The sequence below is a fragment of the Bidens hawaiensis genome, unplaced genomic scaffold (assembly GCF_021521415.1).
Source record: "Bidens hawaiensis isolate Kalapana, Puna unplaced genomic scaffold, B.hawaiensis_p1.1 tig00032069_1, whole genome shotgun sequence".
Classification (NCBI taxonomy): domain Eukaryota; kingdom Viridiplantae; phylum Streptophyta; class Magnoliopsida; order Asterales; family Asteraceae; genus Bidens; species Bidens hawaiensis.
Window position 1 is genome coordinate 6,353 of NW_027505236.1, and position 72,089 is coordinate 78,441.

The 72,089-nt window shown below is 38.0% G+C and overlaps 3 protein-coding genes across 3 annotated transcripts; 1 reads left to right on the forward strand and 2 right to left on the reverse strand.

The window, feature by feature from the left end:
- Window positions 1-24,263: 24,263 nt before the first annotated feature.
- LOC143611725 (vicilin-like seed storage protein At2g18540) lies at window positions 24,264-27,910 on the reverse strand. The gene is made up of 6 exons (XM_077085885.1): window positions 27,575-27,910; window positions 27,307-27,490; window positions 27,141-27,231; window positions 26,304-26,453; window positions 26,089-26,253; window positions 24,264-24,875 (listed from the first exon to the last, which is right to left on the reverse strand). The coding sequence occupies exons 1-6, from the start codon at window positions 27,867-27,869 to the stop codon at window positions 24,264-24,266; spliced, it is 1,497 nt and encodes a 498-aa protein (XP_076942000.1). The 5' UTR covers window positions 27,870-27,910.
- Window positions 27,911-46,694: 18,784 nt separating this feature from the next.
- LOC143611726 (vicilin-like seed storage protein At4g36700) lies at window positions 46,695-47,140 on the reverse strand. The gene is made up of 2 exons (XM_077085886.1): window positions 47,072-47,140; window positions 46,695-46,985 (listed from the first exon to the last, which is right to left on the reverse strand). The coding sequence occupies exons 1-2, from the start codon at window positions 47,138-47,140 to the stop codon at window positions 46,695-46,697; spliced, it is 360 nt and encodes a 119-aa protein (XP_076942001.1).
- Window positions 47,141-53,973: 6,833 nt separating this feature from the next.
- Window positions 53,974-54,333, forward strand: LOC143611727 (uncharacterized). The gene has a single exon (XM_077085887.1). The coding sequence runs from the start codon at window positions 53,974-53,976 to the stop codon at window positions 54,331-54,333; it is 360 nt and encodes a 119-aa protein (XP_076942002.1).
- The last annotated feature ends 17,756 nt before the right edge of the window (window positions 54,334-72,089 follow it).

Here is a 72,089-nt window from a genome sequence, read left to right on the forward strand (position 1 = left end):
GATCGAAGGATCAGACTTCTGTCTTAATTCAGAATCTTATCACGAAGATCGAATCACTTTATAAACTGAAAGTGAGACGAATTCGTAGTGATAATGAAACTGAATTTAGGAATAATGTATTGGATTTCTTCTGCATTCAGAAAGGAATTCATCGGGAATTCAGTGCACCTTATGTTCCTCAACAGAACGGTGTGTCTGAAAGAAAAAATCGTACGCTGATTGAAGCTGCACGTACAATGCTTGCTGATTCAAAGCTACCTGTTCAATTCTGGAACGAAGCTGTGAATATGGCATGTTATACACTGAATCACGTACTAACGGTAAAGAAGCTGAAGAAGACAAGTTACGAGCTTCTGAATAATCGTAAGCCGAATTTAAAGTATATAGAACCATTTGGGTGTCCATGTACTGTTTTGAAGAAAGACTTTGGAAAGTTCGATGAGAAAGCTTTTGAGGGTTATTTCTTGGGATACACCTCTCCGAATAAGCGGATTTTCAATATTTCTTCCGGTTGTGTGGAACAATGGTATCACGTTGATTGTCAAAGTTATACGACTCCACCAACTGGTACAGGGCCCGCTTGGATGTTTGATTACAATCGCTTATTTAATTTGTTTACATCAACGGTCGATATAGTACCTGACGATTTCATTAGATCATATTTGGAGGATCAATGTCTTCCGAATCCAAGGGTTGCCTCGGTTGATGTAAATGACTTTCCTAATGTATCAGAAACGCCGAATGATATTTCTGAATCTTCCGATGATGCTGACTATGTGGATTCATCATCTGTAATGGTAGATGAAGCTCAAGAGACTACCGAGCCAATTCTAATCAGTGATGATTCAACAACTGTCTCTTTAGACACAGCGGAGGAGAATATCACTAATTTGGGTGATAATGTATCTGTTCCTACAAATCCTTCTTTAAGGATTCATTTACAGCATCCACAGGATCAGATAATTGGTGATATGAACGACGGGGTTCGTACAAGGCACCAATTGGCTAATGTATGTGATGATCCGGTTGATTGTAATGTATCTCCTACCGAGGATTCGATAGTTTGTGCTTATGCGTATTTGCACTCTTCGGGTATTCTCAGTATCGCACAATACACCTGCTTCCTATCACAGATAGAACCGACTAGTGTCGCAATGGCACTCAAGGAACCATCATGGGTTGAAGCTATGCAGGAGGAGCTGCAACAGTTTATAAGACTGGGTGTATGGGACTTAATAGATAAACCCGATCGCGTAAAGAAGGCGATTCCAACTAAATGGGTCTTTAAGTGCAAAAAGGACGACCGCAGGGTAATCGTGAGAAACAAAGCACGATTGGTCGTACTTGGATACAATCAACAAGAAGGCATAGATTACACTGAAGTATATGCTCCGGTGGCACGACTGGAGGCTATACGTATCTTTCTTGCCTATGCAACCTACAAGAATTTTAAGGTTTATCAAATGGATGTGAAATCGGCGTTCTTAAATGGAGCTATTCATGAAGAAGTGTATGTGAAGCAGCCTCCAGGTTTCGAGGATCCAGACTTTCCAGAGCGTGTTTACCGATTAAACAAAGCTCTTTATGGTTTACACCAGGCCCTGAGAACCTGGTACAACACGTTGGCTGACCATCTGCTAAAGAAGGGATTCACGAGAGGGACTGTGGATTGTACATTATTTTATAAGAACGTGGGTGATGATTTGCTCCTCGTCCAAATCTACGTGGACGATATTATTTTCGGTTCAACAAACAACAGCTTGTGTAAAGATTTTGAAAAGTCGATGCAAACCAAATTCGAGATGAGCTCAATGGGAGAGATGAACTTTTTCTTAGGATTGTAAGTTCACCAGTCTGATTCCGGGATCTTTATCCATCAGAAAAAATATGTGAACAATGTCTTGAGCCGATTCAAGATATCTGATGGCAAAATTCCTTCGACACCTCTTCCCGTGGGTCACAATTTATCACCGGATGAATCGGAGGATATTGTTGATCCAACCCTATATCGTGCTATGATTGGTTCTCTCATGTATTTGACTGCATCGCGACCTGATATTATGTTTGCTGTTTATTTGTGTGCTAGGTACCAATCGAGTCCCCGAGTGACTCACCTAGCGGCAGTAAAGCGCATCTTACATTATCTGAGGGGAAATCCTGACATCGGGTTATGGTACCCCAAGGACGATATGTTCGATCTCACCGCCTTTACTGATTCGGACTATGGAGGATGCAAAATAAACTTCAAGTCTACATCAGCGGTATGTCAATTCTTAGGAAACCGGCTTGTTTCCTGGCAGTGTAAGAAGCAGACAACGGTCTCAACTTCAATAGCCGAAGCGGAGTATGTGGCGGCCTCGAGTTGCTGCTCACAGGTTCTCTGGATCCAGCAACACTTGCGGGATTACGGTTTGAAGTTTCTTACTACTCCCATTTATATTGATAATTCTACTGCAATTTCAATCACCAAAAATCCGGTTCACCATTTCGAAAACCAAACATATTGAAATCCGTTATCACTTTATACGTGATTGTTTTGAAAAGAAATTAATATCCATTGATAAACTCATACGGACTTTCAAAAGGCTGACCTTTATACTAAGGCATTTGACAAAACACGTTTTCAATATCTGCTAGGTATAAATGGTTTAAAAACTTTAAAAGAAATTCAAAAGCTTGGTTAAATCATTTTATTTTTTTTGTTTTGTTTCGAATTTTGTTGTTTTTAGGGGGAGAAATATAAAATCCAAAAATATTGTGGTTTCTGTTTGTACAGAGAAAATTTAAAAACTCTAAAAACATTCAAATATTGAAAAATTTCAAAAACATTGAAAAATGCTCATCAAAATGAGTTTTGAAGAAAAAAGGAAAAATGATAGTACATTGAGAGGATTGATCTAGTACATGAATAAACTAGATTAAAAATTACCGTAAGGCCAGCAAAATAATATGCAAAGATAGGCTTGACAGACTATATAGGAACTGATAAGATATAAAAATAATGAATGCCGAACCTATTGGAATTACATCTTGAAAGATTGATACTATATCTGATTTAAAGAAAAGTCAAAAGTCAAAACGATTACTGTGTGTGCATGCGTTCGTTTTTGAAGAAAATTCTGCTTTGTTTTTATTTTATTTTGCAAAGAAATTCAACTTTATATTTTCTTTATTTTTATTCAAATATTGGATCCTCTCCTGCGCGATAAGATTATCCGACCTGAGGGTTAATATTTGGGTATTCTGCTTTATTTTTCTTGGTGTTTCATATAAAATCTTGGACTTTTTCCGCGCGATAATACGGTATTATCCGAATTGAGAGTTAAGATTTTATGCAATTTCAGCTTATTTTTTATCTTCTTATTTTGTTGAAATGGAACCTTATTTGCGTGTAGTCATACCGACCTTAAGGGAAAATTTTAACCTTCTGCTTTATTTTTTCTTTTATTATTTTTGCATGAGTCGCAGTTAATCAAAATTTGGAAAATCAAAAGAAAAACGTACATGTGATATTCACTGTATAAGAGATAAAAATGTTATATCTGATTGATGGGGTCCACATATGGTTTCGTGCCTAATTGAACCAAATTAAAGCATATCGTAAAGTTTCCAACAAGTCTGTGAAAAGTTTAAGAGGACAATCATATCTGCAATCATAATTGGGTTACGCGTATAATAATCATCGAAATTGAAGTGTTACTTAGTGATATTTTCGTCAATATGATTCCTTGCTCAACTCATAAAAATATGTACTGTTTTAATAGTTTAGTCGTTTATTGATTTTTCGTTATTTGTTATTTGAAAATTTTCGAAAATCCAAAAAGATTTTTTTTTTCAATTCTGCTTTAGTTTCGATTTACCAAGCTAGCGAATAAATTCAAAGGAAAAAGAAAAAGATTGATCCCTAAAAGGTTTTAAGTTAATCGTACTTAATGTATTTACAACTGGTATCAGTTGTATATTTAACGTAAAAATCCGTTTAAATTAAGTATTACCGATCCTTGGTTGGTCGGGTATTTTAATGTATGTGATTAAACCCTAAAATTGGATTTAATTGATTATTTAATTCATTGTTAAAACCCTAATTGGTTTTAATATTATTTAATTCCTTATAAAGAGATTTGTATCTCATTCGCTAAGGAAAATTCGGGTGATTCGTTAAAATGTTTAACAAATGTAAAGCCATTATTTATTTAAACATAACGAATGAGTTTCTCATTCGTTATAAAGACATTCGCTTCCGTTGTGCATAACGAATGGAGGATATTCGTTTAAACATTTAACGAATGGAATGTTTAATGTATCATTCGTTAAGAATTTTAACGAATAACATTCTCTTTCGTTTGAAACATTAACGAATAACTTATATTCGTTAAAATTTAACGAATAGATCCTTATTCATTTAAAAGGTTAAACGAATCAGGATGAATAAGTTAACGAATGAGGCCATTCGTTAGTTCAAAATTTGATCGAATGACCTCGATTCGTGTGAAATTATTGGGTTAAAATCCCAATGTTTGACGAATGCCGTTTCATTCGCCATTTTCCTATTTCACTATCACCCTAGACGAACTATTGCAAATTTTTTTCTAGACTCATTTGCTTGCTTATTGCCAATATTGATTAACATCTTTACATTCTACAGGTATTAACGATCACAATGATATGAGATTCAAGAGTTTTCTTCGTGGTGTTATGGGTTAATTGATTAATTGAAAATCTGAGTTTGAATCAAAGTGTAAACCAATTAGAAAATTCTTATTTGATTAAATTCTGGATAAATGACAAATGTCTAGTGGTTTAAGCAGGATTCCGATCATTGTTGATAAGGTTAATTCGTAATTGTGATGGATAATCAACGGTTTCGACGGTGATGTTCATCGTTTTTAACTTTGATTAGTCAAAATTAAGAGTAAATTGACTCTGGTTTAGTCAAAGTGATTATATAAATCAGATTCGTTATAATAATAACGAATGAAAAAATGATTCGTTATCTTTTTAACGAATGATAGTCTAATTCGTTGATTTCGTTAAGGTAACGAATGGATAATTTAATTTTTATAACGAATCAGATTTGATTCTTTAAAAGATTTGATAACGAATGGAGTGTAACGAATCTGAGCTGATTCGTTTGAATGTTGAACTTGATTCGTTAATTGTAACGAATAAGTTAACGATTAAGGGTAATTCGTTACTTGTAACGAATGTACCATTTAATGTACGAATATCTCATTCATTTAAACCTTTTAACGAATGAGATTGAGATTCGTTAATCAGAATATTATTGAATATTTTATTAATGTTTGCTCGTATTGAACAGATATGGCTAACAAGAATATTCAAAAGCCTGTTCCCGAGCAACAACCAGCAAATAATCCTGAGCCAAAGCCTGAAATTCAAGCTGAAATTGTTCAAGCTCCCGTCATGCTGTCATGGAACAAGAGCCATAATATTTGTGCCTATCTTGAGCCGATCTTTGAAGATTCTCTGATATTCGGGGGAATGATTAGTTTTCTGATTCGCTCGAGAATCTACAAGGCCATTTCTACCCGTACAGTTGTTTATCAGAAGATAATACAAGAGTTCTGGAATACTGCTAAGTTCAACGAAGAAGATAATCAGATAGATGCGGTTATTCAAGAAAAACGGGTGGTGATTGATATTGGCGTGATCAGAGACTCACTGAGATTTAAGGACACAGTTGATGACAGATGTGAGTTCCATAGAGCATTGATCAGAGGGTTATTTGGCCGTGTAAAGTATAATGGTGATTTAGGCAGATCTATGTACAACAAAGCGAACTTGTGTAAACAATACAAGTATCTGCTTCACGTATTGATTCATTGTCTTGGTGGACATAAGGGTGGATTTGACGAGTGCCGAGTGATGCTTCAATCTGCGTTTGTTGCCCTTGTTCTTAATAAACCATTCAATTTCTCAGAATTGGTTTATTATCATTTGAAAGAAAACATCACCAGCAGACATAAGTTCTTAATGTATCCCAGATTTTTGTAAATGATGATAAATGACCTGGTACCTGACTTGGAAAAAGATCAAGCAGACGTGATGAAGTTCGAACATATGAATGAAGAGATGATGCGACGTTTGAGATCGTACAGAGGTCAGAGTTTGGCAGATCGACCAAAGTTTAAATGTTTGATTGGTCATCTAGCGAATATTGATTATTTCGCGCCACCTAATGATCGTTGGGCTCATGACGATTCCGATTCAGAACGTGATGGTGGTGATGGTGGAGATGATGGTGGTGATGGTGGTCCAGGACCACAAGTCGAGTTAAGTTATGAACAGAAGCGTAAGCGTAAAGGTAAAGAACCGATGACGGAAAATGGGGAGAAACCCAAGAAACAACGAATTAGAAGAGGTTCGGGTATTGAGATACCGAGTCAGCCATTTGTGCCTTCTATTGCTGTTTCTACTCCTATTATTCCTTCTATTGCTTCTCCAGTTCCAGTTCCACAGTTTTCACGATCTCATACTCCTATTACAATGTCAGATTTTCCTCGTTCTCCAACACCTGTGTAGATGCCTACTTCTCCAATGCTTCCAACTCTGACTTTGGCTACTACTGTGAGGTATGATCCTCATTTTGGAGACATATTACATACTGTATTGGCACGGATGCCTACACCACAGCCAACTACTCCTGTTACTCTAACACCGTTGCCGAGGCCTGAGCACTCTTTTATGTCATTCAGTCGTCCTCAGGGTCCTATGCAACTGGTGCATCCAAATTTCTATCTTATGGCTCCCCAATCTCAATGGTTTCACATGATGAATCTATTGCATTTACAGCACACTCAAATGCAAGCAGACAGAGCGGCAAATGAGCTAGCGCAACGGAATTTGCTGAGGCATCTTCTATCGGCTCAACGTGATAATAGGGAACTTCGAGCCTTGATTGCTGCTCAGGGGGAGAGATTAGATAAGCAGGATGAGATCATTCTTCAATTGACTTGTAAAGAAGATGAATTGAAGAAATTAAAGAATGATGAAGATGATCAAGATGGTGCAGGGGGTGGGGTAGATCAGCAACCGGGCGGAAGTTCCACACCGTCGGCGGGTAATAAGACTGATGCGAGTGTTGGTGGTGGGTCTGAAGCTAGTAATGTACAGATTGTTCCATATAAAGATTACACGAGAGCCAAGCCAATAGATGTTATTCTGGCTAACATGCTTCTATTTGTAGGAATGGATGGGGTTGTGTATAGTATGGTGAATGCAGATGAGATCAAAGAAGGTGAATTTGTTGATCACTCATTAACAAAAGAAAAAATTGCCTTGCTTCTGGATCTAAATGAAGAAGAGGTAGATGTGTTGGATAAGAGTATGGATGTGGAAATGGAAGAGAGTGATAATACATGCATTCCTCACGGGAATGTGCCTGACTTTGAAGAAATAGAAGTTGAAGATGTTACTGCTGAGGAGTACCCTGAGTTTTACACCGACAACAACACTGACTCAGGTATTCTGTTTTTCACTACTGAGCACTTTGATGCAGCAGAACGTCGGTTATAAGAAGAAAAAGAGAAGTGTAATAAAGCTGCAAAGACCAGTCACGTATCGACAACAGAGAAAAAGCGCAAACGTGCTTTGGATGGTATGTTCGAGCATAACGTAAAGAAGATGAACAAGATGATCGAGACCTTTCGTTATCATGAACAAGAGGAAGTCAAATTAGCAAGGGATCGAGCATCGGCATACCAAATGAAGAAGTACAAGCCAGCTAAAGATGTGAGAGGTGATATGGTAGCATGGCAGTATGATTCAGATCTTAAGATATATATCGTGAAGTGAGAACATGGTATTTATTATTTCAAACGCCCACACGATATCTTATCTATGCCCAGATGGGATGTGAGAACCCTAGCCAATCGACCGTTTGTAAATCGTGGGGACGATAAGTGGGCTTGTTTGTTTTATAAGCAGTTATTACATGAAACTAGTTTTGGTTTCAAGTTTTTCAAGCCTCAGGTGCCTACTCATAAGTACATTGATGAGATTGATACTCGCACAGGCTGGAGAAAGTTAATTTTACAGGTAAAGCCGCCGAAGACTATGAAGAGGGTTCCAATGAAGACATTTCCTCAGAGTCTATTCACCGTGTTTAATTATTGGTACTACGACAATCGTACAGGTGAAGCGGTTATTGTATATGGTCACGGTTCTAACACGAAGACAATTCGTGTGATTGATCCAATGTGGCTGGTTAACTTATTTGAGTCTGACAATGATGCGCTATTTACTAGTCAGATCAGATTTGCTAACATAAGAGACTATGAGCTTGCTATGCAGTTTCAGAAGGTGGTTAGAGTCTGTTACGCATACAAGATTCATAGGTGCGTTGACTGGAAGACAAAGTTGTTCTAGCGTTAGAGTAGATAAAGAGCTCGAGACGAGGGGGAGTTTGTTGATATATGTTTTGTACGTCTCGGTCTTTATCAGTGCATTAATGTAATTAGTCTAAAGTATAGGGGTCTTAGTGTAAAAATATGGCTAAATAGGCCATTCGCTCTAATATAAGTTACATTCGTTACCCCGTAACGAATGTAACACATTCGTCTAATTGTAAGCTCATTCGTTAACCAAGTTTAACGAATGAGATAACGAATGAGAGCCATTCGCTATCATTTTAAGTATAACGAATAAGTATGTTTATTCGTTAAAGTATCTGTAACTAATGACACATTCGTTAAGTGTTAAGTTAACGAATGTGGTCATCCCCTATAAATACTCTGTAAGTTATCATTAATGTAACAGTTTTTCTGTTTTATTACTGACATCCTCTCGTTACTCTGTCCGATCTTCCTCTCAACTCATACATAAGAACTTAATCGTATACAGTTCAACAAGTATATTTGTAATCATAAGATCTAGATCCTTCCTCAAGCTCTTTCATATTTTTTGTCCCTGGAGAATTGTTGTGGATACAATAGAGGTTAAAATATAAGTTTAGGGTTAGAAATGTATATTCCCATAATTAAGTATATCTTAAATAAATATAATACACAAATATAAATCGTATAAATATTTCTCGATAAACGTGATACTAAAATTTCCCGAATGTAAAATGGGTCGGTTATAGATATATAAATTGTATCTGGAAAACCCGAGTTGTTACAAATAGAAAATTTTGGTTTTTTTACTTTTTTTTTTGTTTTTGATTTATATTTTGAGTAATGAATTATTATTATTATTATTTTTGAATATTTTTGAAGGGTTTTTGATCTTAATAGAAAACCCTTAAAAAAAATTTAAAAAAGTAATAAAAAAATAATAACGAAAAAATATTCATAAAAAACAAAAAATCTAGAATAACTAAAATGTTTTCACCGTCCTCGTTAAAAGAAAAAAACCGAAACCCATTCTGACCCTAACTTGTTTCGACCCAAACCAAAACAACCTTTTTTTAATTGACCCATTCTGCCCTAAACCCATTTCGAACAAAACCTGTTTCGACTTATGATCCGTTTCAACCCATGATCCATTCGACCCAACCCAACCCATTTGCCACCCCTACCTAAAGGTGGTGGGGTTGGTTAGAGATGCGGTGATATTTGTGGTGGTATATTACAATTCATTTGTTAAACGAACACATTAAGATTGAAATTGGATTTCAATCCCTTCCAATTCTAATTCCTATTGGAATATTCAGATTCCAAATCCAATTATTTTCAATTCTAAATCCAATTCTAATTCTAATTCCATTTTATTATGTGAAACGAACGCGCCTTTAACTACCCTTAATTACCCTAAGGACTAGTGACACGTCACTGAACTACACTAAAGAATTTTAATTATTAATAATTTATACTAGGGGTGGCAATCTTGACCCAAGCCATTTCAAATGGGTCAATTTGGAATGTTTTAAAAATCATATAGGTTGGTTTGGGTCATAGATTTTAATAAGATGGGTCAAAATGGGTCACTTAAAATTCCACCTTATTTTCGGGTCAAAATGGGTCGACAAATTTAAATAAATGGGTCCATTTGGGTTAGTGTCTTAAGGAAATGTGGCAAGCTCGGGTTGAAACGGGTTTTGGACTTGAACGAGTTCGGTTTAGGTTTCGAGCCGACATGAGCTTTCGCACTGGACGGGTTGGGTTTCGGTACCATTTGTTTCTTTTTGGTCGGTTTCGGAGCACTGGACGAGTTGGGTTTCGGTCTCTTTTGTTTGTTTTTGGTCGGTTTCGGATTCGTTTTTGGCCTTTTGTTTCGTTGTTGTCTGTTTTTTCAGTTTCATTTATGTTCTGTTTCAGTTTTTAGTTTCGTTTAGATCGATTTTTTCGGTTTTGATTAATTCGGTTCGTTTTAGGTTTATGTTCGTTTACGTCGGCTTTCGGTTTCAGTTCATTTATCGGGTGTCTTTTTTTTTAAGAACGAGGGCAACGGCGCCGTTTCCGACCCGTTTTGACCCGTTCCGACCTTGACCCATTCCGACCCGGACCTGTTCTGACCCAAACCTTTTGACCCAAACCCGTTCTGACCCGAACCTAAACAACCCTTTTTTTAGTTGACCCATTCTGACCCTAACCCATTCCGACCCTAACCCGTTCCGACCCATGACCCGTTTCGACCCAACCCAACCCATTTGCCACCCCTAATTTATACATAATAAAATTAAAACTTCTATTAAAAATCAAATTTCATAATTCGAACTAAAAAACAAACAAACATAAACAATAAAAAAAAACTAATCTAAAAATCACCAGACAAATCATACTTTTTCGATATCTCACGTTTACACCTAAGAATTAATTTCAATAGCGGATCGGTCAAACCTTTATGTGACTCCTTATACGCCTTCTTGTTGTTTTCAAACTCTTGTCACACCACCACCGCTCAATGCTCCCTACACACCCTATGTTTTTTGATTGTATAGAAAGTGAATGCGTTATGTAAATTGAAAGAGATGAGATTTTAAATAGGAAAATAGGGGGTATTTATTAAACTAGAATTTATTGGAAAATGGGTAATATAGCCTTTCAACGGCTATATTAGACCATCGCCAATAAGGAATTTAAAGAATCTTCAAAAATATGCCCAATCAGCTGTCACATGATGAAGAAACACTAAGTGACCCCGGGCAGATTATAGGTAATCTGGGGGCTAAGTAATGTTTCCCACGAAGGTTAGGTCCAGCAGAGTAAGTTGTACTTCAGGGAACCTGCAAAACAGACACCGTAAGCTCGTCACTGAGAAGGGGGGGGGTTCCTCCTTGTGACCACCCTCCGGCGTGAGAATCAGTCTATATTGCTCTTTGAATATAAAAGTATATGAATACTATTAGAGCAGTTATCAAATTATACGAGATAGTAGATGATGAAATGATAATACCATTTGCTGTCTTTTATAGCCGAAGGTGGGTATCCAAGGGGTTTAGCCGGCCCAACACGCTACCAACTGTAACCTATGCACGTGCCTTGCCTGTGAGTGGTGGACAGGTAGCGTCTGACATAGAGCAGGCGTGCCGTGCACTCTTCGTCTTCTACCAACTGCAGGCTAGGCACGTGCTCTGGCAGGAGTTGGTGAGCAGGCGGCGGCTATTGGTCACAGTGCAGTGGCGTGCTGTCTGCCACGCTGCTGTCAGTGAGCTGTCGCATTCTTGGTCAGATCTTTTGTTTTTACCTCGCCAGGTATCACGCAAAAGATCCTCCATCATACGGACTGGCCCATTTTGGCGGGAGTTTTCCCCCTCCCGCCTTTGCTCATTCTTTCAGGTGACACTGAATATTTGTAAGTGTTAAGCCTTATGCGTGTAGCTATGCTGTGCGGGTAGCCTTCCCTGATGGCTTGTATCCGCAACTGCGGGAACAGGCGGGTTACTTTACCATTGGGAGGCTTTTCCCTGCGTATGCAGCTTGCATACTGCGCGTAGGCTTCTCTGAGCATGGTGGGTCCTGCGGGAGTAGATGGTCTTTGCGCAGACATCCCTGTTCAAGGTGAGTCATGCGGGACCAACTGAGCCCTGCTGGGACCTACCTCTTCAAGTCCCCCCAGTCCAATGTTCTTCTCATGAATGTCTAATAAAGTGAGGTGAACTTTTGGACTTAAGCAAAGGGTTTTGAAAAGGGGTTTTTGTAAGGTTTTCCATGGGGGTTCTTCCCGCGGAAGTCCTTGTCACTTGCAGAAATTCCCGAGTTTCCTGCTTGGTCTTTGGGTATGATGCGGGTAGGTCTGTAACCTCCTCGCAAGTCAGGAGCACTGAGTCTTAGTTGTGCGGATTCTCCCTGTGGTTCTGGTAGGTTTTGAACATAGTGATCAATTATGTTTAAACCACCAATTCCATCTTGGAGCCTCAAACAACGTAGTACTCGATGTTCCCGCTATGCGGGGATGTTATTTCCGCTTCCGCAAGCATTGCCCAGAAGATCCTTCTTGGTTTCAATTCTCAGCGGGTGCTAGGTATGTGAAGGGTTTTGCCTTTACACTGTACCCGCACCCGTCTTACGGTTACTTTACTTCCAAGGTATTCCTGGCGTCCATTCCCTGCGGGTGCTAGGTATGTGAAGGGTTTTGCCTTTACACTGTACCCGCACCCGTCTTATGGTTACTTGGTTGCCAAATATTTTGGCTTCAATTCCCTGCGGGTGTTAGGTATGTGAAGGGTTTTGCCTTTACACCGTACCCACACCCGGCTTATGGTTACTTGTTTGCCAAGGTAAGGGGTATTTTCCCGCTTATTTTTTGAACCTTAAGTCTTCAAATTTTTAAATTTTGAAATTTGAAGGGTTGGTGGATGGATAACAACCCAATACCTCAAACGTCGTGCGACGGTTTCTTCTGACTGTGTCAGGACGTGCCAGAAGTTATGGCGACATGACATTATGTGGTCATTCCAGTTGCTTTTTCAGGCGCGTGGGCACGGGATTTCGGGCGCGTGGCCGCGAAATCTCTGGCACACGTCCTTTTGACAGCTGTTGCCAGTTTGTTTTTGCCACGCGTCATAGTGTCATTGCACCTTTGCTTTCTCTTTCTTCCGTATTAAATGCATCGCATTAATTGCGTATTAAATGAAGAGGTAGGTCCCAGCAGGGCTCAGTTGGTCCCGCATGACTCACCTTGAACAGGGATGTCTGCGCAAAGACCATCTACTCCCGCAGGACCCACCATGCTCAGAGAAGCCTACGCGCAGTATGCAAGCTGCATACGCAGGGAAAAGCCTCCCAATGGTAAAGTAACCCGCCTGTTCCCGCAGTTGCGGATACAAGCCATCAGGGAAGGCTACCCGCACAGCATAGCTACACGCATAAGGCTTAACACTTACAAATATTCAGTGTCACCTGAAAGAATGAGCAAAGGCGGGAGGGGGAAAACTCCCGCCAAAATGGGCCAGTCCGTATGATGGAGGATCTTTTGCGTGATACCTGGCGAGGTAAAGACAAAAGATCTGACCAAGAATGCGACAGCTCACTGACAGCAGCGTGGCAGACAGCACGCCACTGCACTGTGACCAATAGCCGCCGCCTGCTCACCAACTCCTGCCAGAGCACGTGCCTAGCCTGCAGTTGGTAGAAGACGAAGAGTGCACGGCACGCCTGCTCTATGTCAGACGCTACCTGTCCACCACTCACAGGCAAGGCACGTGCATAGGTTACAGTTGGTAGCGTGTTGGGCCGGCTAAACCCCTTGGATACCCACCTTCGGCTATAAAAGACAGCAAATGGTATTATCATTTCATCATCTACTATCTCGTATAATTTGATAACTGCTCTAATAGTATTCATATACTTTTATATTCAAAGAGCAATATAGACTGATTCTCACGCCGGAGGGTGGTCACAAGGAGGAACCCCCCCCCTTCTCAGTGACGAGCTTACGGTGTCTGTTTTGCAGGTTCCCTGAAGTACAACTTACTCTGCTGGACCTAACCTTCGTGGGAAACATTACTTAGCCCCCAGATTACCTATAATCTGCCCGGGGTCACTTAGTGTTTCTTCATTGGCGCCATCCGTGCATAAAAGCTAGAACTACATCTTTCTCCAGTTTTTCAAAACTTCCAAGATGACTAGAGAAACTCCGGTAACCACAACCCCAGCCACTGGGGTAAACACCGGCAACACAATGTTTACAAACACTACCCCAGCCACCCAAGCTGGGGGAAGTGAAGTACATTTTACGAACACTACCCCAGTCACTCATGTAGGGGCAAGTGGAGTAAATATTCCACTGGGATTCACTGATGCCCAGCTGGAAAAACGAACTCGAGCCCCTCGCCAAACACTTGATCAAGTGAAGGCATGGGCCGAGGCACGTCAAAGAGAATTTCAGGCTGAGTTGGAAGAACGCTTGCGTTCAGTCCAACAAGCTGAGGAATTCGGTAGTACTCGCCAGCACCTCAACATGAGTAGTGAGTGCGAGTACTCAGACGACGAGAGGGAAGACTCCGACACCGACGCGAACCCTCGCCATAGGGCGAAAGGGAAGCGTAAGGAAACGGACCCCCAGCCAAAAAGGAATTTTGGGGAAGCATTCCAACCAGTCACGGAGAAAAGCTCGCGTGACTTCTCCAAGGCCTTTAGACCTACTGCCACAAACGCAGGAAGGTCAAAATTTGCTAGGGACATTGCAGAAGCAATCGCCCCGAGGAGTGCCAAACAAATGTCCAACATTGGCACATACGATGGTCTATCCGACCCAGATGACCATCTGAACAGGTTCATTGCGGGGGCAACCGTCAGTAACTGGACGGAGCCCACGTGGTGCTACATGTTCCAGATGACTCTGGTAGGAGCAGCCAGAGCATGGTTTGACCGTTTACCGGTCCACCACATTTATGACTGGGCAGACTTCCAGAACAAGTTCAGTCAACAGTTTAGTCAACAGAGGAAGCACACTGAGGAGCAGTGGACGATCCTCAACTGTGTGAGAGAAGAGGATGAATCCTTACTGGACTTCATCACCCGCTTCAACTCCAAGAAGCTGAGTCTGGGCAACGTCAGCGAAGACCTCGTTCGCGCCGCTTTCATTCAGGGCGCTGAGTACCCAGAACTTATCCGCACTTTGACGGGTAAAGACGGCATGCCATCCACATGGGATGCCATAATGACGGCAGCCAAGCGCTTTGCCGAAACGGAGAAACAGCTGGGAAGAGATCTCCCCCAGAATACAAACCTCTACACACAGAGGACAAGGGAGAACAATGTGAGAGCCGCCCGGCTAAACAAAAAGAGGCGGCAAGGTATTTGGCAGTCAAGGATTAACTTTGACACCCCCTCAAGCTCTCGCCCTCTGGTTGGCGGAAGGGACAACACGCACCCTTCCAACCGGAAGAACCGTTGGACGCCACTCACCAAGAGCGTCACGGAGATATTTGCCACGGAAAAACTGCCATGGCCAAAAGCCCCAGCGATCCGACAGAAACCCAATGCGGATCAAAGCAAGTCTTGTGACTTCCATGGGACAAAGGGCCACAGCACTGAGGAGTGCACATCCTTGAGGGACATCGTCGAGACATTCGTCAAGGATGGGAGGTTGCAACACCTCGTGGCATCTATCAAGAAAGGGGGAAGAAACGACAACAGGTACAGGGGTAACGGACGAAAGCCCGTCGACATCAGCATCAACATGGTCCATGGTAAGGTCAGAGGAAGAAAGAGACCGATGACCGAGCCATGCGCATGGAAGGAAGCAGAAGTGCGCTTCCCGCGAGTGCCGGGAGGCCCAAACAAAGAAGGCCCCATTGTCATTAAAAGCCAGCTGGGGCACTACATCACCTCCCGCACACTCGTTGACAATGGCGCATCGTCGACAGTGATGTACAGGCAGTTCTTCGACAAGCTCGACGATGAAGACAAGGAACGCCTGGAGACGGTCTACGCTTCAATGGAGGGGTTTGACGGCAGCATGAACACTCCCTTGGGCATCCTATCTTTCCCCGTCACTCTCACCGATGGGAATTATTCACGCACGGAGGATGTGGATTTTGTTGTAATGAAAAAACCACATCATACGTATGACATCCTATTCGGGAGAGACGGGATGGCAAGATTCAACGCCGTGGTATCCTCAGTCCACGGCATGATGGGATGGCCAACAACTGACGGCGTAGCGATGATCACGGGCATTCCCCAGGTATGCATCGCATCTGTCTCTTCTAAACCCAAACCGAAGATGGCCAAACAAACCATCACTGAACCTGAACAGTGGGCATTCAATGGGAAATATCCTGATCAGGCCGTTACCATTGGCCCGACAATTGTTGATCCAACACGCACCTTACTCAAGCGCTTACTGCAGCGAAACGCAGACATCTTCGCGTGGACACCAGCCGACATGACTGGTGTACCCCGGAGTAAGGCAGAGCATAAGCTCAAATGCGATCCGGCCGTTACGCCGATCGTACAAAAGCGCAGAGTAATGGGGCCCGAGCAAACCAACGCGTGCAGAACCCAAGTCAAGGAACTCCTTGATGCGGGCATCGTGCGCGTTAGCAAATATCAAACGTGGGTTGCAAATCCCGTAATGGTACCGAAGAATAACAAACAATGGCGCATGTGCATAGATTTCAAAGATTTGAACAAAGCATGCCCCAAAGATTGTTATCCGTTACCAGAAATTGATCTCAAGGTGGATTCGGTGGCACCATTTCGCCTTAAATGCTTCTTGGATGCGTATAAGGGGTACCATCAAATCCACATGGCTGTAGATGACCAGGACAAAACCGCCTTTCGGACGCCCGATGGCACATTTTGTTATAAAATGATGCCATTCTGACTTAAGAACGCCGGGTCCACGTACCAACGACTAATGGACAAAGAGTTTCACGCCCAAATTGGGAGAAACTTGGAAGTCTATATGGATGATTTGGTCATCAAAAGCCCCGAGCCAGAGGCGATGTTGAAAGACATTGAGGAAACTTTCAACACGCTCAGAAAGATAAACATGAAGCTCAACCCGAGCAAGTGTTCATTTGGGGTGGAAGAAGGGAAGTTCTTGGGAGTCATTATTACTAAAGATGGCTTCAGAGCGAACCCTGAAAAAGTCGAAGCCATTGTCAAAATGGAATCACCTACCACCATAAAACAGGCTCAAACACTGAACGGACGACTAGTCGCGCTTAACCGCTTTTTGGCAAACCATGCGGATAGGTCGTTCCCATTTGTGTCAACACTAAGAAATTGTTTAAAGAAAACGCACTTCCGCTGGACACCAGAAGCGGAAGCAGCTTTCCAGGAGATTCGATCACGCCTGATCGAACTCCCAACACTCACAGCACCACAAGCGGGAGAGGAGTTAATCCTATACCTCTCCGCAACAGATAGAGCAACCGGGGCAGTCCTGCTTGTAGAACGAAAAGGCATCCAGATGCCAATCTATTATGTTAGCCGCGTGCTGGCAGACGCGGAAACCCGGTACTCTACCCTGGAAAAACTGGTCTTGGCACTTATACACGCTTCACGCAGGTTGAGACGATATTTCCAGGGTCACCCAATCACTATTCTCACCAACTTCAAACTCTCAAATGTTCTAGGCAAACCCGAGTTATCGGGACGCCTAGCCAAATGGGCAATTGAATTGGGAGAATATGCGATTCAATACAAGCCGAGACCAGCCATTAAAGGCCAGGTCTTGGCTGATTTTATTGCAGAAGTCCCCGCTGCGCGGGAGAAAGAGTGCCAGGAGGAGGTTCAACCCTCCCCAGCACACGAAATCGATGAGGTCTGGCGACTCTACACTGATGGAGCAGCTAGTAACGAGGGTTCAGGCGCAGGGTTAAAATTAACAAACCCAGCAGGCCAGGAATATACTTATGCTATTCGGCTGGATTTCCCAAGTACGAATAACGAAGCTGAATATGAAGCATTCCTGGCCGGATTGAGGATTGCGCGTAAAATGGGTGTAAAAAATTTGGAAGCCCATGTAGATTCCATGCTAGTGGCAAACCAAATAAACGGGACGTACACGGCTGTAAATGACACAATGGCCCTGTACCTCGCCCAGGCCAAAGCCATCATGCGCGATTTTAATGATTGTAAAGTGATACATGTCAAGCGCAGCGAAAACAAATCTGCGGATGCGTTAAGTAAGCTTGCATCACTGGCCTTCACCCACTTGGGAAAGGACATCCGCGTGGAACTCCTCGAAACACCATCAGTCCCGCACAAGGAAATTTGTGTCATCCAAACCGGTACAGAAACATGGATGACCCCAATAATAAAATACCTTGAAGCAGGAACGTTACCAGAGTCGAAGTCACAGGCAAGAAAACTACGCTGTAAAGCACTGAATTATCAGCTGGTCAATGACACCCTTTACAGACGTAACTTTCTTGGCCCATTGTTAAGATGCGTAGACAACCAAGATGCTGACTACCTCCTAAGGGAGGTTCACGAAGGCATCTGTGGAGTACACGCAGGCCCCCGCGCTGTGGTAGCCAAGCTAAACAACGCGGGATACTTCTGGCCGGGTATGCATATGGACGCGTTGGCATACATCAGAAAATGCAGATCTTGTCAGCTTTACGCACCCAACACGCATCGCCCGAAAAATGAACTTGTTCCTGTCACTTCCTCGTGGCCATTTCAGAAGTGGGCCATTGACGTGACAGGCCCATTTCCAACAGCAGCTGGGAATGTTCAGTTCCTAGTGGTAGCCATTGACTACTTCACCAAATGGATAGAAGCGAAACCTTTAGCCCAAACAACTGCAAAGCATATCAAAAAATTTATTTGGGAATTTATTATTTGTCGTTTTGGACTTCCACAGAATTTGGTAAGCGACAATGGCACCAACTTTGCTGACAAGAAGCTACAGCAGTGGCTGAAAGAACTTCAAATCACCCACACCTTTACCTCAGTGGCACACCCGCAAGGTAACGGTGAGGTAGAAAGAGCAAACAAGAGCATCGTCGAAGGCATCAAGAAAAGACTCTTGGAACACAGATCCGGCTGGGTGGACGAGCTTCCGCACGTCCTTTGGGCAAACAGAACGCTGAAGAAGACCAGTACGGGAGAAACCCCGTTCAGTCTCACTTATGGCACTGAAGCCATGATCCCAGTCGAAATCGGTTTACCCTCACCAAGGGTCTTAATCCAACCAGAAGACAATGATGCGGAAAGACGGTTAGACCTTATGCTAACCGAAGAGCGCAGAGACTTAGCCGCCGTGCGTGAAGAAAACTACAAACGACAAATGCAAAAGTACTACAACACGCGGGTAAAACTCTGCAACTTCAAGGAAGGAGACTACATACTGCGTAACAACGAGGCTTCGAACCAACAACGCCCAGGAAAGTTGGCCCCGATTTGGGAAGGGCCATACATTATCAAAGGAGTTCTGGGAAAGGGCGCGTACCGGCTCGAAAGGCTCGATGGCACTCCCATCCCTAGAACATGGAATGGAGCTCAATTACGCAAATGTTATATGTAGATCAATTCCAACTTGTAAAGAAAAGGCCTAGAGCCACTTCTAATGGAAATGATTCTCCTTTCATGATGTATTGATAGCTTGTAACCTATGAACTTCCCTTACGGGAAGAAGTAGTTGCGTGTGGAAGGCGGCAATACCCGCATAAACACAACGCCAAAATGTTAAAAAGTTCTAAGGAAAACCTACACGCAGGTCAGATGAAGGTAAAGTTTAGCCATCCTTGTAAGTGCAAGTGACGGTCTTACCCGCACAATCACGAACAAGGAAGCCAAACTTAACTTACCATCTACCACGTTAAAAGGTTAACTTATGAACACTTAAAAAAGGAGAAGAAAAACCTACACGCAGGTCAGATATAGGTCTAAAGTTAAAGCCATCCTACTAAGTGCAAGTGACGGTTACACCCGCACAATCACGAAAGAGGAAGCGAAAACTTTAGTCCATTATCAACCACGTTCAAAGGTTTAACTTAATGCCTTAGAAATTTCGAAAAGGAAACCTACACGCAGGTCAGATAGAGGGTAAAGATTAGCCATCCTACCAAGTGCAAGTGACGGTTTTACCCGCACAATCACGAAGGAGGAGGCGAAACTTTAACCCATCATCAACCACGTTCAAAGGTTCTTATTCTAAACACTTGGAAAATTGCTAAATCAAACTAAGTATGCAAGTCATAAGTTTATAAAGCAAGGAACCCAAGGAAGGAAATAACAATCTTATACGCAAAGAGATTAATATTTCACAATCAATTACAAGAATGGCTGGGTAACTACCCGCCTAAAAGAAATCTATACAAAGCTAAGTCTATCCTAGCAGCGGGAAGGGATCTTCAGGATCAGGCTTCAGGGCCACCTCCGCTTGGGCCAGCACCATCAGAGCGCGGCTGCCCAAGGAAAGCCTTAAGGATGTTTAGCCCATCATCAGCAGCAGCAGCTTCATTCACCTTCTCCACCACTGGATGCGGGAAGGCAGCGTACTGGTTCACAGCTTGGTCATAAGCAGCTTCAGTGTTAACATTGAATAAAGGGAAGTTGGAGGGCGGAAAGCCTCTCTCAGCAAACCCTAGACCAAGCAGGAAGCCAGTCTTCTGCCCATCCTCATGAGAAGCGTTGAGGGCTGCGCTCATCGCATCGTCATAAGAGGTCTCTGAAAGGACCTGACGCACAACCTACAAAAGAATTAAAGTTAGAACATTTTCTAATTACGAGCAGAAAGCGTAAAGAAAAAGAGGATACCTGAGGCAACGCTTCTCGAAGCAGCCATTGGAGGGTAGCTTGACTTTCTTTGTAAGCACGTTCGGCTCCGCTTTTATCAAGGTTGGCAAGTTGAATTTCCTTGGCGGCAGTTTCTTCGACGCTTTGAAGTTTCCTCTCAGTGCGGTCAAGCACCCCCCTCTGGTCAAGGATCTCTTGCAGCTTCTTGGCATCTTCCATTGCCAAGGCGTCATGAGCATGTTGAAGAGCTTTTAATTTGCATTTAAGCTGCTCATTCTCTTCGCGAAGCGGCTCAGCAACAGCTTCAGCCTTGGCAGCCCTCTCAGTTGAGTTTCGCGCAGTCTCCTTAGCCAGCCGAAGCTGTTCATTCACAGCTTGGGCAGCCTTGGAGCGGGCCTCGAGTCGCGCCTGGACTTCAACCTCGAGGGCCTTGAATGCCTTCTCCTTCTCGGCTGCGGCAGCGGCCAACTGCCGGTTCTCCTCCCGAAGAGCCCGCGCTTCAGATACATCTTTGGCGCGAGCTGCTTTTAACTTGTCGTTTTCACGACAAAGCAGCTCGACGCGGGGCTGCGTTCGGGCCTGGAGAACCCGAAGCTCATTGGTTAGCCTACCCTCTTGGTAGCTAGCCATGGCTTCCCCCAACGCACCATGAGGAGCAGCGTGGCGAGCCCAGTCCACGCACTCCACAGGGGTGCGAAGGGTTGTTCCTCGGCGTATGTTCCATCTTGGAACATACACTTCATTGGAATCCGACACTGCAAAAGAAACAAAGGCAGTTAGGAAAAGATGACAAAAATATACAAAGAAAAAAGAACCCTACGTACCTGTAGGGTCAATAACAGGCCGATAGCCGCCAAACCCATCACCTGAACCTAAAGGAAATCCATCCAACAGGTCAGGCAGACGGGAAGGTGGCATAGATCGGCGGGAAGCCCGGCGCGTACCTGATGGTCCGGCCGTCGGTGCCGTTGGCGCAGGTATAGTGGCAGCCGCCGTGGTAGCCATTGTTGGCGCCGACTGCTCAGCAACAGTAACCGCCGGCTCCGTGAAAGATGCTGTAAAAACTGCACTCACGGCCGGCGGAGACACCTTCGCAGCTGGAACAGCCTCAGGAAGGCTGGAACCAGCGGAAGCAAGCGTAGACGCTTGGGTCGACGCCTCGGGAAGGCTGACCGAGCCTACCGTCATTGGCGGGGGAATACTTACTCCAACTCCACCCTGGAATGCGTCAACATCCGCACCTGCACGAGCAAAAGTGTTAGAAAAATTTATTCGAAACAAATCTAGACAAGAATTATGGGGGTACTTACGGGGTCTCTTGAGCTTGAACGCACGGACGAGCGGGGGCGAACCCGATGGAGCCGGCCTCTTAACACCGGTAACCGTCGTCGTCGCTGCCTCCCCGGAGGTAACACCTGCAGCCTCCGGAACGGTGGTCTCTTCACCACCGGGCTTCCCCGCCACCTCTGCATTATCTGACTCCGAGTCAGATAGGACTACCGGGTCGGCCGTAGAGGCCACCTTCTCCTTGCCTTTCCCGACGGCATCCTTTTTCTTCCGCACCAGCGGAGGACCTTCTGCGGATTCCTCAGAAGAAGAAATGTCATGAACTCCAGCAGCAGGCACAGCATTGAGAGGATCAGGGTAGAAGATAGGCTTACCTGGCCGTCGGTGGCTCAGGATCTCTTGGCCTGGCGGGTAAACCTCCACGAACCGACCCGCAGTCTGCTCTAAGATGGGCAACTCGTTCTCGTCCAGAGCACGAGTACCCATCCGCGCAGGACCATCTTCCTCCCACGGATGGCGCCAATGAAGAAACACTAAGTGACCCCGGGCAGATTATAGGTAATCTGGGGGCTAAGTAATGTTTCCCACGAAGGTTAGGTCCAGCAGAGTAAGTTGTACTTCAGGGAACCTGCAAAACAGACACCGTAAGCTCGTCACTGAGAAGGGGGGGGGTTCCTCCTTGTGACCACCCTCCGGCGTGAGAATCAGTCTATATTGCTCTTTGAATATAAAAGTATATGAATACTATTAGAGCAGTTATCAAATTATACGAGATAGTAGATGATGAAATGATAATACCATTTGCTGTCTTTTATAGCCGAAGGTGGGTATCCAAGGGGTTTAGCCGGCCCAACACGCTACCAACTGTAACCTATGCACGTGCCTTGCCTGTGAGTGGTGGACAGGTAGCGTCTGACATAGAGCAGGCGTGCCGTGCACTCTTCGTCTTCTACCAACTGCAGGCTAGGCACGTGCTCTGGCAGGAGTTGGTGAGCAGGCGGCGGCTATTGGTCACAGTGCAGTGGCGTGCTGTCTGCCACGCTGCTGTCAGTGAGCTGTCGCATTCTTGGTCAGATCTTTTGTCTTTACCTCGCCAGGTATCACGCAAAAGATCCTCCATCATACGGACTGGCCCATTTTGGCGGGAGTTTTCCCCCTCCCGCCTTTGCTCATTCTTTCAGGTGACACTGAATATTTGTAAGTGTTAAGCCTTATGCGTGTAGCTATGCTGTGCGGGTAGCCTTCCCTGATGGCTTGTATCCGCAACTGCGGGAACAGGCGGGTTACTTTACCATTGGGAGGCTTTTCCCTGCGTATGCAGCTTGCATACTGCGCGTAGGCTTCTCTGAGCATGGTGGGTCCTGCGGGAGTAGATGGTCTTTGCGCAGACATCCCTGTTCAAGGTGAGTCATGCGGGACCAACTGAGCCCTGCTGGGACCTACCTCTTCACATGAAAAAAATACTCATTCTTTAAAATATCTAAAAACCTCCCAATAAGTAAACTCAAAAACATCCAAAAACATTTACACATTATCATCACCTTTTACGTTTATTATAATTACCAATATTTTAATTTATAAACTATATAGAATGATATTTATAATCTTACTCTTATTCGTTTTTATGAAACTTTTTAAAAATAAAAATTTAAAAGTTAGATACTGAGGAATGAAATTAGAAAAAAAGTAATAAATTATATTACAATAATTAATTATATATTTAAAATATTAATTAATTAATTTAGTTATAATATTTACTGTTTATAATTTATAAAGTAGTTTTATATTTTATAGATATATTATATAATTTATAATCTATATATATTCAAAAGAAAAAAAAATAGTTTTTTTAATATTAAACCCAACTCACGGCCCCACCCTCAATCTTCACGAATCTATGCATTCCAATGGTGATGGTGTGATCTCTAAGTTGACTCCATAAATCTTCAAAAATCTTCTATTGGAGATTTTTGAACCTGGCGGCGGTTTGCACCAATGACCCGAACTCCCGAAGCACCCTACCCCATTAACTGAGCTTCACACCCTCCACCCTTATGCGGTTATACACTCATACCACATGTAGAAATGGTAAGAACCACTTTTTTGTTCTTCTATACGTTAAACGTCAACGGTCAAATTTAAGGAAGGTCAACCAAAATCATTTTTATTAAGTCATTGTATCACAACTTTACGTGTTGTACACAATGATGTGTAAAATAATTTTATGATATGCACAAACAATGAAATAAAATCTTGAATGATCAAAGGATTAACTTAGACTTCTGGAAATTAATTCACAAAAACTAGTTGAGTAGATTCATAAAAACGAACACGTACATAACATTAAAATAGTCACAACACTAATAATAACGTCTACTCTTCCTCGTCACTTTCCGCCGCCGCCTTCGCCTTCGCCTCTGCCTCCGCCTTTCTTCTTCTCGCAGCCGCCTCCTCTGCCTTCCTCCACCTCCTACGCATCACTTGTTGTTCCATGCTAGCTATTTCCCCTTCTATATCGGCCGCTTGTCGCCCTTCGCCGCCCTCCCTCTCTCTTTCGGCCTCTTCTTCCATCAACCTCTCTTCATCCTCGGCACATGACTTGCATTTCAAAAAGATGGATTCTTTTCGACCCAACAAAACTTCATCCATAAGTGTCATGTTCCTAACATCAAATGAGTCGGCCAACAATGTTTTATCCAACGTTTGGAGGATCGAATCCTCTCCTGCTAGATATTGAGGAGAGTTGTTTTCTGATGTCATTGTGAACCTCATGAAAACAAAAGACTTGTTACTAAAGGACATGTGAACCATCGGATGATATCTTGGAACCACAAACATATCACCTTCATCAACCTGAAACCGCAAGGTTGTGCAATCCGGTTCACTCGTAACGCTAGGACAAACCACTTGAACCATTCCTTGCCCGTTCAACACAATCATTATTTCCTCACTTGTTGGGTTCCAATGTGGCCCCATCATTGATCCCTTTCAACAATAAAGCATCATCAAACCTTAAACCGGCATATACACCACTAGGAAAAAGGGTAGCCTTAATTTAACGATAATATACGGACAACAATATAAAAAAACCTCGTTAAGAGCTTTCACAACACATCATCAGACCCTCCTCCATATTTAAAAATATAAAAAATAAAATGTTCTATCAAAAACAAACTCCATCCTTTTCACCATTTAATTCTCTCCAACATTAAATTATAAAAAGGTGTTATAGGGTTATAGTAACTTTTCATATATGAAAAACTCATTGTTGTTGAGACCGGACCGGCCGGTTGAACCGATCCGACCAGGATTCGGTCCAGCGACCGGCCCGGTTTTATATATTCGCTCGGCTGCAAGGGAACTGGCCGGTCCGAACCGGTTTGACCGGTCGGACTGGAAAACCGGACCGGTTGAACCGGTTTTCAATGAAAAATATTTTTTTTTGAAAAATTATATTTCAAGGATCCGTCTTTTTTTGACCGAATTTGTTCGGCCGGTCTGACCGGTTGAACCGGTGAACCGGTTGGCTGTCCGGTTCGATTATGAAAACATTGGAAAAACTACTACTACAGTACTACTCATCCTCCATCAATTAATGCGAATGTACATAAACCAGAAAAAACCACTTTAGTGTTCTTTTTTTTAAAAATGAATGATAAATTTTAAAAAGTATGACTTTTAGTTAATTTATAGGGTAAAATATGATGGATGAGATGCGAATGTTCGGTAATAGGATTTTGTGTTATATATTTAGTTGTATTCGAAAAGGTGTCAGAATTTCCATCCCTTCTTTTTATTATTATTACTATTACTATTTAGTTTATTTCTTTTATATTTGTTTCATTTTTATTATTACTATGATTTTATTATTGTTTTTTCTATTATAATTTTAATAGGTTTTCTAATACTTAACTTTCCACGGAATAGTATCAGAATTTCCGACTCTTTTCTTGACAAAAAAAATCTCATTATTATCATTATCTTACTGTATAGATCTTTCGGAAATGCGTAGGAGTTATCTTTGGAAAATATTTCACACAGCAGATTTTCAAGCAAAACATTTTGGTCGAAGAACTGTTGCGAAATTTCACTTTCTACGTATTTGTGACGAAAATCGTAGTCAGAAACGGCCCATTTTTCTTTTATAATATCAAACTAAAATGTTGAACCATATAGCAAGTTTGAACAACAAATTTACCTTGGTTAGATTCACCATGGACACACTATAATTAGATAGCCCATCCAACTGTTCATTGTTCACGCTCGCACTCCATCCGAAGTGGTTTCTGACGTCACGATCAGCCTTGAAAATATTGTATGCCTCTCTTCTATCCTTTTGCTTTTTGCCTTTTTTCTTTTTATCCTTTTTCTTTTTGTCTTTTTCATTTTCCTCTTGTTTTCTAAGGCGAAAACGTTATAGTTCTGGGTTCTTAGAAAGGCTCTAACAATCCCAGAGTTAACTTCCGACATAAAAGCATTCGTTTCACTTTCATGTTCATGTTCTTTTACAATCAATGGTTGCCTTTCTCCTTCTCTCAGTTCTTTTACCACTTCCTCCGACACCTGAAAATAGAAACTATTTCTTGTTTTAGGTCCAACAATTTTAATTTGTTGTTCTGTTTAAAAGATTATAACTTATAATCATCATGTAACACTACAAGCAAGACAAATGGTTTTGTGCCATTTGTATTGAATAGACTGAGTATAGACAATTAACCAAAATGCATTTTTAGTTTGCATGTGTTTTCAAATAATTAAACTTCATGTTCCTGAGTGTATACAAATAATAAAAAAATGACAATGAAAAAATTCCCAACTTGAAATTCCACTTATTTACAAACTATGAGATCTGACAATTCTACACTCAAAATGGGATTATTTTAGGAATTTGCTTATACTTCTCTCTCTTTTTTAAGAGCCGGGCCATTGGTCCACCTAATCATCTTAGTTCCATGAGTATGGAATCGTGGAATGCTAGGCTGACAAGTCCCCTAAGGGATCGCATTTGTTTACACTTCTAACACTACTTTTAAATGGTCACAAAAATATTCTTTTTCTACTAAAATCGCTATTGTAAACACACATTTTATTTAGCAATGAAATTGTAGTCGCAAATACACGTTTTCTAGTCATGTTTCTAGTTATAAACATAACTTAGTGTTTTAACTTTTTAAACCAGGATTTTCACATTTGTTTCAGTGTTTAGTACAACGTATCAAAATATACAGATAAAGAAAGAGAGGAGTTTACATTAAGAGTTGCTTTAAGGACATTGTTGTCAAACCGTAGCACCAGGTCACGAACGCCCGTGTAGACTCGCCCACATTCCTGGTTCTGCAACGTGCGAAAATTATCAAATTAACATACATACATTGCACTTAAACCTCAATAATCATTAAGAATCCAACAATTACATCATCCTACCGGTCCATTGAAAAAAACAGCATAGATTTCAAGATCTTGTGGATAGTCGGTTAAATTGTTTCGTAAGTAAAAAACAGTTTGGGGTTGCAATGCGAAAATGTCTCCCGTCTTCAACTTTAGTTGTTGGACTTCATAGTCTTCTTTCTCAACTTCAATCCAGCTCAGCATTCCGTTGCCTGATCATCGACGATGATGCCAAAACCATTTATTTATTATTATTATTATTATTCAAAATAATATGTCATTAGAAAATTTAGTACCTGAATTGACAAAGAAAACCATTTCTGAATAAAGATAAGTAGGAAGGAATAAAGAGTGAGGGTCCATGGTAATAAAATGGATGTGGTAACATCCATTTACGCCGTCATTGATCTTAATGGCCGAGATATCACCGTACTCCGACCACACTAAAGGCGACCTCTCATCTTTCCTTAGTACCTTAGGTTTGTCAATGCGGCTACCACTACCACTTAAGGTTGTAGTTGCAATTGCATGATGGAAGTAGAGAAAGTATGCGGAGAGTACAAGACAAATTGAGAAACATTTTGATCTCATTTTGGTAATTGTTTAATTGAATTATTAGCATGGAGGGGAGGAAGACCGGGTTAAGTAGAGTGAGTGTAGTTTGACGTGGCATTGGGCGTTGAACACGTGGATGGGAAGTTACATGCAGTTTTGAAAAGTTGCAATGTAATCATCATTGTTTTAAAAACCGGTTCAAACCGGCCGGTTGAACCGGTTAAACCGGATTTCGCATAGCAGGCCGGTATTTTGAGTTTGGTATTTTTGGCCGGTTTGCTAGAACATTATACCGGCGGTTTTTTCTAAAATACCGGTTTTTACCGGCAAACCGGTTTTATGTTCAAGAAATTTTTGATATTTGCGACCCATATTTTATCAAAATAACTTTTAACCCAACGACTAATATTCAAACGTGGAAGCTTTAAGACTCTTTTTTTAAAATTGAGTGCTTTTGTGTTATTTTTTTTGTGGATTGTCTTTTTGATTATTTTTTATTATGATCATTTACTTTTGGATTATTTTTGGAGTTAAAGTTGTATTTATAGGAAATTATAAGGTAAACTATTCAATCGGTTGAACCTCCTGGTATAACCCGGTTCAACCGGTAATACCATTTTTTAGCCTAATCCGGTACGTATAAAAAACCGGTTTTTAAAACATTGGTAATCATGTGAGTACTATTTTGGAGTGAAGTCACTGCCGATTTCGTAAGAGTAGTGTAAATCTAAATGTGAAAATTGGACGGATTTGAAACGAGTATATCCTTAATTTCAGTCTTATATATCCTGTTGTAAAAACATATATAATGTTAAGTGTTTTTCAAACCCTCACAAACCGCCATATGATGCATACAAACTTTATTGAAAATCATTCATGTATTTCACAATGCTACATCTTTTACAAACATTACTTCTACAATAAATTTGTAAAATGCATACGACTAACACAATTTTTTTTATATTTCGTAAAAGTGAAAAACAAAAAAATGAAAGCATACATAAACTAAAAATAAAAACGTACATCCACTATAAATAAAAATTAAGATATGTTATCTTTTTTCTTGATTGATTCACATAACTCCAAGTGGGCTGCCAATCTCTCCGGATTTTTGTGCATTTGGTCCATCATTAGTATATTAATGACTTTGATTAAATAGAAATTATTGCATTCGTACTTATAACACGTTCTGGTTCTCTCTTTTCGATCCATAAATTTTTCCATTCGCTCGATGAGTTTGTCGAGAGATTTCGATGTCACATTCAATTCCATCTTTGCTTTTGACTTCTTTAGGCCGGTTGGATGTGACAAAAATTATATTATGTTATTCAAATATTTACAGAATAAATAGAATTTAAGATATGCTACGTTACTTTTTGATTTATTCACATAATTTCAAATGGGTTGCCAATCTCTCGGATCCATCTGCGTTCGGTCCATCAAGCATGATTATTAAAATATATTATTGTTACTATATTAATAGGTTAGCAAAGAGCGGGTTTTAATCCTGACCGTCCGATGTAAATCCAAGATTGATTCTTAGAATAAGCTTAACCAACCAGCAGTTTCAGGCGGTTACGCCCCTTCCCACGTTCCTTCACATGCCTATACAACCTTGCTGCTTTAATTTTCATAATATATTATTGATTGCAGATGCGGCTTGACTTACATTTGTGGTCGGTAAGAGGCCTCCCATGGAGTATACCTGGCAAACAGTCGGGGTGTCGGGTCCTTCTACCTCTCTTCTTTCAAAATTGGTTACCGCTTTGCAATTTTTTAAGTGTTTAGGGTTAGGTGCCTCATAATATGTGTTGTGTTTTGTACTGTCAGTTTGCAGTGTAGATGGTTCTTTCTTTTAATCTTTTTTTTTTGTTTGACAGCGTGCGGCTGTGTTCCATATTTGCTGCTACTTGGTAGGACTCATGTAAAGGTAACGTCTTTATCTGTTATGCTTTTGAACTTCTTTGTTTTTAATGACGTGTGACCCAAATGTAACACACAATTTGTTTATTAATAACTTATTAATGTTCAAAGAATTGTTCTGTTAATTATTTGCTTCCTATGTTGATCTACTAAGTATATGAAAGTATGAAAATGATAATATTTTATTTTTTGAGTTAAGACCTCAAATCTTATAATTTTTTCAAAATGACAGTTTAATACTTTATAATACAAAGGGTAAAATTGTCATTTTGAAGATGAACAGAAGTTTTAACAAAAGTTATAAAGATGAACAACAGTTTTAACAAAATATGTAATATTTTGTTTTAACTGTTGCTTCCTTCTTTATTTAATCATTCAAGTTAACATAAACAAACTATAAAATGGACGCGTCTCAAATTCAGAAACCTAATTAGAAGTCAACCCGAATGAAAACCCACACTATGATCCTTGAATGCATATACATAAAATTAATCTTTCAAGGCCTACAAAGATGAGTTACGTTATCCCAGTAATGTGTTAAGGTTTGCTATTATAAACGGGTCAGGCGTCGAAATCATGTTTTTCAAGAACATGTCAAAATTATCCCGTTAATCGATCTAATTTACTTAGTTACCCCTGCCGCCTGCTTAAATAATTCGAAAATGACCTCTTTATCCTCGACTGCATGTGTCACTTTCTTAAGCTTTACTCTACACATCTTTGAATTTGGATTTAAATCTTTACTGAAATTTCAAGTTCCATATATTAAAATGTCATCTTGAACTTCTTATGCAGTTTAGATGCCTTATGGAAAGGGAGCACGAATCTATCATCTAAAGCTTTGGCCTGTGAGGAGGACAGGTGGTACCGAACTAATGACATCAATTTTTGAGGATATGAACTCATGATAGACGTAACCCAACATTCTTTTTTATGTTTAGTTTAGTTGTATTCTTTCTTTTTGACTGTATATAAAAGAAGACGGTTTTGTAACGGAGCGTATAGTCAAGTGGTATCAAGGCATTTCCATTATTGTCAAGTTGGAATATCATCACCCTTCATTAACTAACACTTACAAATAGTAAGCTCCTTTAGTTTCTTGTATTTTAAAATGCCAAAATTTAAGACAAAATGATCATCCATTCGCCTCATTTAGAGGTCAGCGTAGATGATCCTATACTTGACATATTATTACCAAAATGTTATGTAATAACAAGTAATGCATTTGAACAAGTGCCAGTAGGTTTCATTGGAAAGTGTGGAGTCACAATTGAATTGATTTAGATTTGAATCAATACAAGGCAACTAACTTGTATTTATATCGTTGCATACAACCTACGTCTTCAAAAATTATTGCAGCGTTGAAAAGCCGGGTCAATCAAAGAAAGAAAATGCTATACATTACATTAAAACACTTGGCCACCGAATGGGTACAAACTAGAGTTGGTTACTGTTTCCTGTAACATCAGTATCTTTATCCAGACTCGCTATGCTAATTCATGTTACTGAATAAATGTGGTCACAATGCCGTGAAGATATTCTCATCCACCGGACGGGTAAAACACTAGTTGATGATGGTTGCCATTTCATTCAAAATCCCAATTAACCTACACAATTAGAGTTTAAGGTGTTGTACTTACAAGAAGAATGCGGTTAGTATACGTATTATATGGTTTCTTTGATTGTAAAAACCTAAAAATCATTGATGGTGGGCGATGGTAAGATAAACTAACACAGTATTAAATTACAACTAAACTGGGAAAAAAGAACACACAACACAACAACACGAGATAAGAAATACACAGTCACTACCAAATTCAAATTTAATTAATAAAAAAAGAAAGTGGTGATTTCACTTGAGCATTTGACAAATTACAAATTACATAAACGAGTAATAGACCCGTCGCTTTGCGGCGGGTGTGTAAACAACCTTTGCGGCTTACATGTCTATGTTTTGGACGCTTGGACGCTTACCTGCAACTTAAGAAAACAATAATGTTTCACCAAATGCTTTGTTTCAATCCAATTTATGATAAAATAATATTTTATGTAAGTATTTTAAAGTTAAAAAATAAAGAAAAGAGATTTAAATGCCCTACCGTTGCCTAACCCATGTACGCTTTCATAGTATTAAGGGATAAGAATGTTGATTTAAAAGATATCTGAGACATTCTGAAACATTTGTAGTCTTTGTACCATAAGCATAACAATTAGTTATTAAAAGTGTATAACCAATACGGAGTGTACCATCTTAAAGCATATGTAAAATGAACCATAGAAATGCCAGGCAACCAATTTTATGAAATAATGTATATGAATAAATGTGTGGCCACATAAGCGACACAAAATTTGACCGTAGATATATATATATAGAGAGAGAGAGAGAGAGAGAGAGAGAGAGAGAGAGAACATCATGTTGAAGAAACCAACAAAGGGAAAAGAAATTAAGAACCATCAATTTCAATAATCTAGAATGAGTGAAGAAAAGGAGGTAAAGCAAAGGAACATCTTAAAAGCCAAGGGATTGTTTACACGTGTTCATTAGAAGTGTAAAGAAGAGAACACTACTCCATTCATGCAACAAACAATCCAATAAACAATTGTACTAACAACAGTGCGTAATGTACCACACATCAAGCGGTAAAAGCAATAAACAGTAGAAACATGAGAGGGCACCGACCTTCCAATTTAATATATATAGTAATATCATTTGTAAAGTTATTCAAACAACATGAAACTGATCGCATACACCATGTTACATGTAACAACACGACAGGGTCTCTCCATAATGCCATGCCGTTTTGGTAATTCAACTGTATTCAACAATTTATAATAGTTCAATCACATACGAAGATAGTATTGTTGGGTTTTAGTGATGCTCCGTCAAAATTTTATTTATTAAAACCCGGTTTAATAAATGCGACAAATAATAATTAATCTTATTAACTTAATGCGCAACGGAATATAAACGAGTAATCAGCACCAAAACTAAACCCGACAGAATCCGGTTATAAATCATATGAGCACGGTAATATAAACAAGCCATTAAGTATGATTATTATAAACCAATTATATTTAATTTAACCCCGGTTAATAAATAACCGGTCGAGACACTGAGAGCTAACGGACAACGCTAGGTGACAAATGAGACCCGACGGTGGCGGTGCACTAGGCAGCAACAACGGCGGTGTACTTTAGCAGCAGCGATGGAACACGGCGGCGGCTGTGGCGGGTGAATAGGAACCACGACAGCAATAGCGGCGGTGCTGTGGTGTTCAGTGTTTACTGATAGCAGCGGCAGCGGGGTAGTGGCGGCGGCCGGTGTCACACCCCAACCTAAGGTGGAAATGTCGGGGCGTGATCCGATTGCTCACAGCTCGAAGATACCATTATGCATAAAGGGTGACAATATTTAATTAATTATTTTATTGAAAGAATACACAATATCCAAAATAACAAACAATTTAAATACATGAATGCAAGCTCAAATAATGATTATCTTGTTTATATCCTAAAATCTTGTCTAAGCGTCCAACTTCAATCTTCAATAAAAAGCATCCTGCATATGCGTTGAAAATAGAGTTTGTCAACATAAAGTTGAGTGAGATGATCACCAATTTTGACACAACAAATAATTATATAATAAATAAATAATAAATGATAAATATTAAATACGCAAACAACACATGTGATAGTAATCAATCAAATCATAATAAAGAATATATCAACCATAAACGTGCTAGTGTGCCATTAAATCGTTGCCAAGCGAATCAGGCATTATTACAATGACTAAGATTGTCGGTTTACCTTCGCCAAGCGAATCGGGCTCGGGTTAATACGACGATCTTATGATCATACTAATGAGTACCCTATACAAGGGAATACGGTGGACCTCTCCGACAATGATAGATTATACACATAAGCAAATCGCAACTAGAAAATAGCATTTAATTGATATGCACACAATGATTATGTTTGTGAGTTTGTGTATCTATATATATATATATATATGATAGAAAAATATGATAAGTACGCATATGTCCCCAAAACGTTAGAAAACAGTAGATAAAATGGGGAATGATCAAACTCACCTTAGATTAATGACAAACGAATATAAATATGAATAAGCGAGCTAATGAATAAGTGATTCGTCCACTACACGTCAAACGATATGAACAAATCAGAATTTGAAACTTTCAGATATGATAATATGAGTAAAAACGAACTCGTTTCCGCTGGAATCAACCCAAACGGATGTTTAGAATTCAAGTTATGTTTGTTTTAAGATTTAAGCGAGCTGGTACTGACCAGAATCCGAACAGCTAGTCGAAAGTCGGGTTTTGTTTAGTTTTCTTAAAATTTCGTTACGAGAATAAAAGTATTTTAAGAGATTTAGATACAAAAAACGAATTAGGAAACAAAATAATCAATTAATGACAAAATCGGGTATAATAACTTAAAGATTTCGGTTTGGACAGCAATAAAACGAAATTTAAATGTTTATAACATTAGTTGACATATATTGGAGCTTAAGTTTCGTTAATTTAATCGAAAATAGGAAAGAATTGGCAAAACTAGTCCATGTAGTTCCCGAAAATGCGATTTTTAGCTGTTTTAAGCAAATTTAAATGTTTCTAAGGGCTATTTGGCATGATTGAAAGTTATGAAATTATAAAATAAGTTAAACCAAGTTAAATACCAATAAAACAAGTTTTAAATACTTCGAAAGATCCAAATTACGTTCCCAAATCGGTTTAAACTTAAACGAATATAAATACGCAAAATCCAAGATATTACAACCGGTGAAGCAGCGGCGGTTGCGGCAGGTAAGGGAGCCGGCGGTGGTGGTGGTGCGTAAGCTTGGAAGAGGTAATTGCTTGTGGTGGGTAGGGTTAATATTATAATATAGGTTAACTAGTTTATAAATAAATTAGTTAAGCTAATAGGCCACCAAGCCCATCTCTTGTTTTCAAAAGCCCGTTCCATAATAGCTCATTAATTTATGTCATATCCGCTTAACTAAATTAAGTGGGTTTCACGCTCGTTACCCACGGTGTAACTCTAACGGGTCAAAAATCGGTCCACAACGTTTACTTTACCGAACCAGTCCATAAAATCCAACAGTCATGTATAGCTGGCAGTTATACATTTATCCTCAACACTGACAGCTAGCGGTGCTCTAGCTGCACATGGATGCCCCCAACAAGTTATGACATTTTAAAGTCATTAACCAAAACATCTTGGAATACACTATTCCAAGATAATGAACTCACGGTAATCGTCTTCATTTATCCTTTCCGTAGAAGATATCAATTGAATAATGAGACATGGATCATATTCAATCTAATATGGTGTTCATTCCTTATTGTTCTCGATCTAGAATCAAAGTGGTCCAATCAAACACGCAGTAAGTTTGGGTGAGGCCTCACACTTCACCAGCTTGAATCAATGAGGGCGCCAAGATGTCTAGCTATTACATATCATGTAAGAGTACAGAATCCCATCTTGATTACATACAATTCCCACTGAACTTCAGATTATTCCCAACCAATGCCTTTATAGCGCAGTCACGCGACAGCGGTTGACACTGATCAAAGAATAGCCTTTAGTAAGCGAAAGTTCTAATATGTATCTCAGGTCTAAGGATACTAAATAAGTATGCCAATATCAAAACATCTTATGAATACGATCCATGAAGATGATTTGATGCGAGTTACATCTAACATCATTCATAATGAGGTTTGTGAGTTTGGAAGTCAACTCCTTGAGTCCAAAGTTAGAATAGTCTTAATTCAGAGTCGTTCCCACGAGTCTGACTGACTACGAATAATTTAGAATACAATATACATGGATTAAACGTATTAAAATCGAACACACTTATATTATTCAACATTTGCATTTAACCATTAAATCAAAAGAGAACTCAAAAGTGTAACTATTTAAATGTTCACACATCCAAGTACTAAATCAAAATAAACTACTAGCTAATCTAAGAACGATAGCATCTTTGTGATGATCATATCTGTTTAGTTAACGGGTCAGCTAAGTTTTGATCTGTGTCTCCCTTGCTTATTATGATGTCTCATAGTTCCAGTATATCCCGTATATAGTGGAACTTACTTAGAATGTGCTTGGCCCTGTGATGAGATATGAGCTCTTTGGCTTGAGTAATGGTTCCCGTGTTATCACGGATTACGTCGATCGGTTTCCGAAAACCTGGAATCAGATCAAGACGGGCTATGAATTTCTTCATCTAAGCAGATTGTGAGCGAGAATCATCTCGGTCAGTCTGGAACCTAGCATCAGTGTAACAGTGAGCTCTTCTTCCACTCCTCCAAACACTAAGAACATATCCTTGGTCCTTTTCAGGTACCTAAGAATGTTCTTTACTACAGTCCAACGGGCAATGCCAGGATTTTGCTGAAAACGACTAGTCATGCTCAATGCATACAAGATGTCAGGTCTAGTGCATAACATAGCATACATGATAGAACCAATCACTGAAGCATATGGAATTGCTTACATGTGCTTAGTTTCAATGTCCGTTGCCGGAGATTGCGATTTGTTCAACACGGTTCCTTTAGCCATGGGGACAGCTCCTTTCTTGAAGTTATCCATTGAGAAGCGTGTCATTACCTTGTCTATGTATGTACTTTGACTTAGCCCTATAAGCCACTTAGACCTATCTCGATAGATCTTGATTCCAAGAATATAAGCGGCTTCACCAAGATCTTTTATTGCGAAACAAGATCTCAACCATTGCTTAACTTCCTTAAGCATATGAATGTTGTTTCCAATGATTAGTATATTATCCACATATATATAGGATGAGGAATGATGTAGTGCTCCCGCTACCCTTTCTGTAAACACAAGGCTCATCTTCATTTTTAATAAAACAAAACTCTATGATTTTCTCATCAAAATGAAGATTCTAGCTGCGAGATGCCTGCTTAAATCCATAAACAGACTTATTCAGTTTGCTCACCCTGTTAGGATATTTAGGATCGACAAAACATTCAGGCTAAACCATATAAACATCTTCAGAAAGGTGTCCATCTATAAAAACAGTTTGACATCCATTTGCCATATCTCGTAGTCATAATACCCGGCCACGACAAGTAATATCCTTATATACTTAGTCATAGCAACGGGCGAGAAGGTTTCATTATAGTTAATACCCTGAGCTTGAGTAAAACCTTTCGTGACTAGCCATGCTTTATAAGTTTGTACATTTCCATGCATGTCGGTTTTCCTTTTGAAAATCCACTTTCTCCCTACTACCCTACATTCAGGGGTAGCTCAACTAAGTTCCATAATTTATTGTCACGCATAGATTGCATTTCGGCGTTCATGGCATCTTGCCATTTCTCAGATTTCAGATCTAAGACAGCAGATTTGTAATTAGCATGTTCGTCGCTTGACTCGGCTACTAAGAGGACTTCGGGACCATCTAGATGCCAGAAGTAATTAGAATTTGGTATGCGAGTCCCATTACTTATGCGAACTCTTGTGTTTATGCCTGATGTATCAGCAACAAACAACTTGTTGATCAGACGTTCTAACTTCCTCTGCGATTGTTTGTGGTTCTTGAATTTCTTCAAGATCGACAATATTATTTCTAGTTCATCGATCGAGAATTTCCTTCTCGAGGAAGTGACCCTTTCTTTTGATAGAAATCATATTTGTATTAGGATGGAAGAAATAATATCCGATTTGGTTATAGCATCTGACGAAAACAACTTTTACACCATGAGGATTGAGCTTGCCGTCAGAATCACTGTGACATGCATCACATCCCCATACTTTAAGGAAAGACAAATTGGGTTTACGCCCATGCCATATCTCATATGGGGTTTTTCTTACCTTTTTAGTTGGAGCCAGATTGACAATGTGGGTGGCGGTCATATGGGCAAAGCTTCAAAAGGAGTTAGGCAAGTTAGTTCTACACATCATCGATCAGACCATGTTTAGCAAGGTTCGATTTCTCCTTTCGCTTATGCCATTATGTTGGGGTGTGCCAGGTGGAGTGAGCTATGAATCAATTTACGCTCTTTTAGATGATTTATGAATTCTGAGCTAAGATACTCTCCATCTCGATCTGTGTAATCGTCAATAAAAGAAACGAAGTATCTTTCATGATTTCTAGACATGGTCCTGAACAGGCGTAGATATCAATATGTATGAGTACAAATAGATCCATTGCTCGTTCATTCTTATGAGTGAAAGAGTCTTTGGCGAGTTTACCAGCTAAGCAAGATTCGAAGTCATTAAAAGAGTCCGGTCCTGTGGATTCAAGAATCCATTCAGATTGGAGTCTCTTAACTTGTGCTTTGCTTATGTGGCCAAGTTGGCAATGCCATAGAAATGTATCATTGATGCCAGATCTGATACGCTTAGAAAGATTATATACATTATTGTTTATTTGAACATCAATCTCATAAGTACCATTTCGAGGTTTAACCTCAAAATAAAATATATCATTCAAGTAGGCAGAAATAGCATTACCATTAAAAGCATACTTAAATCCTTGTTCAAATAGTAAAGAAACTAAAATAATGTTTTTGGTCAAACCAGGTGCAAACAAACAGTTATTCAAAGAAACTTCAAGGCTAAATGGGCAAGAAAAATGATATGTGGCAGTTGCAAGAACTAGGACACTCTTCCCTCACCAACAATGAGTTCCATGCTGCATTGTTTTAGCTTCTTCCAGTTTTCAGGCTCCTACAAGACCTTAACGATGTGGTAACCACATCCGGTATCAAATACCCGTGTGTTGCTAGAGATAGTGAAAAGTTCAATAACGTAAATGGAAATACCTTTAGAGGATCTTTCACCATTGGTCTTTTCAGTTCAGCAAGACAGTCGGAACAGTTATGCTTCCAATGTCCCATTTTGATGCACTTGTAGCATTGGCGCTCCTCAGGAGGCGGCGGTGGGAAGTTTGCAACACCCTTGTTAGTGTTGGTAGCCGACTTGGCAGCAACAGCAACCTTTTTCTTGCCTTTACCGTTATTAACCCAGTTCTTGGGTTTAGGCTTCATGACACCAGCAGATCAAACCATAAGAACTTGATTAGTCTTAGCTGGAATATTCATCTCAGTCGTTTTGAGCATTCCATGAAGCTCCGGAACTGTCTTCACCCAGCTACTCATGTTGAAATTCATTACGAACTGGTCGTAAGAGCTGGGAAGAGAGTTCAAGATGAAATCCGCTGCCATTTCATCTGACAGGGGATAATCAAGTTTCCTCAACTGTTTGATGTACCCTTTCACTTTGACGACATGCGCGCTAAAAGATGATCCCTGTTCCATTCTGCAGCCGATAAGCTGCTTCATGTTGTCATAGCATTCTTGACGGACTTGTTTCTGAAACATGCCCTTGAGTTGCTCAATCATCTCATAGGCAACAAAACCTTCCAAGCCTTTAGCAAGCTCGTAAGACATGGTGGAGCATAATTCAACAGACTCCAGCAGATTCGTATATATGCTTGTCAAGAAACACTCTGGTAGCAGCAGTATTGTTTTCAGGTTCGGCTGGAACAGGTCCATTGAGAACATAGTGCTTCTTTGCCATCTTGAGAACAAGTCCCAAATTGCAGTTCCATTCAAGAAAATTGGTGCCATTCGGATTTTTTTTTCTCAAGAATAGTTTTGAGGGTGAATGAGGAGTTTTTATCAGTTGACATATGTTAAATAAGTAAAAGTAATTTTTCGATGTTTTAATCCTATTATCAATAACCCAATAAAATTAATAAAATAGGAACTTGAGAATCTGGCTTCCAGTTACTAATGGCAGCTGTAGCACACAACATTAGTAAGTGGTTAGGCAGACATGCAACACTTGCCAATTATAAATAAAGCACAACTCTCGGTTATGAGGCCTAGTAAGACAACAATTGTCTAAGTAGATACGTTTAGCCTCATCTATGCCCACCTTAGTCTCCAGACAGCTGTAGCACGTAACAGGAGAGTAAAGTAATAGTCGACCTAATATAGTCACTTGTGAAAGGGCCGGATGTGTCAACGAAACCTTTTCTCCTTGAAGGGACAGGCTAGAAATCAAGTGTGGTGCTGTAGGGCAAAACACTTGAAGTTTCGCAGTATGCCTCTAGTGTGGCTTATAGTAGGATGGTATAGACAATTGATTTTAAAATTGGGATTAAGTGTAAATATTACCTGATGAACCCTCCCATCTCTTAGGACACTTAGTTTTATATAACCTATTAAAACTAAGTTTGTCGCGATAATAATAGCCAACTTTAAGTTAATAGTTACCTATTAAGTTATAAGTTTTGGAAAATTAAATTTAGTTAATTTTGCAAAACATGATTGGCTATAAATTATTTTAAATCAAACTTTGTTTTAAACACAAAATTTGACAAGTTGTAACCCTTTTAGAACTTGTTTTAATATTCTAAAACTCCTTTTAATATATATATATATATATATATATATATATATATTTTGGTGTGAGGTTGGTTATTATATAACAATTATAAAAATAAGCAACCACAAAAGCAATAAAAATATGTAAATCTATATGGCCAAAATTTGTTCGATCTTGCTAGAGCCTATTAGCAAGAACGAACGGGTCACAGGGTCATAACACATAAACAACAAGGATGGACTTGAGTGCATCCAATCGTCGTCTCGAGCAACTCCCACTGACTTCATGATTTCCGTTTAGTTTCCATGGTCTTTGTCTTTGGGTCTTCGTTTATTACAATATTTATAAATGAAATACAAATAAATGCAACAAAGGAAACACCCTAACTATTACAACTTTGAACCATCCATATGGCCAAAAACCAAAAACCAAAACATCACAAACAACCACAAATACAGTCGGACAAGATTTACATATTACATAACAATCACACAAAAATTCGGGCAAGCTTTTGGTCAAATAAAACAAAATAAAATTTTGACCAAAACATAAACTTGCAAAATAATAATAATAATAATAAGACCAGAAACTTTAAAAATAGTTAAAGTTTGTGTTCTAATTCTGGTTAAAAGACCAGTACCAAATCGTACGTTGTAACCAAGGCTCTGATACTACTGTTGGGTTTTAGTGGTGATCCGTCAAAATTTTATTTATTAAAACCCGGTTTAATAAATGTGACAAATGATAATTAATCTTATTAATTAATAAATGCGCAGTGGAATATAAACGAGCAATCAGCACCAAAACTAAACCCGACAGGATCCGGTTACAAATCATACGAGTACATTAATATAAACAACCCATTATATATAATTATCATAAACCAATTATATTAAAGTTTACCTCGGTTAATAAATTACCGGTCGAGACACCGAGAGCTAACGAGCAACGCTAGGTGACAAACGAGACCCGACGGTGGCGGTGCACTAGGCAGCGGTAGCGGCGGTGTACTGTAGAAGCAGCGACGGAACACGGTGGCGGCTGTGGCGGGTGAACAGGAACCGCGACAGCAGTGGCGACGGTGCTGTGGTGTTCAAGGATAGCAGCGACAGCGGCGTAGTGGTTGCGCCCGATGAAGCAGCAATAGCGGCGGAAGGTAAGGGAGCCGGCGGTGGTGCGTAAGCTTGGAAGAGATGATTGCTTGTGGTGGCTAGGGTTAAGATTATAAATCCTTATGGTGGCTAGTTTATAAATAAACTAGTTAAGCTAATACGGGCCACCAAGCCCATATTTTGTTTCCCAAAGCCCGTTCCATAATATCTTATTAAAGTATGTCATACTTGGTTAACTAACTTAAGCGGGTTCAACGCTCGTTACCCCCGGTGTAACTATAACGGGTAAAAACTCGGTATGCTGCGTTGACTTTATCAAACCGGTCTATAAAATCCAACAAGTACAACCCTAATAGTCTTCGATAAAGAAAATGACTTATCATCAGATGAATGAATTATAAATCATCTTTCAAACTAAAGAAAAGTAGTAACTAAAGGAGGATCATACGGCATATGTATATTGCACACTTAATTGAGTAATTCCCTTTACATGTCCATTGCTCCGATTTCTTTTCTGGACCGTCCACTCAGTAGCACAAGCCTAAACTTTTCTTTACCTGAGGCCTAACAGTAACTCCTTAGTCCAGTCCACTAACCTTTTAATTACAATTCCATTTTTTGATTTTGGTCTGAGATCAAGTGCTTAACCACACCATAGTAAACTGCAATTCTTCCATTTGTTGCATTTATCTTCAAAAAACTTTAATTTATATTTGCCTTTTATGTTGACATCCCGTCTTATAAAGAATAACGCTTGTATTGGCATATAGTTCTAAATACTGTTAAAAAATATTAGATCGAAATAAATTAATTTTTTTTTACAATGATACACTTTTGATTTAATCATCCAACATTTGAACCTTGATTGATTTCCTCCTTAGTAAATCAACCAACATCGACAAGGACTACCTGGCAAACAATCCCCAAAACTGTTATCTTCCTTAATTTGCGTGTGCAGTCCTAAAGAGTGAGTAGCTGCTCTTTTTTACTTCAAGCGCAAGTACCTGATTTAGAATACTTTCGTAGATTTTTTGATGAATGTGATGTGATGGTGGACCTTGATCACTAATTGTTCATGATGTGATTATTAATCTTGATCTTATTTTGATTCTGAAGAAAATGTGATCTTGATATTGTTTTTCTCTTCGATCATATTGGCTTTTAACGTTTTATATATGTTTTTCTTTATCATGCTTGTAAACTTTGTTTGCTTAAATTGCATTATTCTACTATGCTTGACAGATGCTGGCGCTGCCTCTTTGATCCGGTTCTAAAATTCAAAATTGATATGTGATTTATAAAAAAAATTGATTTGATCCATAGAAGCATTATGGGGGAAAGGAAAACACACATATATAATATGAAAGTTGTTAGGATTAAACGCACACACGAACCGAACACAACGCGAAAGCAATAAACAAACACGAGGATTTAACGTGTTTGGTCTAAACTGACCTACGTCCACGGGCTGCAACCAGGGTATTTTATTATTGCTACTGCCTCACTCGTGAGGAATTACAAGTACAAGATTACAATATATAGAGACTAGTTAGGGTTTCTAGCTTAGGGAACAAGATAACATAAACGGGCCCTAGTAAAGAGATATAGGGCTGGCCCAAAACCTCCTATGTCTTCTATCTTTATAAAACCCATTTAATCCGTCTTCAAGTAAACCGGGCCCAACCCGAGCCCAAGCCTCCACAAACCTAACAATCTCCCACTTGGAGGCTTGATAAACTTCAAACTGCCATCCGCCGTGAATAGTTGTACCTCTAGTAATCTCCTCGACTCACCTGGTTGCAGCGGCCTTCTAATCAGATAACCTGAAGGCCCGTTGAAGCTCCGCCGAGCTCCAACACATCAGTCATGGCTACAACTGCCACTGACTCGTCCTTTTGCCCTACCGGCTCCCACTTACACAAATTGCCGGATTCTGAAATACCCTGAGAACAAACAACACTCTCCATATGTAGCAGGTAACCTTCTGGAGAGACTTTAACAGAAGGAACACTGGTTCTTTTAACCCACTGTTGTCTGGTAGATGTAACTGAAGCTTTAACTGACTGACTATCAGTGCTCCCACTGTCACGAACACCTCTGACTTGTTTTCTTGAACCTTTCCATATACGTTCAACCTGAATCTGACCTGTGGCTCTCGGTTTATCTCCTGCAAAACAAACCTTCTTCTGCTCACTAGACTCTGTGAACCGGATTTTGACTTTCTTCTGAACTGGGGCGGTTACTCCCTTAGGCGGTAAACTGACCATGTACAGCCAACCTCTCTTTCTTCCTTGAGCCATAACAAGATTACCTTTAACCACCTTCCACTGCTCGTTCCCGAACTTAACTTCATGCCCCTGATCATCCAATTGCCCAACTGAAATCAACAATTTCTTTAGACCTGGAATAACCCTGACATCTCTCAAAGTCCATGAACCAGCTGAAGTCTTCAAATCAATGTCACCCATGCCCGTAACGTTAAGAAATTCATCGTTCGCAAGTCTTACTCTTCCAAAATCACCAAAATTTAGATTCTTCATCGTTTCACTACAGTGAGTGGCATGAAACGATGCACCAGAATCCATAACCCAGGAATCAACGTTACTCTCAACACTACAAACCAAAGCCTCATCACTGCTGACCCCGTCATCTGTGTTGTCTTCTGTAACGTTCAATTCTTTCTTACCATTCGGACACTGATTTCTGAAGTGTCCTTTCTCTTTACAACCCCAACATTCAATATCTTTACGAGTCTTAGACTAACTTCTCTTCCTGCTCCCACTGCTTCATTGTTTTCCCCTACCTCTACCTTCTGTGACTAACATATTGCCTGATGATTCACCTGAACTTCTGCGTCTTGAATTTTCTCCCAGAATCAGATCCCGAATCCCATCAAATGTAATTTTTGTAGACGAACTACAAACCGCAGTCACTGTTTGCGACCAACTGTCGGGTAAAGAGGATAATAACAAAAGGCCTTGAACTTCATCATCAAACTTAATATCAACTAACACTAAGCGGGATAAGATCGAATTAAGATTATTGATATGCGTTATAACTGACCCACCCTCTTTCATTCTTGTTGTCACTAGCTCTCGGATAAGATAGACCTTATTCGCTGCCGAAGGCTTCTCATACATGTTGGATAGTGCCTCCATCATACCATGGGCTGTGGTTTCTTTCATGATGTTAAACGCCACATCTTCCGACAACGACAAAGTAATACAAGCCCTAGCATTCTTGTCTAACTTCTTCCAATCTGCTTCTGACATCTTTTCTGGTTTTTCATCCTCAAGCACTACATCTAAGTCTTTCTGACAAAGTAGCGCCTCAATCTGCATCTTCCACCAACCAAACTTTTGTCCATCAAACTTCTGTATCGAAACCTTTCCGTCTTCTGCCATGACAATGACTCAAACGAAAAACTGGATAAAAACAGAGACAGACACAGCAATGGCACGGGCCTGGACTTAACGGCTGTTCTACGGAACTCTGTTAAAAAATCAACCTATTTAAACGCAGCAGAAATAACGAACTGTAAATCAGAAACTGAAACTTTAAATCGAAACGATAAAACCTGACAATCGCTGTTGGCACTGGTTCTCCGTTTCTTTAAACAGTTTCTTCTGATGACGACTGTTCTTCAATAAAAATAGGATCTTGATTTAGTTGTTTCTGGCTCGGCTTTGCAAAATAGAATCTTAGTTCGGCGATATCAAAAAACACAACAGCACATACGGCAGACTACCAATGTCTGAAAACTACCGTCAACGTAAAACCTGTCTTCTTTCTTGGTTATCACGCAAACTAAAACAATAAAATTGCTTTTGACTTCCTAACGTGAACACAAGCTGAAAACCTCCAAAAAAAAAAGTAAACAAAAAAAGGGGCATATATTTAGCACAGCAAAACAATAATGCAATTGTTTTCTGCCTTGGTATATTTAGCACAGCAACAAAGAAAATACCTCTTGCTTACTTTTGTATCTTTCTAATGTGAACACAAAATACAAAGGCAATTGCTAACAAGGTGGATGGGGGGTTGCCACCTGTTTAAACCTCACAAACAGCCCAAAGTTCCAAACGCCTTATCTCAAGAAAACCTATAAAATAAAAAACATGCGCTGACCTTTTCAGACCTCTCGGTGAATCACTGATTCGGCGGCCAGCTGCCAACACCGAAAACCTAGATCGACAACCTAGTTCTCTATTGATGTGTTTACCGTGTGTAACCAACCTAATCTCTAATACCACTTGTTAGTATCTGGTGCACACACAAACACGTATAATACTGCCAGAGAAAATATAAATGAAAATGAACACGCGAGATTTACGTGGTTCGGTCTAAATGACCTACGTCCACGGGCTACAACCAGGGTATTTTATTATTTCTACCGCCTCACTCGTGAAGAATTACAAGTACAAGATTACAATATATAGAGACTAGTTAGGGTTTCTAGCTTAGGGAACAAGATAACATAAACGGGACCTAGTAAAGAGATATAGGGCCGGCCCAAAACCTCTCATGTCTTCTATCTTTATAAAACCCATTTAATCCGTCTTCAAGTAAACCGGGGCCAACACGAGCCCAAGCCTCCACAAACCCAACAAAAGTATGTTTTTCTCTCTTAATCCTAATTTCTAACCAATAATATATTTTAATAAGACAATGAAAAATAACTTCATGATGCTAAACTAATCGATCACTAATATTGTTTGGTGGTAAGGTCCATGACCCTGTTCAATTTAGCATTGTTTGTCGTTAAGAAAGATAATTTATTAATTACCACATTACTCTTTCAACGATTTTTATTGCCACAAATCTATAAAAGAAGGATCATGCCAATGGATGTTAACTATCACAATCAACACCATCGAAGCCTTAGTCTCCTAGCCAATAGCCATCATATTAACAAAAAGTTCTTTTTCATTAGCCAAACATATCGTTTTTATAAACAGAAACATAAAGTTACTAGATTGATACAAGCTTTTACACCTTATTTATTTTACATCCTCATATTACATATATACAATGAGGATGTCACTACCTTCCTCAGTCGCTCTTTTATCTTTAGCCGCCACCTACTCGGAATATTTATGCTTCCTTTATATCCTTTCCCACCCTCCTCCTTCCTCCTGCTGCCACCCTCCTCCACTTCCTCCTCCTTGTCATCCTCCTTCTCCTCCTCCTCCCTGCCACCTTCCTCTTCCTCCGCCTTCTCCACCTCGTCCTTCTTCTTTCCAACTTCTCCCACCACCTTCTCCACCTTTTCCTTCTTCCTCTTCTTTTGTCCCTTCTCCACCACCCCCTTCCTTTCCTTTCCCCGTGACTTCTTCCTCGCCACACGCAATGCATTCATAGATGACCTCTTCACTTTTTTTTTGACAAAACCAAATCTAATGTTGTGTTCCTAACATTAAAGGACTTCTCTAACACCTTTCTATCCAACCTTTGGAGAATAGACAATTTCCCCTAGATACTGAGAACTTTCATCCTTAAACTTCAACGTGAACCCCATAAAAACAAATGACTCGTTATTGAAGGATATTTGAGCTATAAGATAACCATTTGGTACCACAAACACGTCACCTTCTTCAAACGTTAGCCTTGAACTCTTGCACTTTGTTTCACCCGCAATGCCGGGACAAACCACTTCAATCACTCCCTGTCCATGCAACACAATCGCAACTTCAGCTGCGCTTGGATTCCAATGCGGTCCCATCATCGAACCCTTTCAACAATAAAACATCACAAACCCTTAAACCAACGCATCAGAATAAAATCTTATGGCATAAATACAAGTTCTAAAAAACCGACCTTGGTTAGATTCACCATGAACACACCAAAATTGGTGTTTTTCAAAACGTCCAATTCTTTACTAGCCATGGTTACACTGTAACACCTCGGCTTTAAGCGGAATACACCCGGGTGTAACGTACAGATCACTCATAAGCTCGTAACACTATTAAAGCGACAATAATTATTTTTATTTCATTTCATAGCATAGCAAGTACACAAATTGTTCATAAGAGTAAAAGGAACAATAAACACTTCATCAAATCACAAATAAGTTCTTTATTTAAATAACATAAGGTATACTAATGATCTTCATCCTTAGCACTTTATCGTATCAACCTGCAGCACGTTTAAAATAATATATTTTGTCAACAACACATGTTGGTGAGTTTTCATAAGTTTTGCGTATACATATATATATAAAACTCGTGATTCAACAATCGTCATGCAATAAGTATTCAAGCGTAAAGTGAATGAAATCAAATAGTATCGTCCTCTCGTTCATTTAGCCGAAGCCGTTGAAGTCGGGGAAATGAGAACCACCTTACGTAAACAACCGAGGTCGTAACGTTAGACGGCGCGGGTACGTCCCGTCGGACCCTCCCACTATGTGTATGCGTTTGCGTTTGCGTAACTTCCACCATAAAAACAATAAACACATTGCAAGTAAGTTCACGTATAATCATAAACAATATGCACGAATAATATTAACATGTACGATATAAGTGAATCGGTTTGTAAACAATCACATAACCAACGAAAGAAAAACTTGTGACATGCTACCCCCAAAATATTATAAAACGTTAAAATGGGGTTATGAAGAACTCGCCTTTGAAATCGAAGCGAAAATAAAAATAAAACCGAAATGCGTCAAAGGAACCGAAACGATTGAACTTCTCGAACTATAATTAAAACAAAAGCAAAGTCTAACTATCGGGATTGAAAAAGTTACAAATATTAGGTTAACGGGATTTTGTATTATTTTAAGGCATTGTATTATAATATTATATATATTTAATCTTTACCGGTATTTTAATTATTTATATTATTTAAATATTACAATTAATGCTATTATAAGACTTATGGTATTTACAAAGCACGGATTTTTATATCATAAGATTAATTATGCTATTGAAATAAAACCAACGAATTAAAATATAATGAATTATAGTTAACGAATTTTAAAGTGAGCAAATTAATATCAACGAGTTAACGATTTATAAATATTTCTTAATTTTAAATTATTACTAAGTTTGAATGATATAACGTTTACGAAAATTTGGTGTTACCGATATATTTTTATTTTGAAAAAGAAAGTATTAACGAATAATAAAGTTTAACAAACAAACAATAAATATATAAATATTTTTTGAGTTTTAACGAAACTCGACGGGTTTAAAAGATTGGTTTTTAGGTGAAAACGATAAAATAAATTTATTTAACTTACAATAATTTTATTTGATTTTTTAATAATTTCTCGTAATTTAATTTGGCTTAATATATAATTTATATGATATAAAAGCTGATATATATATATATATATATATGTATATATATATATATAAAGTGCTGACCCGGGGGTTCGAACCCGGGTCATAAGGTTCATGTTCATACGTCCTAACCAACAAAACTGGTATGATTTGTGTTTTAAAACCAGAAAATGTTATATATAAAGAATATTAAAACTTCATCTTCTTCACTAATAAACCCTAGAATAAAACTTGTTAATTGAATCCATGTTTGCTAAAATTGATTTAGGGGTTTTAATTGTCGGCCAAAAACTAACAAAAACCATATATTACTTACTTGATTTGGTACCGGAAAGATGGTGAACGGTGGTTGGCCGGAAATTAACTTTGATGAACAAGACGGGATTATAGAGAGTATATTAGATTGATATGATGTTGGGGACAAGTTTGGATGAAGTTTTAGGTCCTATTTATACTACTAATGGGAGTGTGTAATCGTTAATTCGTGATTATTGTGTTGGCCGAAAATCCGGCGAGTATAACGGGTCAATACGCACGGTTACAGTCGTCATAACGAGTTTATCAACGACGATTACGGTTTCTTATTATAGACAAAATAAGTTACGGGGTTTAATTTGGTCGATATGCGCGTTTAACGATGAAATTAATGCTTGCCGGAACTTGGATTCGTCGCCGAAAAAACGAGCCGGAAGGTGGGGGGTTGGGCTGCTGTAAGTTTATATTATTATAATATAATTTAAATCAGATTTTACACTTTGGTCCCTTAAGTTTCTATTTGTTTTAAACAGTTTTAAAGTATATTTACAAGGTGAACCTTATACTTTGAAATGTAGTAAGAATGAAATAAAGTTATAATATTTTAGATATATTATACCTGTATAGTTGAAGGGTCATTTAACTAGAAACTTTAAATATTGGAATTTCGTAAATTGAACAAACGAATATAAAAACGAACGATCAATAAACATGAATCCTCGAGAATATTATTAATGTGTGTGTGTGTGTGTATATGTATGTATGTATGTGTGTGTGTGTATATATATATATAAACAAAAAACGAAAATCGAAATGGGTCGGGTTTTCGGGTTTTAAAAGTAACGAATGCAATAATCTTTTTTGAAGTAATGATTATTTTGCAATTATCCTTTGATGAAACTTGTTTCGTCATTTTAATCCATTAATTCAAGATTGATGATTAATATCTTTAAAACCAATCTTTATAATCGTTCATGATCCACTTATATTCTTGGAGACTAGAGATGGTAAAAATAAAATCTTGATATTTTATCCAAACATGTTTCCTTGTGTTAGACTTTGAAAATATGAGATATATGTTATGATTAGTTTCTCTAGCCTTGGTAGTTCTAAAACAAGATTGTTAAGTACGATTAATTAGGTTGCCATGCTAGTTAAAAAAATCATCTGTTAAAGGAATGTGTAATTATAATCTACTTAAATCAACCAAGGGGGTTATGTGAGTTAACTATAATTCTCTAAAGTTGTTAGGATTGGTGTTTGAGAAATCTAGGTCAATCCTAATCTTTATGGTTCACTAAAACTACTTGCTTAACCAATTGACATTTTCATGGTAGGAATGAAGTTATGTATTATAGTTTCTTTTATGTCATAGGGTAATTCGCTTAGAAATGAGGGGTTATTCTATCTTATATTCTTAAAGCAAGTTTATCACATATTTATTATATTAACAATCAAAGAGGAGCTAAGTGGATTTTTGATTTAGATGGTAACCTTCATATATTGATTTTCTCATCTAAAATTCATCTACTTGTTCACCAATTTTAATTTATCTTAATTTAATAAGAATTAGTTTAAAAACAACCTTTAATAATTATTACTTTCGGTTAACTTATTAACAAAGATTTATTATTAGAAATACTCCGTGTCTGTGGATCAATACTTGGTTCTTACAAATACTATTTTACATATACGATAGATACACTTGTATATTTGTGTGTGGTTTAGTCTTAGTGGAAATCACTTTTGTAAATTTAAAACACGATCTTGGGTGAAAACCAAACAAAGCATTTTACACCTCACGCACACAACACATCACCAAACAAACACATCTGGATCTTCAATTGAATCAATTTTTGACCTGAGTGTAACTGGTTTTCCTTGAGCGTATATTGGTTTGGAATTCAATTGGCGTTTTTTATGTCTTGATTTTGAGAGTTTTTTTTTGGCTTTAAGCATTTTGTGTTTTGGCTTGAGCATGATTCACGTACGTTTATCTTTCATTTACCGACTAACTTGTCTTTTAAAAAGCTAACAGGCCGTAATGGAATTGACGAGGTCAGTTAGTTTGGTTTACTTTGTTTGGATCAGCTTTGGTTTGTTAAAGACTAGGCCCAACAGTTTATTTGATTACTGGATCAGTCCAAACAATTCACTTGGGCCTCACTTGCATCTAGTTCTCGCAACACAAACACTCTCTTTCTCGCAACATATACTGACCAGCCCCAATTCGCATTGGGCTCCTTATTCTTGGATTTGTAACGGCCCATCTCGCTTTCTTGAAATTTCTTGTATTCAAGGAGTGTGTGTTTTGAGTGCATGTTGGTGCATATGGAACGTTGCTAGGGTTTTAGGGTTTAAGAGGTTTAAATACCCTAACACTTTAACCATGCCGGATAACGAGCTATAATGGAATTGCAATTACAGTGAACAAGTGTATTTCATCACAAATAATACATGCCTTTATAAAGGCATTCTTACAATAAGGAATAGAGTAATAATAGGAGTAATCTAAGGTCCTAATTTAGGTAAGGAGCCTAAGGTTTGAATACATAATTTGAGCATACATTCCATTAATAGTGTTGACAGATTCTTTGATTGAGCTATGTATACCGGTTAGTGTCGGTGGTCCTTATACGCCCTCACAAGATGGAGGATCCGTCAGATACGCCAATCTTGGATCTGTTACGGAGAAACAGCCCTCTTGAAAACGGTTTGGTGAGCATGTCAGCAAGTTGGTCTTGGGAACTGATGTGAAGAACTCGAACATGACCCGCGGATACTTGTTCCCTTACAAAGTGATAATCAAGGGTAATGTGCTTCATGCGTGAATGGTAGACAGGGTTTGCACTTAGATATGTGGTATCGGTATTATCATAGAATAACGTTGGCGTTTGATTTAAAGGAATTCCAAGTTCTGTAAGTAAATTTTTAGTCCATGTAATTTCGGCGGAAGCATTAGACAATGCCTTGTACTCAGCCTCTGTAGAGGAACGGGAGACCGACTTTTGTCGTGTGGACTTCCATGAGATGATGTTGGTGTCAAGATAAAGGATATAAGCAGTAGTGGACCGACCAACATCATTGACGCCACCCTAATCATAATCTGAGAAGGCCGAGGAAGTGAGAGGTGTCACACCCCAACCTAAGGCGGAAATGCCGGGGCGTGATCCGATTGCTCATAGCTCGAAGATACTATCATTGAATATAAGTGACAATATCTAATTAATTATATTATTCAAATATACACACAATAATCAAATACAACCAAACAATTCAAATAAATAAATACAACAAGTCTAAATCCATGTATGTCTTTATTATAATCCTAAGGTCTTTCTAAGTGCCCATTCTTCAACTCAGGCAACCTGCATATGCGTAGAAAATGGAGTTTTGTCAACAAATATGTTGAGTGAGATGATCACCAATTTTGACACAACAAATAATTATATAATAGATAAATAATAAATGATAAGTGTTAAATGCGCAAACCAATCTATGTGGTAATAATCAATCAAACCTTAACAAACCAAAACCAAGTTATACTCGTGTGCTAATGAATCGTTGTCAAGCGAATCGGGCATTGATTACAATGACTAGATTGTCGGTTTACCTTCGCCAAGTGAATCGGGCTCCAGATACTAAGACGGTCATATGATCATACTAATGAGAACCCTATACAAGGGGATAGAACAAGATAAACATTATTTAAATTTAGTGAACGAGAAGAAGTGGGAATATATTTGTGACCGGTGTGAGAAATAGACAAACCTTTACCGTTTCCGAGAACAATCTCATCGGGACCGCCATATTCTGATAAGTTATGTAAAGACGAGCGATCAGTTGCAATATGATGGGACGCCCCGCTGTCAAACATCTAGGGAGGTATGGGTAGGGAAGAGCTTGCCGACGAGGAGTTAACTGTCGGGTTTGATGGTGGTACCGGTGAGATGGTAATGTTGTTGTCTTGTAAGAATCTTGCCAATTTCCTGCATTCTTTGGTATCGTGACCAGGAATGTTACAATATTGATAAAAGGAGAAATTATGGTTACCATGGTAATTGTTTGCCGACCCACTATTATTACCATTATTTCTGTTGTTCTTTGGACTAAAGGAATTGGACCTATTATGGTTGCGGGCATCATAACCAGATTTGGAAGCAAATCGCCCCCCTGCCGTTGAGTATTATTAACCGTTGCAATTATGGTTGGGGATGGGGTGTCTTGCAAGCCACGCTCATAATCAACAAGCTTTTCAAACACATCAGAGAAGGTGAGTAGAGAATCACGGTATCGTAAAGTAGTGGACACATGCTTGTATTCGTCACCCAATTGGGTGAGGATATGAATTATTAAGTCTTCATCTTTCATTGGCTCTTGTGCTAATGCGAGATCATCGGCTATTGCTTTCACTTCGTTGAGAAATCCAACCATAGGTTTGGTGCCTTTGGTGGTTCTAGCAAGTTTCGATTTGAGAGACATGATGCGAGATCTGGAGACACTCGCGAAGCTATCTGTGAGTCTCTGAAAGAGTTCCCGAGCCGTTGCGGCTGACGAAACAACTGGTTGAACAGTGTCGGAGCAGCTTCCTAGAAGGGCTCCGAGGAGTAATTGGTCATGTCAGAACCATGAACGGTAGTTGGGATTAGGTGTACCGTCAATGGATTTGGGTGGAGCTTCAACAGAACCATCAATGAATTGATCGAGATCGAGTCCGATAAGGGTGGAAACAACCTGTTTACGCCATGAAGGGAAGTTGTGTCTTGTTAGTTTGGTGGGAAAGTGAGTATGTGTGGTAACTTCAACAATGGTTTGGTTGCCCATCTTGAAAATATGGGGAAAAAAAGGAGCAAAGGTATATGAGGTGTGGATCGAAGAACTCATAGGAGCATATGGGCTCTGATTACCATATAATGGAATTGCAATTACAGTGAACAAGTGTATTCAATCACAAATAATACATGCCTTTATAAAGGCATTCTTACAATAAGGAATGGAGTAATAATAGGAGTAATCTAAGGTCCTAATTTAGGTAATGAGCCTAAGGTTTGAATACATAATTTGTGCATACATTCCATTAATAGTGTTGACAGATTATTTGATTGAGCTAAGCTGACCGGTTAGTGTCGGTGGTCCTTATACGAGCAACAACTAGCAATTTGGCAGCATTGTAATGACATGGTGATCTCATGGATTCTCAACACTTTCACTGGTGACATCAGTAGTAGTTTTTTGTATGCTGAAACTGCTCAGATTCTTTTGAATGAGCTTAATTCCCGCTATGATCAGGCAAATGGTGCTAAATTTTATCAGTTGCAAAAGAACCTTATCACTCAAGGAAGCAGTGATATTGCTACTTATTTTGCCAAAATGAAGTCAGACTGGGATGAGCTGAATGCGATTAATACCATTCCCTCATGCAATTATGGAGCTGCTCAATTTTTTGCTAAGAGAGATGAGGATCAAAGGCCGATACAATTCCTTCTTGGCCTTAATCCTAGTTATGACATGATCAGAAGTAACATTTTGATGATGTAGCCTCTTCCTTCTATCAATCGTGCATATGGTATTCTAATACAAGATGAGAAGCACAAGGAAATTTACACCACCCCACTACATCTTCTGCATCTATGAATGCAAGCAGTGAAGGTCTTACCAGTTGAGGAACAATTGAAATAGGAGAACTTTGGTGTGCACTCATTGCAATAGAAATAGGCATTCAGTGAACATATGCTATAAATTGATTGGTTTCTCCAAAGATTTCAAGTTCACCAAAGGAAAGAAGTTTTCTAACCTTGCTGAAGATTAAGGAAAAAATGATCAAAGCCAATCTGAACAGCAGCAAGGAATAACTCAGCAATAATATTATGATCTGATGGCTTTATTGTAGCAATCTGTCACACCCCGACTAACACAATGCGGAAGCGTAAAACGAGAATGTAACAGACACCTCTGATATCAATACATTGTTTCTAAAGAAACATTACAAACTAATTTACAATATATTACATTTCTTTGTTCTATCATTATTTTACGGTCTAGGTGATACAAACAAAACTAGTTCGTTAACTAAACGTTCTTACTACTAACGTTTTTTATTCTATTCACATAGCATCAATCGCACACTTCAGGTAAGTGACAGATCACCCAATCATTCCGATTTAGGTACACCTGAAAAGCAGTTTAAAATGGGTCAACTACTAGAGTTGGTGAGTTTCACGAGTTTCAAGAAAACAGTAATGAGTATTCACAAGTTAACACTTGTAATCATGAAATAAGCATGTATGTATGTAAATGATGTATGTGATATAATTATGCTAAGCTACAGTGAAGCCTTGACTGTATGTGCTGCGTGCATCCATTTCCCACGCTCCATCAACCACTATGGCCCCTTTCCGCCTACAACATGCCCCGGTAGCTATGTCTAACACTACATAGCCTGTTTGTATAAATATGGTAATGTGCAAACGGCGCTATGTGACACGGTAACCAGGCCGATTCCGTTTGGGTTTGTCAAACCAATAGTACTATTCACAAGCCACCGGCTCGAAGTTAATCACTGTGATCGTGGGGACTTTCGTGTGTTAGCACTTAGATAATTCACATCAGTACATGTTTCAGGTATGTATATGTAATCAAACATGCTTTTCACCCCAAAAGTTCGTAAAACAGTTTAAAAGTGGGGTCATGAAACTCAAGGTTTAGTAGATATTCAGTACTGTATCAGCTCGTGGTTTGTTCGGTCCGCTATCAGTAGTTCCTATAATCAATATTATAATAATATTAATATTTTAATATTATTATAATCTCAATACTAAAATGGGCTGTATAACTAATCTGGGTGTAGCTGGAACGCCCAGAAAGTGGCAATAGGCTTAGGTTGTGATGTTGTTCAATGTCTAATACTTAAAACCGAACTTGGCTTAGACTCCCGTTTTCCCAGCTGGGCCAAGTTGCTCGTTTACGCGTTCAGAAAGCAGTTATGGGAAAATAATCTTGGGTAAATGTATTGGTTAATAAAATGATTAAATTATAAAGAAGGATCACATACTGGGGTCCCGGATTAGCCACGAGGCCCGTTTCCGTTTATACAGTTTGATTTAAGAAGAAACGCGCACAATCCATCCGGATTGTCCAGGTTTTTCATAGAAAAGTTCGTTTTTACTTAATTAGTCCAAAAATATGATTTTTGATCACTCTTGGTGTTTTGATTTTCCCGCAGATTCACTAGTCGCGAACTTGCCGGTTGTTATAAAAACTGAATTTGTTTAATATTCAGATTAGCATAATTAATTAACCGTTAATCATTAAATTATGAAAATTTAACCACTTATCAATTAAAATATGTAGATTTTTATAAAAATATTTTTGGAATTTATTTTCTGATTTATTAATTTATAAAAATTCATTTTATCAGCTATATTTCGCCTAAAAATCGTCCGTTTACCCCAAAAAATTTCCAAAAATTCCACAAAAATTCCTGAATACTCAAATCATGTCCCAAAACAACCTGTATCAATTCCAGAATGTAAAAAGCTCGTGCGATATTCTTTTCGGCCCAAATTCGGCTGTAAAAATTCACACGAACGCAAATAAACAAAACACCTTTAAACTTCTCTAAATGATCCCAGAATTCATATGTTATCAAAATACATCAAATCTGAGTTCCCAGAAAAATTTCATAATTTTTGAAGTATTTTAGCTATTTTTCCCAAATAAACGTCCCAATTCGGTAATAAATTCGCCAAATATTCTCGGATGGTCAAAAAATTACCAAATTTGAACAGGAACTCATTGACATGGTCCTTGATGTCCCTGAAAAATTTCAAGTCCTAAAAATTTGCACATCACAACCTTAACCTAAATAGCCCGTAAGCGAGTGTTTCGGCATTACCTTAGCGGGTTTGGCTCGTTTCCGACCTTTTAATCAAGTTTTCAGGTTTTTGTGCTTCTAAGAAAGCTAGGTACAAGTCCTATATCACAAACCAAGCAATATTTCATCAACGTAACAGCCCTTAAGTTAGGGTTTCGGCTAGTGCACAAAAACGAACTTTTGAACCGTAAAAACATCGTTTCAACCCTTTAATCCGTGTTTATGGCCAAAAAAACTATCAAAACAGGTTCCTTACCATGTGTATGATCAAAACATGTTTATGGACCAATTTTTAGGATTTTTACACGGTTAGGAATGATTTTTAGTAACCAAGACATGTTTTTATGGTATTAAACAAGTTTAAACAAGTGTAAAAGTAGCTTATTTAAGTTGTTTACCTTAGGGTTTCTTGAGTTTTTGGCTGGAGAAGAAGGTGTGTCCAGCATTTTCAAGAAATGATGTTAAAAATGGATTGAATCTAGTTTAAATGTGAAAGAATAACAAAGGGAGGGGGGGTGGCGGCAGCGGCCGGGATTCCTTATGGGCCCCCTATGGGCTGTTTTGGCCCAATGATCTGGTTTCTCCAGCCCAAACACCAAAAGCCCGGTCCAAATTTAGTTCGGGTTCGGTTTTTTGCGCGAAAAACTTATCGGGTGCGTTAAACAGCGCGAAAACGAGTGTTTTTCGGCTAGTTTTGTGTAAAATTATAAAAGCATACTATATGTTTGTAAAAATCAAAAATATTTTCACGGATCGCTTAAAACATTTCAAATAAGTGTTTGGTAAGTCTTTTTCGGCTTTACGGATGATACAATGCTTGGTTTGTAACTATCTTTCGCGTTTAAATCTATAGCGGGTGGTTAAACGAGCATGTTTTCGTTTAACTTGTTTGCTATCAAACTAAGACCATATTTCTAATATTTTAGCTTGTATAGATCGTATATCACTTATAGATGGCCCCCCGAGATATCTGGGTCATAACCCGACCCGTTCGGTTAATTATTCGTTTGTTACGCAAAAGGCGTTTATTTGCTTAATCGGTAAATACGTACTGAGGTGTACCTTTTTTGGCTCAAATGTCACACAATCTAAAGTTCAACTTGGTACTTCAACCACATATGCTGCTAACAGTGCCACACCATCAATTAGGACTCTTTATGAGGTATAATGTCTTGCAATTCTTCAAAATATTATTCCAAATGGATCATTGACACTGGTGCCAATGATCATAGGTGTCATGATAAAAATTTATTTTAAGCGTTTCTTTTCTCAAAAATTCAATTTTCACCACTCTTCCTAATGGCACATCTGTTACAGTCCATCAACATGGGATTGTTCCTTTGACTGATAATATTTCCTTGTCAAATTAATGTTCTTTTAGTACAAATTTTAGAAATAATCTTCTCTCTGCGTTAAGATTATGCTCTGATACGTTGTAATCGTTGAAAACGATGACACAGGATAAAAAAAGAAATGAAATAGAGATGAAAATTTTATTATCTCATAATGAAAAATTACATACAAGAAACAAACCAACCAAATATATATGTCCATACATACACGCCGTGCATTTTATACGATATGTAAGTTACACGCCGTATAACATGTTAGGCACAAAGTGGCGCAGCGGAATAACCGATTCACAACGAACACGTAATAAGAAACGAGAAAATATAAAGACACACGAACACGAGGATTTATAGTGGTTCGGTCAACGAGACCTACGTCCACTCTCTGCAACTAGAGATATTATTATTTCAGTGCACAATTTACAATTAAATAGACAATGTATTTATAGAGACTAATCTAGGGTTTAAGGCTTGGTAAACAAGAAAACCAAACGGGCCTTCTAAACATCCAAAATAATCAAGCCCACTAGAAATAAACCCAAGGACTTCAAAAACCCAACATAACATATAGGACGCGTATGCCCTTTATAATATTCTTATACGCCTACAAAGTTACCGTTTTTTATTTTGATTTTGTAATTTTAATTTTCATTGGCTAAAGTGTTTTAATTTTAATACTTTATTGCTACATTTCGTTTGTTTATACTTAAAAGGAAAAGTGGGATGGGTTGAGAAAAATGATGTCATTTTTCGTTTTGAGTTTTTGTTGTAATTTGATGTGTTTGTTAGTGAGTGTTAATATTATATTCTAGTCTAGCGTCTTGCTAGTCTAGTTTGCTTTTTGCAGTAAAATCAACCCTTTAAAAAAACTTAAAGGGAGCAACAAATTATTAATAAAAAAAAAGTATTTGTATTAAACTGATAGTATAAATTAAAATTGGATTTAAGTTTATTAAAATTAATAAGCAGATTGAAGTTTTATTTTCTATATAAGTTTGCCTTCCAATAAATATAATAAGAAGAAGGAGATGGAGAGACAAAGTAAATAAACCAACTTTTTTTGATAGTACTATATTCGATCATAAAACTTAGGTTAGGATAAACGTACCATACCTTTAGTTGATTTTCATCTTTTGGCTTGTCATATCAATAACTCTCTCTAATTCATGCTAAAAGAAAAAGAAAAGAAAAATATTTGATTTAATGAAAATTTGGATAATTGGTTACATTTACAACCCCTAAATAAAACATAAACCTAGCACTGAAAGCACACTGTTATCTGATAAAAAGGGCTCATCATGGCCGTAAAAGAAAGCCCATTTTTCTTTCCATGGTTTAGAAGGAAACTTTAAGGCACCTTTCCAACCAAATGCATCCTGCATGTATTGGTGAAGATCGAAGAACTTTATTGTCACACATGCATGTTTGTTCATTCTTGCTTTTGTTATTTTGATGCAAATAATTGTGTTTCAAAATTCAATTTGTTATGTAGGGTTGTTGACAGTTCGCTTGTGTTTTTGACAATAAAAAAAATTGTATAGACACCGGCGAGTTGGATAGGCCAGCCGGACAGACAGGTTTTACAAATTCAGCGATTTGAAAGAACTTGCATTTTCTCAATGTTTGTATTAATAAATATAAAATAATAAGGCGTTTAAAACTTAAAAACTAATAAAAATGAAAATATTAGTTTATTGTTTTTGGCCTTTCCTGCTAGCTTCTTGTTAGCATGAATGGCTTTGTTAATGGAATAAGCAGTTTAATATATATATATATAGCAAGAGAGTCAAGTGAAAACAGAGAAAACTTAAAAATTCATAAAAACTCCTAAAGAATTAATTTTAATTAAAAATAAAAAAAATATTTTCAAAATTCTGTTTTAGCCATTATTCTTATATTTTCTTATATTTCACTCGAAAAAAAAACCCCCCGCTATAATGCACATACGCATTACTGTGCGATACCATTATATTACACATGTGCATTTCTATGTATTTTTGATTTTAATAGTGTTTTATTGCATATATTCAATATTTGTGTATTGTATATTTGTAGTAATGTTGTATTATATGAAATAATAATAATAATAATAATAATAATAAAAAAATAAAAGTCGATGTGATGCACATGTGCGTTAATGTTGTATTACACATACGTATGAATGTGTATTCGATGTGTGTATTAGTCTTATATTGCATATATACAATAGTGTGTATCAAATATGTGCAATAGTGTTGTATTCTATGCGATACAAACACTTTTGCATATATGCAATGCACACTATTACACATGCGCACTATACCGGCGAGGTTACCGACAAGTTTTTTTTTTTTTTGAACCAATAACAACATATAAGAATAATGAAAAAAAAAACAGAGAAACTTCAAAAAAAAAATTTAAAAAGTTAAAAATAATTTTTTAAGAGTTTTTAAGTTTTCTTTTTAAGAGAAGTTTTTACTAGATCCCACCCCATAAATATAACTTTTTCTCTCTCCTAAAAACATATAAAAAAATTAGTTAAAAAATGTTAAAAAATAGTAAAACAAATTTTTTTTTTTGATGTTTCGATGTTTTGTATTAAATGTTACAACATATATTACGTGTGAAAAAAAAACGATGTTACATAAAGGTTTTCACAACTCAAATGGGTTTATGGGTTTTCATTCCATACTTCCCCTATATATATATATATATATATATATATATATAGGGTAAGGTTAAAATGAAAACCCATTTGAGTTGTGAAAACCCGCGAAAACCCTATGTAACATCGTTTTTTTTTGTTACATGTAATATATGTTGTAACATTTAATACAAAATATCGAAACATAAAAAAAAATGTTTTGCTATTTTTTAACATTTTTTTACTAATTTTATATATGTTTTCAGGAAAGAGAAAAAGTTATATTTATATTTACATTTTTTATTCACTTTAATTATGGACCACAAGATTTAAACATTAATTAAAAACATATGGTTGAGAATGAGTTTCTAAAGTTTTCACAACTCAAGTGAGTTTTTATTTTATACTTAGCCTATATATATATATATATATATGTATATATATATATATATATATATATATATATAAGAGAAGGTTATCATACAAAGTGAAAACTTGTACTAAACTTACACACTGAATAAAAACTGAAATTTGGGAGATGGCATAATTGTAAATAACAGTAAATTGATTCTTCACCTTCACAAATACAATCGATCGACGTCTTCATCAAATTTGATCACTTCCATCAAATTGTTTCCCAAACTCTATTAAAATCGCCCGGCATCTTCATCAAATTAGTTTGATTTTTGAACCGAAATCATCAAATTAAATTGATTTTAGAACCAGCATCATGAGTCGCACACTTCAATTTAAGTTTTGCGATAGTTCAATTGAACTCACGTAACGAATTAACCAGTCGCTTAAAGTTTCAAAAGTTTTAGGGTTTTTAAATGATGTTCAGGTGTAGAAGAATATAATGATAATTACTCTGATAGAGTAATTCTTTATATAACTAGAGTAATTATAAAATCAAACAATTACCACAAACTAATCTAGAATTGACGAACGAACTATTAAGGTACCAATAGAACCCCCTGTTTCACAAATTACTCTACTGATAAATGTTTATTACTCTACTTGTAATATAAAATTACATTACTTGAAATTAAAAATTACTCTATTTATAATATAAAACTACACTACTTGAAATTGAAAATTACTCTATTTGTAATAAAATTACACTACTTGATAGTGAAAACTACTATACTTATAATATAAAATTACGCTACTTAAAATTAAAAATTACTTAAGTGTTATGTTTACTCACAATATCGATAACATAATTACTCTACTTATAAATGTTTATTACTCTACTTGTAATAAACATTACTTAAAATTGGAAATTACTCTACTTATAATATAAAATTATACTACTTAAAATTGAAAATTACTTTATTTGTAATAAAATTATACTACTTGATTTTGAAAATTACTATACTTATAAATAAAATTACGCTACTTAAAAAATTGAAAATTACTCTACTGTTATGATTACTCACAATACCAGTAACATAATTACTCTACTTATGACAAACTCTAGTTATATGTTTAGGTTATAATATCCAATTATATAATTACTCTATTTAAGAAAATAATTACTCTAGATATCATTTGAAAACATTTGAAGTGTAATAACCAGCAACTATTGTACTCTGTTTTTGAATTTTTTGTTTTAAAAAATCTCAGTTACAAGCTTTAAATCATCAATCAATTTCATTTGCAAAAAGTTTTAGTTGCTCAATCACAAGTTTCAATTGATGGATTGGTACAATTTGTAAGCTTCAATTTGTCTCTGTAGTGAAATTTTGTTTATGAAATTGATTCTTTAATTGATAGATTGATTATGTATTTACAGTTGACCGATTGATTTGGTATTTACGACTGATCGGTTAGGTAATTTATATTTGATCTGTTGCCTTGAAAGATTTAATTGATCAATATGTTTGAAACAGGAGGATGAAAGAGAGGAGACCAAAACATAATGCCACCGCCAAAAATTTGCAAATCCTTCAGTTCGTACGCTTTGTACAATATTTTTGTTTGTATTTGATCCAACCCCTATATATATATATATATATATACATATACACACGGAAATATAAACTAAACAGTGAACTAGAACGTTAGGATCTCAAACCGGCCGGTATGAATCAGTTAAGCGATTCAATGATTCAATAATTTCAACTGTTTATGAAAACTCTCACCTCATTCTCATTCAGTTTGATAAATTCCTACAATATTAATGGAAATTTCTGGTTTAAATTAGCAAATTAAAAGCATTAGAAGCAAAGAAAACATAGAATAAAAAATATAAAGAGTTATATAATTAAGAAGATCCTTTTTTTTTTAAATATAACTTTCACTTTAGAAAATGCCAAAACCCCCTTTCCCATTTCTTTTCATAGTGTTTTGCCTAGATGGCATGGTTTGTGTGTTTCGACATGTCTTTCTCGATCTATCTCCATTGATCGATGATGAATTATTATTATTTATATTAAGATTCTCTCAACTAACACTTTAGTGATCTACAAGTCTTTTATTACCACGTCTTTTAGTCCACCTTGCTTCTTATATTAGATTCGAGCCTCGCATGCTTCCCGTGTCTATCTTCTTTCAAAACCTTAGCTCTTAAGTTGTTGATGTCATCATGTTACGTATACATTATTCCTTCCTCCACATCCTGATTTGTTTACACCGCCAATCCAACCTTTAGTTTACTATTTTCGACAATAAATGATGTGAATAATGAGTACTCGGATTCATACCAAATTTCTACTAGAATAGTTTCTATTTACAAATTTTCAATTTTATAACTGTTAGACATGACATATAAATATCGATTTAAATTTTATAGAGTTTCTTTTTCCTGATGAAGCAGCCATATGTCGTAATCTCCTTAGAGGTGTGACGATTAAATTCGGTAAACACGTGACATAGGGTTAGAAGGGCTCCAATGAGACGAGGAATCAACCCATAGATGACGGGATCCGTTCTGAAGCATTGTCTATATATGCATAACGTGATACACAAGTAGCCTTGTCGCATAAAGGATGTATGAGTTATGACATAACCACGATATGAGACTAAGTATCGGATATTTGTATGATAATTAGGGAGGGTGTATGAGTAGATAACTTAATGCTTACTTTTATGGTTGCCAGTATGACATTTATAGCGTTACCACCGATAGGAAATGAAGATAATTTATAATGCTTTCTTCCGTGATATTTTTAGCCCTCACAGACAGTTTGAATTTTCTACATTAAAACAATATATTTAACCTCATAGTATAAAAAATACTTGTTAACCCCAATAATATAAACTATAATCTTTTAAATAAATTAAGTTATTGTCATACAAACCTGGATATAAAGGATGAGGAACACATACATTTAAGATTGTCAAAGCTAGGAAAATAAGAGGCAAGATTTAGGAGTTGAGAAGTTTATAAAGGGGATGGACATGTTTTAGTCAAACAACAACACCTCAATTTAAGACAGTAAACCGACTTCTCCAATCTTTTCAACGAGAGGATTACCAAGAAAAAAGTGAGAATTCCACATCCAACTACGATTTGAGAATAAAAATTAATGTCACAGAATCACACATGAAAAGGTGAGGACGGTAAGTAGGAATATGAGAAGGTCTAAGACAATTGATTTAGAAAACACACCTATTAAGGTGTGAAAGTGTTTGGGAGAGGAAGAAGTTCCTTGCTTAACTAGTTTGTTTTATGTTATCCTCAAAACAAGAAAGATGCCAAATCAATAGAGGACTAGTGTCGTAAGTTCTCCCTATATGAGCAAAGGAGATGCCTAATATTGTTAGAACTACGTATGGATTAAAGTAGCAAGCCATGCTATGAAATTATAGGAATGTACGAGCAAGTAAGGCTAGAATTAGACAAGAAACTTAGATACATTGAACTAGTTTGGCTTCATGCCAAGGCAGTCCGCTACTGAGGCAATAAACTTCCTAAGGAGTTTAATGGAAAAGTATAGCGAGAAAATGCGAGATTTGCATATGATGATAATTGACCTTGAAAAGACATACAACAATGAGCCACATCGACTAATTTGGGGGTAGTGTTGATTCGAGGGATCCATAAGAAATATATAGAGATATAATGATAATTAGGTATATGCACGATAGAACTGAAGCAAGTGTTCGTTCACCTATGGGGGATACTGGCTCTTTCCCTGTAGAGGTAAGCTTCTATCAAGGGTTTTCGTTGACTCGTTGAGCCTGCTTCTCTTTGCACTAGTCATTAATAAGTTGTCAAAGTCGATTAAGGAGGTAGATCCGTGGTGCATCTTTTTGTTTACGAAATTATGTTAGTCACATAGAGTAAACATCTTTTCTAAGATTGAAAATTTTTACTTGATATGATTGTTATTGTCTTTAATAATAAAAAGTAATCATAGAGATACTTAAAAAGAGTTTCAATCTTGTTTATATTTGAACTAGTGTTATACCCGGCATGTTGCGTCGGACAGGTTGGTAAAACACGGGCGACGATAAACCAAACTTTTTCGGTCTCCGGCGTTGAAGCGGTAAGTCGACGCATATTCGGTCGGTTTCGTTTAAGTGCGTTATAATACCGGAACTAAAAACCAAAAATAAAACAAAAACATATAGAATTTGAGGTGGATCAATTGAGAGGCGTCAGTCGGTAACACTCGGGAGTTAGGAATATCCGAGCATTGCGCGATCCCGGAAGCTACGCAAATTCGGCCAATTTCCGTCACATTGGTTATGGTACCAAAATTAAAACAAAACGCAGTAATTATACGAGAATTCGTTCGGTTTCCGTTATGTTTGTCAGGATACCGGAACAATGGAACTAAAACAAAAGAAAAACAAAATCCAATGGCTAATATGGTGCAGCCAAGTGGCCCATTCAACACTTAGCGACACTGTCACACCCCGACCAAAGGCGGCAGAACATGCCGAGCTGTAACGATTGTCCATAAGCACATGACACTAATTAAAGTGACAGTATTTAATAAACTCATTTCATTTCAAAACATCGAAAATGTCACATAACAATTATCCATAAAATAACCATAAACAAGATATCACAAAATATGGCAAATTTGATATTGTTCTTTTTTACTAATATCCTAAGGTCTTTGATGTCGTTTTCTTCACAATCATAAATCAACCAAGATGCAAACCTGCAACATTTCATAAAATAAAGTTTGTTAACACAAAGGTTGGTGAGCAATTCATAAGTTTAATCATATTAGTATATAATAAAGATAGGCACAAAACTTGCATACGAAACAATAAATAAAAGTGGTAATTTGGATAAATAGATATCGCTAAACACATTAGCGACACCTAGCTATAAAGGGATGCCAAATAGTCTAGGATTTTATAGTTATCGTTAATTGCATTACGTTAACGACACCATGCTATAAGGGGATGCCAAATAGTCTAGGATTTTATAGTTTCGCCAAACAAAAGCGATAAACACATAGGCATATAAGCATAGAACACCAAATCGAGCAATTATTTAGGTAAAGTATACAACTACGTTTGTGGTTTAAGATTCAAATATAAAGCATTTTTTTGAATAAGTATGAAATGTCACCCCTAAAATAAAAGATGGAAAATGGGGTATGAAGTACTCACCTTCAAGTAGTAAACTTGAAAGATGATAATTTGGAGATTTATCGGAACGACGAGTTTAACGCACAATGTCTAAAAAGAAAAGAAGTCTTGAATTTAGAAAGGTTGTCTTGAAGGTCTTTAAACAAAATAAATGTTGAGAAATGTAAATAATTAAAGTTCAAGGTTTAAAATGTAACTATTTAAGAATTTATAATAATAACCCTTTAAAAATGTAAGTTTGCTCGAAACCGGGTTAAAGTATCCAACCTTAATATTTACCCAACCTATGTTAAGTAATAAGGTGGGTAAAATGCAAGAATGCAAATCCCTTTGGAATAAAGATACTAAAACGGTTTTTTTTATCGAGTGTTCGGGTTGTCGGTTCGGTCTTGATAATTGGTCAAACCCATAGTCAACTTTCCAAAATATTGAATGTTATGAGATAACTCAATAAAATTTAATAAGGCTTAACCAAGTATGTGTTGGACTCGGTCTGCCCAAGACACATATTATTATTGATGTGGCTAGTACGTTATGATCCAAGTCGGGTCATACCCAATAACAAGCTAGACAAACACCAATAATATTTGTTTATATATGATATGATCATAACAAACAAATATTAACACTTGAGTTATTTGGAAAGGGGTTTCTAAATACATTGTACTTGTGAAATAAATAAATCATATGGATCATTTATACTTTGAGAGAGAGCATTCCATAGTGTTATTTAAGATGGTTAAATAACAATATGTGAATAATGGTTACCAAGCATGTTACCTATATTGTGTTATATTTATTTTGTGAAATAACACAATGTGAGTTTTATGATATAAAATTTATTTAAAGAAAAAAAATATATATAAAATTGAAATGGGTGAGAGGGTGGCCGCCCCCCCCCCCCCTTTTACTCTCTTACACCTTTTATTTTATATTATTATGTTTTCTTTAGTGGAGACATGCATTGGATGTGAGTGTGTGCCATGGGTGGTGCTTCCATTAACTCCCTAACTCTCTTTCATTCATTCTTACAACATTTTTGCAAGTAACAAAACATTCCTCTCTTCCCTTTCTCTCCCATTTTCGGCCATAAGGAAGAACATCAAGGAGGAGTTGGTTTTTCAAGTGAATCCTAGCTAAACAAAGGTGTATTGTCGGAGGCTTGGGGTATGCTAGCTTGAGGAGCTTCCATATTCAAGTTCTTGCCTTTCAATCATTCTTTCTTCACCCGGTTTTGGTTTACTTGAAAGGTAGTTTAACATACATGAACTAATGACATGCATGTGTTTGATAGTATGTATTTCGTATATGGATCCGGGTTTGGGTTTTGCATGTATAAAATTGGTTTTATACACCATAAACTAACAAGATTTAAAACATTTATCCGTTATGTTTTTGGTAAAAGTAAGGTTTTATGACTTTGATAATCTTGTTAAAACCCAACAATGGCATCAAGAGCCGCTTATACGGATGCATGCTTCATTAAACTCGAAAATTTTCGGGTTTATGGTGGGGTTTTACCATATGGCCGAAAATTTTAGGGGTTTTGGTTACCCCATGGTTTTTCAAGGTTACGCTTTACATGCATGTGGTAATATTGAAAAGCTAAGTCATTTGGATGATTGATTGTGTTGTTTGGACAAAAACCCGAAACTTTCGGTTTGGTTGTTTTTTGGGCCGAAAGTTTGAGGGAAAAAGGGGAACCATATTGGTCTTGTATTATTGCACATTTGGATGTGTATTGGATGTTCATAACCTAGCCATGGCCTTATGTTTGGTTGAATGATTGTGTTGATGTGTTTGTTCATTCAAGTGGTTGTTTGTTCATTCGATATGGTTGTAATATTTATTTAGGTTTGTAATCTATTTATTCATTCATTTGGTTTGTAATAATAAGTAGATTAGATGCATTTCTTTTACTACAAAAATGTATTATGACATATTTTGTAAAAGAAGATGCAAGGATAGAAGCCCAAATAAAGTGGAGACCACAACACGGGGGTGAACACTTGGAGCGTTTGGATGCGGGATCAAGTGGGAGTTCACCGACACAATATTATGTCCTTTCGGGTCCCTTAGGAAAGACCTTTTTGACACACTTGTCTTCGGTCAACAAGTGTAGTCAACATTAGGAGGCTATGGTTATGAACTTGTGGTTGTATGTTTTATGCTTGCATGGTTGATTTTCTTTTGTTTGTGTTATTGCAATATGGTTTGCTAACTACTTAAAATCAACAACTAGCATAAAATTGGTTCCTTAGAAATCGTTAGGTAATAAAAATTGGTTTTATTAAAGTATAATGATTTCATAATAAAATGGGTTTTATTAATAGGAATTTTGAAAATGGGGTTTTCAACTTAATACCATACATTTGAATGCATGCAAATGAAAGGTATATAAAAGCTTTTCCAATCTAGAATTTATAAAACTAAAATCCCTTTTATAAAATAAGTCGAACACCATCCTTTTATACAACACTCGAATCACTTGGGAACTCGATATGGGATAAAGGTCACCTAACCATGTTGGAGGAAACTTGGGAGTTTGAGGTGGGTTTACCATATAAGTGGGATAAAGGTCACCTAACCACTTGTATATGTAAACTCACACGTGTGTATAAGTAGGACGACTTAAATTGGAAACCATGTGAATAGGGTCACCGAAGCATGGTATACAATGGTGTTGATGGGATTAAACATGCCAACTAAACATAAGATGTTTAACCGATCCCATAAAACTAGAAGTTGCAAAGGGCTGCAACTGTCAAACGTTGACTACCTTATTAATTTAAATAGTAGGATAAAGGTCACCTAACTACTATTTGAATGTAACGTTGGGTTCTAGATTTTAATCATTAATTGTCTAGGAGACATAAAAGGTATTAATGATTAAAATTAATTATTGATATCGAAAATACTAAAATTGAGCTTTGTTATATTTGTAGATGGCCGCAATCAACAATCCACCTAACGTTATTATTCCACCCGTTAACAACCTATCACTAAGATCTATTCTCGATAAGGATCGTCTAAACTATACCAACTTTATGGATTGGTATCGAAACTTGAGAATCGTTCTCAAGCAAGAAAAGAAATATTACGTGATAGACGAGCCTATTCCCGAAGAACCTAGCATTGACGATGCCGATAACTATAACAATTGGGTAAAGCACAATGAGGATTCCGTGCAAGTTTCTTGCCTCATGTTGGGAACTATGATTCCCGAAATTCAAAAGGATTTTGAACTTCATGGGGCATACGACATGATCACCCAACTTAAGAAAATGTTCCTTACACAAGCTAGGGTGGAACGCTTCGAAACGGTTCGAGCGCTTCATGCATGTCGTATGGAAGAAACCTAGTCCGTTTCCTCCTATGTGCTTAAGATGAAAAACCACATTGATCGTCTCAAGCGCCTTAATTGTCGCGTCTCAAACGAGTTAGCCACGGATTTGATCCTAAATGGGCTAACCAAGAAATTTGAGACTTTTGTTATGAATTATAACATGAATGGGTGGGACAAGAGCATTGGTGAGCTTCACGCAATGCTCAAACGGCCGAGACGGGAATGGGTAAAAAGGTTTTACCCGTTCTCACGATCAATGAAGGAAGCAATAGGAAGAGGCATCACCCGGAACCTAAGGCAAAGGTTGCCAAAGGTAAGGGACAAGTCATGGCTAAGTTCAAGGGAAAGGCGAAAGCGGGACCACCCAAACCAAAAGAAAAGAAGCCAAAGGTTTGCGCGGAGGATCCGTGTTTTGGATGTGGGGAGATAGGGCATTGGATGAGAAATTGTCCAACCTATCTAAAAGAGTTGAAAGCTAAGAGGGATGCGGGGCAAACCTCGGGTACAACTTTCATGATTCATGTTGATCTTAATATTATTTCCTCTAACACGTGGGTATTGGATACCGGATGTGGAACTCATATTTGCAATTTATTGCAGGGGTTCAAAGGAAATAAAGGATTCAAGAAGGGAGATATTAGTCTCTTCATGGGCAACGGAGCAAAGGTTGTTGTCGAAGCCCGAGGGGACTACATTTTGAAGCTTCCAAATGGTTTGGAAGTTATTTTAAATAATGTTTTGTATGCTCCTAGTTTGACTAGGAATATTATCTCTGTTTCCTTGTTAAGACAATATGGTTATGATTTTAAGTTTATGGATGATTGTATTTATGTTTTCATGAACGATGTATTTTATTTTAAAGCAATGCCATCTAATGGCATTTATGAATTTGTTCATGATAACACATCTTATGATAACATGTTGTACCAATCAAGCACCAAAAGACTCAAAATGGATTTGAGTAAGACTTATCTTTGGCATTGTCGTCTTGGTCACATAAACAAAGATCACATACATACACTTCAAAAGAATGGTATTTTGTAATCAAGTGATGATTCATTCGATAAATGCGAGTCTTGTATGTTAGGAAAGATGACCGAGGACCCCTTTAGTGGAACAAACCAAAGGGCAAAAGACTTATTAGGTATCATACATTCGAATGTATGTGGTCCTTTTAAGGCAATGACAAGGAATGGTGAAAGATACTTCATTACCTTTATTGACGACTATAGTCGTTATGTGTATGTGTACTTGTTAAGACACAAAGATGAAGCTTTTGAAATGTTCAAAATCTTCCAAAATGAAGTACAAAATCAACTCGATAAAACCATCAAAGTACTTCGTTCGGATAGAGGAGGTGAATACCTAAGTGATGCATTCCAAGATCATCTTAGAAGTTGTGGGATCATCTCACAACTTACTCCACCCGGAACACCACAACACAATGGTGTGTCCGAGAGGAGAAATCGAACTCTATTAGATATGGTTCGATCTATGATGGCTAGAAGCACATTGCCTCTATCATTTTGGGGTTTCGCTTTGCTCTCCGCGGCCCGTATTCTAAATATGGCCCCAACCAAGAAAGTGGACAAGACACCTTTTGAAATATGGAATGGAAGGGCTCCATCATTAACATATTTAAAGGTATGGGGTTGTGAGGCTTATGTCAAGAACAACACCCAAAACAAACTTGAAAGTCGGTCCACTAAGTGTATTTTTGTAGGATATCCCAAGGACTCCATGGGATATTATTTCTACAACCCAACCGAGCAAAAAGTGTTCGTTGCTCAAAAGGACGAGTTCTTGGAAACTAAGTTCCTTATGGAAGGTACTAGTAGAACAGTGGAACTCGAGGAGGATCGAGAACCACAAGCTGATACACGTTTGGTTGACACTAGCAATCAACAAGAGGTTGTTGAGAATGATGAAATGGTTGATCAAAACACACTAAACGTTCGCAAATCCGGTTGAATTAGACATCCACCCGAAAGATATGGATTTTTCATGGATGGATGCTATGTGGTAGATTCGGATGAACCCACCACATACCGTGATGCAATGTCACAATCCGATTGTGACAAATGGCTTGAAGCCATGAACGTAGAGATGCAATCCATGCATGACAACTAAGTATGGGATTTGGTTGTACCACCTCTTAATTCCAAACCGGTTGGAAGTAAGTGGGTTTTCAAGAAGAAAACCGATATGCATGGAAACTTGGATACTTATAAAGCAAGACTTGTAGCAAAAGGTTTCACTCAAACTCAAGGGGTTGACTATGATGAAACTTTTTCTCCCGTAGCAATGCTAAAGTCTATTAGGATATTGTTTGCCATAGCCGCACATTATGACTATGAGATATGGCAAATGGATGTCAAAACCGCTTTTCTAAATGGGCATCTTGAGGAAGATGTCTATATGGTTCAACCCGAAGGTTTTGTCGATCCACAACATCCTAACAAAGTATGCAAGTTAAAGAAATCAATCTAGGGATTGAAACAAGCATCTAGAAGTTGGAATCACCGTTTTGATAAAGAAGTTAAGAAA

What these genes read in the sequence shown, in the direction of transcription:
- LOC143611725 (XM_077085885.1), bottom strand. Translation starts at nt 27,869, where the DNA reads ATGAGATCAAAATGTTTCTCAATTTGTCTTGTACTCTCCGCATACTTT. An exon ending in TAAGAACCCAGAACTATAAC is followed by an intron (nt 26,254 to 26,303) that starts GTTTTCGCCTTA and finishes AAAAAGAAAAAG; the next exon opens with GATAAAAAGAAAAAAGGCAA. An exon ending in CCATGGTGAATCTAACCAAG is followed by an intron (nt 24,876 to 26,088) that starts GTAAATTTGTTG and finishes TATTGTTGAAAG; the next exon opens with GGATCAATGATGGGGCCACA.
- LOC143611726 (XM_077085886.1), bottom strand. Translation starts at nt 47,140, where the DNA reads ATGGCTAGTAAAGAATTGGACGTTTTGAAAAACACCAATTTTGGTGTG. An exon ending in TCATGGTGAATCTAACCAAG is followed by an intron (nt 46,986 to 47,071) that starts GTCGGTTTTTTA and finishes TATTGTTGAAAG; the next exon opens with GGTTCGATGATGGGACCGCA.
- LOC143611727 (XM_077085887.1), top strand. Translation starts at nt 53,974, where the DNA reads ATGGTGATCTCATGGATTCTCAACACTTTCACTGGTGACATCAGTAGT.